Below are 61,454 nucleotides of genomic sequence, written 5' to 3' on the forward strand. Positions count from 1 at the left end.
CTGCAGGAGAGTGATCTGATTCAAGAATTGCAGTATTTTTAGACTTTGGTGGCTGTTTGGTACCTGGGAACCATTTAACAGTAAGGCGGCAAAGGAAGAGGGGCTGGGTGCATAAACTGAGAGTTTATGTATGTGGCATGTGCCCCATATGAAGCAATATCACAAACGCCACCCCACCTACTTGCTTTGAATGGGGCCAGCGTTGCTTTTCAAGTGACCTCCCAGGCAGCATCATTGTCTAGGCCAAAGGCAGTGTACAGAATTGCACTTCTGATTTTCCAGGAATTCTGCACGAAGGGGCAATGCCAGGTTGTGTAAGGAAGGCCTGTGTTCACACAAAAAGGTGAGGCAGAGAGGCAACTGTTGGCTGTCTCTGCATCGATATTTGCACAAAAGCACATATGAGCATGATGCAGATTAGGTATTATATTTTGGAATTCTGGATCTGTCCCTGCCCCAAACAGGGCCATGGCTTGCTCCACAAGACAATGTTTTTGGCTGTGAGCCAGGATCCAGTGAGGTCTCTCTGGACAAATCATGGGCTCTTGTTGCTTGTCCACCAAACTTTATTAGTAAAGAGACAAGTTTTATAACTTCACATACAAGCAACACAGGCTGGGAAACTAGAACGACATTTGAATATGATGCTATGTGCTTGGCTCATTAGCTTCTTCTCAGCATTCAGAACTAGAGATGCACAGGCCTGCTAGACAGTTGTTGCACTCAGACTGAGGCTTGAAAATATTTTTATATCTCAGAGTTTGAACCCAATGGTCTTATTTACCAGAACAGTAAATTAAACAGGACATAGCAGGAGGCACTGATGTGTGTACCAGAGGGCCACTTTGAGGGCATGCTGTGTCTGATAGCTGTGGCTGTCAATGCTGTTTAAGGACTGTGGGCTGACTCTTAGGTGTGGAGCTGCCACCTTTACTTGTCTCTTACCTGGAATGAACTGGCAATCCCACAGTTAAGGTGCTGTTGCCATCTTAACTATGTCACTACCTGAGCTGAATTCCTGAGCTTAAGGAATCATTCTGAGGATTCTGAAACAACAACAAAGCCTGGCCCAAGACCATCAAGCACCAGAGGCTGGGTGCAAAATAAATGCACCCCCTTGCAGAACTGGGTAGCTGCTGTTCTCCACAAAGACTACTGCACAAGATCTAAGAAGAGGAAGAATCATCTTCCTGAAGGTCTGAAGAACTTTGATGATGCACTGGAGAGGTTTTAGTTAAGCAATGAAACACCATCTCTTATTTCTCAATAGTTACATAATGCATGGCTCTTGGAGATACCCGGGCTGGAATCCTACACAGACGTACATGGGACCAAGTCCTATTGAACTCAGTGGAACTTACTTTTGAGTAGACATACAAAGGATTGCACTGCCATTCGGCCTTGCTGATCTGGTTTCTTAAATAAGAAAAAAAAACAACTTCCTCAGATGAGTTTTAAATATGCTTGATGCAAATCCTGGAGGCGTTGGTCTCTGCCAGAAGGATTAGAGCAAATGTTTTCGTACAGCTTGACTAGGCAATGGTTTGTGTGATATGCTCTAGATGGTAACTGGAAGTGTAAAGATACACATAGCAGTCATTCCAAACTGAAATTATTACTATTCTGGCATGGGCTCCATTCATGCTGAGATCACTTACTGGGGAAATTGGCCAGTGCCCAGGTCATCATGTGTGTTAGCCAAACTGTATCCTTGTAAAAGCAGTGTTGTCTTCTGGGAGGCCACCCCAGAGATGAGATTCCTAGAATGTTTGATGGCATCTATATTCCAAAAGAACTGTAATCAGAACATTGAGACATACATTTTCAGCTAGACTTGGTCCTAACTTAGGAAACATCTTCTTTAAGCTTCTGGGTTATTATTGCTTCTGTCTGATAAAGCAGACAGTATTTCAGTTTCTTCTTATCATTTGAATAACTGTATCATCATCATCATCATCATCATCATCATCATCATCATCATCATCACTTTCCAGCCAAAAGTAGTTCACATATCTAAAGTGTGTAAATGAGAAGACATCTACAAAGCACATTGGGTGGATTCTCAAGTTTTCTAAGGTGGAACTTGCTAGTAGAAAAAGCCCAAGAAGATAACCCCTAGACCAGTGATTTTCAACCTTTTTCATATCATGGCACACTGACAAGATGCTAAAATTGTCAAGACACTCCATCAGTTTTTCACAATTGACAGGGTATACTGTGCTGCTGGCAGGCAGTGGTCCTACTAATGGTGGCCATACTAATAATAAACGACCCTCCACAAACTTCTTTGGTGCATCTGCAGACCATTTGTGGCACACCAATGTGCCACAGCACAGTGATTAACAATCGCTGCCCTACACCTTTGAACCAGTTGCTCAGTGCTATAAAAAGTTTACACTATCAAACCCCTCTTAAAAATGTCATTGAAAATGCACATCAATAGAACTGGTGTATAACTTCAGTCCTTAAAGTATCTTTTCCAACTGGTTTCCTTGGGACTGTACTGGAATAAATAGCCTGAGGATTGCTTTGCATGGGAACAAACAGCAGTTTGTCTGTCTTGATTCTCTGCCTGAAGCATACCATGTGAAAAAGTTACAAAAGTATTTTTAAAGACTTCCAGTAGTTCCATGCTGAGAAACTGACAGCAAAATATGACCTGAAGGTGAGTTCACTAACACTTCTTTCCTTGACACTTGAGCCCTGGTTTTTACCAGGAGGGAATGAAGTTACAGGACGAATCCGACGCTATATTTAGGAAGAACAACTGTAAGCTATGACAGGAATTCTCTTTTACACTTGGCTTCTAGACTCAGTGCTACTCCAGCCTGGGAAGTGCTCTCAGTAGACACACGACCGTCACAAAGGGCTTCATCTGTTTCAACCACGTCTAAAGGAGCACAGGCAAGATTTCAGCTGACCAGAGAAAGTGCTTCATTCAGCTTTGAAAGGAAGTGCATGCGTTCACTCACCTGACGCACTGGAACTTTTCTGTTATAATCAGGTACATAACCTAAACTAAGGTGAGGACAGACTATTTAAAGAGTGGAAGTTGGATTTGGAAAAAGACTCTCATGCAGAGCTAAAGGACAAAGAAATAGCTACATTTCTTTTGCTTTTAGCTCTTGTGCACCAAATCAGTATGTTTAGCACAGACAATTTTTTTTACAAGTGCTTTATAATTTGGAGAGCTATAAATTATATGAAAATACAAATGTTGCTCTGAAACTCAGCATCATGTCCACACTGTGTTTTATGCCAGCATGGATCCAACATAAGCATACTTTGAACAGTGTGTACGCTAAGCAGAGATATACTGTCTGTGGTGCCCTTTTATTGTGGTCGTTTGCTTCAAAGAGTTTAGTTTCTATCTGTATTGATGGGCTAATTGAAGAAGAAAAATAAGCTCAGTTGCATCAGATATGGTAGGAGATCAGAAATATTTACTTACATTTTCTGTAATGTGAAAAGTTAACTTGGTCACAGCAACAGTGAAAACTTTATAGTTTAACTCCACTGTGAGCTGCCAAGATTTAATATGGAGTTTACTCCTGCTGTTGCCTCAACAAGCTCAGTTGCTTCCCTGTGGTGTCATTCCTATCTAGGTTTTTCAAATGGTGACTTTGTACAGCTTTCTGTTTATAACATTTGTGCTACTTTGGGGCATACACTGAGGTGTGTGTGGGTGTGCATGATAAAAGGACGTGGCATTGTCAGTTCCATTTGGACTATATTGAAGGGAGGGTTATGAAAGATGGCAATTATTGACTTATTTAAGAAGTGGTCACTCAGTGCAAACAGCTGCACCCCTCTCCAGGATTATTTTTAGATGAGACAGAGAACAGTTTCTTTCTATGCCTTTTTTAATTCTTCTGATCTCTTCTGAAATCATAGGAACATTTACAAATGAAGTGCAATGTTAACTAGCTCCCCCACAAATAGGAGTGGCATCGCCTTCAATATTTGACTGCAGATGCAGACCTTTAAAGGTAAAGCATCAGACAAGGGTGCATGTGCTTGAAGGTTTGATTGTAAAAGGTTTCTCAGACACTTCATTAGAGTTTTTATTTAAACCAGGCCATCAGTGACATCAGCTAGCTGAATACTTAGAAAAGCAGGAATATAATTGGCTGAGTTTTATTTCCTGTCTGCCTTTTGCTACATGGGAGGTGGGGTGGAGAAGGGCTGAGGACTTTGCCTTCAGTCCTCCAGTTGCCTTCTGGCTTTGTGTCAGAACATGGCCTACAGATGGTAAGGAGAACATAGGTAAGTTGGGCTTTCTGCTACTGTTGTATTTGGGGCCACATTGTGCCAAGAATGTGATCAGGAGGGTGACAAAGAACTCTCTCTTGAACTGGCACAATGCTACTTTTTCAAACCCCTTTTCTTCTCTGTACTGCTTAAGTCAGTGCCGAGCATTAGGACAGAACCAGTCCAGCTGACAGCGACTGTATATCTGTGCAACATTTACAGATATGACTGATACTCAGGGGCTTTACGGATACTTCGGAAGCACCAGTATTAAATAATCCATTGCATTATCCATGGGTGTCCAAGCTAGAATAGTCTTTACAGTTTATACTTGTTATTTAAAATCCACTGTTTTTTTCCCCCCAGTAATACTGAAGCACTGCTGTTTATAAGCACTTCATAGCCAGTAGTTATACTAAAGAGGGAGGAACGCAGCCCAAGAAGGTTGTCTATTTTTACCCATCAGCATTCTGTTGTCCTGATTTCTTTGGCAGTAATGAGGTCAGCACAAATGGACAGGCAAGAAAGATCACCTCTGCTAAAAGTAAGCCTGCACAGCTGTATCAGGCTGATCTCTGCAGGGATTTGAGTGTCACTGAACACAATTCTTAGGAACCTATTTTAGCCCTGAGTTAAAGATCGCATTTAAGCCGTGGCACCTTCGGGATGGGAACTGCTTTGGAAAGGGTGCTCGTAGAATGTCGTGGTTAGACAGACAAGACAAAATGGGCAAGGAGGTTGACTGTGTGAAATGTCATTGCTGCTGTGGGTTGAAAAAGTAATTAGCTCTCTTCTGACCATGTTATCAGGACTCTAAGTAGACTGCCTATCAGCTTCAGGCTGCAGCTGCCCTTTACTCTTGAGAAGCTATAGCACCATCAGTTGTAACTGAATGGGGTTTACAATGCTTTTGACATTTTTGAGCCAAGTGAATTATATTTTTGTCAATAATAGCAAAGTTCCAAACACCAGGATGTCTTGACTCATGTTTGTAACTTGAAGCAGGGGGGAAAAGTGTAGCTCTCCCATGAATATGTGCTGATTGGATGGAGCAGTTAACATCTCATTTACTATTGTGTTGTGAAAGTGATCTTATTCTTTCGGCCTATGAAAAATTCACCAGGGAAGCTCAGATGGACTCACTTCGTTGCATGTTCCGTGGATGTATCGAAATAACTCTGAAACTGAGACTGAAAGACAATCTGGACGGATGCATAAATACCTGTCAAGAAGCAGCATGGGTTCAATTGTAGTTAATCAAGCATTGCTTTTGGAATGTCATTGTAGCCCCATATGAGTTGTTTTTTTTTAAATTTTGCTTGCAGGAACAAGTTGCTCCTTTAAAAATGTCAAAACAGCCAGCTTCAAATGTCAGAAGCATTCAGGTAAGACCCAGTATTTACAATACTACTAATAAATAGTAGTATTGACTTGAAGAAATTGTCGGCTTGATTGGTATTTTAGTGCTAACTGTAAATTATTTTAAATGTGCTAACCATGCAAGCAAAACCATTTTGATTTGGGGTTCAACATGTGTTGACTTGTTTGATTATATGCATCAAAATGAAATGAATGAATTATGCTTTTCTGTGTGTGCCTAAACAAACTAATAGTCTGCAGAATTTCTGTTGGATAAGAGTCTGTTGTCTGGAAAAAGCAATGCCCCTGCCCTGTTTTGATGGCTTTTCCCCACTCCCTAAAATCCTCTTGCAATGCTCTTCTCTAGATACTCTCATCCTCAGGCATGGCACTGGGTAGCGCAGTGGGGATGGGGAGTGGGAGTCACCTTTTGAGAGCTTCTTTACACTCACAGATATTTGGATACACCAAAATATTTGTAATTTAAAAATGCTATTTGCACAGATAGTGCTACATTCTCTAGGACTGTTAAACATGTGTGATTTCTGAGACTACAAAATCAATTTCAGTCACCAAATTGTCTCCGTTTTTTTAGCTCATTTCTCTTGGCTGCGAAGAGCAGCAAGTATTGCAACATTATGTAAATCTGTGTAGACACATTTAGAAACATCTGTCCAGTTCTAGCGACCCCAACACCAGAGCTGAAAGGTGCCAGTAAGGCAGTTAAAATAATCAAGGGTTTGGAGTACCTTCTTATGCAGAATGGTAAGTGTATGGCTCTCCCCCCCCCCCCAGCTTAGAAAAAAGGATTACTAAGGGGGAACATAGCAGAGATTTATAAGACTCTGAGTGACTGGAGGGCAAAGACACTGATAAAATGTTCTCCCCCTCTTATAATACAGGAAATAGGGATTCATGGTGTGTTTGATCTGAGAGTAATGCTTCAGCTCACAGTGCACAGTTGTTTTGTGAAACCACAAGCTATGGTGAGACACTAGCTTAGATGGCTATTAAAAAGTTAGACAAAGAATCATGGAAGATGAGTCTGAGAGCCCATGAGCGTTATGCTTTATGGAATCTCTGTGTTCAGTGGCTGTGTACCTCTAAATATCAGGTGCCTGGAACAAAACAACAGGATATAGTGCCGCCTTCATGCCCTGCTTGTGAACTTCCAGTGGCATTTGACCAGCTGCTGTTGGAAACAGAATGCTAAGCACAATGGATCTTAATCTGACTTAGCAAGGCAATTCTTGTGTTCTTATTTTCACTGCTACTGAGATGAGACTTACTGATAAACGAATCCAGGTAGAGAGCAATATAGTTGTAGGCCTTGCCTTGACCAACCATCTTACCTCTTAGAATTCTCACACTCTGAGAACTTTTTGGCTGCAGACTCAGTCAGTCCATCATTTGGAATAAATGGAAATCCAGATCAACTTACATGGTAGAGTAATATTTTTGTTGCCCATATCTCAGAGAAGCAGCAAGAACGTGAGTGTCAAACACAAGGCCCGAGGGCCTGATGCGACCCCCCAGAAGCTCTTCATCCGGTCCTCCAGATCTCTCGGCACCTCCATCAACTGATCTCAGCTGCTGAGCTGTGCTGATAGCAACTGAAAAGGCTGCCGGCATGATAATTGGGCTCTCCCATATCTTGAAAAGGACAAAATTTGCACATTTTCTCTTCTGCCTTTTGCAGCTAATGAGTTCCTAATTGAGAAAAAAATGCTAATTTCTGGCCATCATCTGCTTAATGACATCACTTCCTGCTTTACGACATCACTTTAAGCCCTCAGCAGGTGCCATGAATGCTATTCAGCCCACTGTATGACACCCTTGTTTGACATCCCTGAGCAAGAACATGTTGGCAAAGTAAATGTAAGAGAAAAAATACCTACCGCTCTCCGTTTCCTGTCCCCCACCAATGGATTCCTGGAAAATGTAGTCTTGTACCTTTGCATTGAGGGTTAGATGAGAGACTGTTTCTTACCAACACCAAAAGATCAATTTCAGCAACTGACAATTGAACCACATCCTTTGAATAATTACCGAGTTATCTATAGGTTCAATTCAGTTCTGAAACAGCTGGGGGGGGGGGAAACCAGAACATTATCTGAACTGGTTTATGGGTTTGATGAGCCTCCTTGCTTCTATCAGTCTGGCATTTAAGCATACTGTATAATGAAGGCTGCAATCCTGCATTTTATCTAGGAGTGAGCCCCATTAAAGATGGTGGAATTTACTTCTGAGTAAAGTATGCATAGGACTGAGCTGCATATGTATTTAATATTTTCAATTGCATCAATGTAGTGGTATTTTACTATTGAAAAGATAAAAGTTTTTTGTTCAGGCACTCTAATCCTGACCCTTGCACTGATCTCTTCACGACTGTGCTATTAATAAATCCTGTGATGAATTCTCACTGCCAGCTGCCATGGGGCAGTTATGGAGAGTAATCATGGGAAGTGGCAAATTCCTGCCCCAAGTACTGGAGAGAGGCAACAAAGAGGCAACAAAGAGGCAACAAAGAGTACTGTGAAAGTACAGGTGGGTGTGAGCTAGTGACAAAAGAGGCCTGTGCCATCCCAGGTCACTCAGTGCTCCCTGGTTTTCTGCATTACTCCTCCCAGCAGCCAGTCAGGATTCCTTGCCCCTGCAATCGCAGGACAGCAACTGGCAGTGAGGATTTATTAGCATTGTGGTCAGGAGGGCTGGCTGTACCAGGTAACAAGAAACTTAAGGGCAATGGCCAGTCTCCAACCAAGCCATCTGATAACACTAGTGCATGAGCTTTGATGTACACACTGGGCTCTTCTGTCAGAAATGGCTTTTCCATCCATGTCAGTGAAGGACACCTATCCACTTGGGTGTCCCTTGCATGGGCAGATTTGTTCTCTGAGTCAGTATGTATGAGAAAACCCTCCTAAGCATGCAATAGAATAGATCCAGTATGCATCTTATTGCACATGGGATTCTGGAACACAGTGAGGAGTCCTTCCAATTTTAATTCAGGCTGTTCACATTAAAAGAGAGCCGGCGTGAGATAAGCATACAATTGTAAACTCTGCAGAGCAAGGTCAGAGTTTTTAAGAGATCGTAGGATTATACTCGATAGTGCCTCACTGATTCAAAACACTTTGAATTGTTTGTTTCTTTTAGTTTTGACATTTCTAGGCTTTGTTATCACAACAGTCTCTTGGCACTGATTTCTGTAGGCCTTAAAATCTTGGCATCTGTAGGCTTTAAAGGATAATTCGGCCAATATCTATGGAAGAGAGTCCACAAAAGTCATATTAAGGGTGCACAGGTTAAGGGTGCAAATCCCTTGCACAGGCTTATGAGTGTTGCGAACGTGACATAAAGCATGTTCATGATGACTCGTGAGCTTGCTAGACAGGCATGAAGAAACACACTGGCCTGCCAGTGCTAGATCCACTGGAAAAGAGGGTGAGTTTGCCCCAGCTGAGGGCAGCCAGCGTGGGTGTGGAAGAGGGTGGCAGCAAGGTGGGACAGGGCATTTTGGGGTGGGAGAGGGAGTGTTGGCAGGTGAATTGAGTCTTGGAGGGGACAGGACTGGCCTTGACACCTTATGCTGGGTCCATGGGGTGGGTGGTGCGCAACACGGGGTAAGGGGAAAATATCCCCTACTCCAAGTTGTGCTCCTCCCATCTCCTAACCTGCACTGGATGCAGTGCAGGCCACTTGGTCTGCCTATTGCAGCACAAGTTAGAATTGGACTGTAAGATTTCTTGACTATCTTGAGGCCAAGATAGTCTTACTGTAGATTTTGGCACTGTATACTTGCCATAGTTGGTAAGTAAAATAGCTTAGGATTCATAAAAGCTTGCAGCCCTCTCAATTCTCCTCCCAAACCATTTACATATTCGTTTTTAATGTGTTCCCATCACCTCCCCATGATATTTATTTCATTTATGAGCAGTCCTTTGGCTCACTATTGTTTTCTCAAGTTAGTTTCGTCTGAGTACAATGTTTTGACTCACAGAACAACCCTGGCTGAGTATTCATTATTTCATACACTTAGCAAATGTATGTATTAAATATATACTACTAGACCATGTTTATAATGATGAGATTGGTAGTAACTTTTAATAGCACTACTGATGATGATGATGGAATAATTCCAAGTTATAATATAACCAGGCTAGGATACAGGCATTCTGAAGGTCACAACAAAGGTTCTGCTTTCCAAGGCACATTCAGAGCCCAATCTTATGCATGTCTACTCAGAAGTAAGTCCCATTATAGTAAATAGGGCTTACTCCCAGGTAAGCATGGATTGGATTGCAGGTTCCAGTACCCCAATCCAGTGATACTTGTGGGCATGGGAGTTTGACTCCAATATCTGCAGCAATTTCCCATCTGTGACAATTTCTGTATTCACTTCATAGAGCGAGATAGCACTGCATGTTAGGATTTGCACATTATAGTAGGCCCACATTTTATGCACGACTGACTCACGCAAATTCAAGTACAGTGGGCCCTCCTTATCTGCAGCTGCTGAGCCCATGGCTGGAGGGCCTCAGAGACCTCTCATACGTGACTGGAAGTGCCTTTCCGAAGTGCCTGGTGTGTGTGTGTGGGGAGTGCCTTCTGAGGTGTGGGGAGGCCTTGGCTGATACCAAGGGCCCTCTCTGTATACACACACAGCCCCCCACAAAAAAAGACAGAGAACAACAGTTTAAATAGTGCAGGCAACTCTGCCCACCATTCCGCTTATTCTGTTTATGCCCCGGACCCAGCCTAAAGTGGAAGAAGGAAGCTGCTGTTCCCTCAATTCCCTTGTGTGTATTTTTAGTTCTTAAAGAGACAGTATGTGTTGGCTTTAAGGCAGGTTTCAGATTTGACTAAATGGGATCTTGGCTTTATATGCTGACCTTAGACAGAAATCTTGTGTAAGATGCAGGCCAACTGTTAATGGGGCAGTTCATTATAGAGGAACTCACTTTTTTTTTTCTTTTTTAGCATAAAGGACTGATATTGTTTGAATGATCCACACAAGAGACTTTTAAAAACCAATAAAAATATTCACATTTAGTTGATCTAAGGCAGCAGTCTCCAAACTGGAAACTGCTGTGTTCCTAAAAAGACCTCCCCGTCCCAAGCGGCACTTACCATTCTGCCGCGGCACTGCATTTCTTTCAAGCTGATCTGGGCACAGGGATGCAGAATGGGAAGCACCACTGATGAGGGGGAGGGCTTTTTCCAAACTCCAAATCCAGCTCGTGGGCTAGGATTTGGAAAATGCTGATCTAAGGAAGAGGAGAGAAAGCATAGGAATGAAGGAACTTTATTTCTTTGGAAGGTACACTTGAGTGATAATACCATGGCAGAGAATTTGCCAGCAGATCTGCTCATGAAACAGCTGTTTCCCTTGTGCAACCAGCTTACTCAAGAACCTTGCATTAAGAAATTGCATCTAAGGATCTGGACTGCATTTGGATATTTGTTTCATCTGACCAAAAATTATATAGACTGGTTGTACAAGCCTAGCACAAGATCCACCTACTGAGCTACACAGTTTTCCCTTTTCCCCCATAAACTTTTCATTCACAACTTTCTGAATCATAGCCTATGAACTTGGCATCCAGCATCACTATTTGGGTGTAAATAATGTATACCTAAATACACCCTATTGGGTATACACTCTACTGCAGTGATTTTCAACCTTTTTATCTCACAGCACACTGTCAAGGCATTAAAATAGCCATGGCACACCATCAGGTTTTTGTCAACTGACAAGGCGCACCACACTGAAGGTGAGGCGCTCACATCCCCCAATGGCCCTACTAATAAATGACCTTCCCTCAAATTCCAATGGCACACCTGTGGACCACTTGTGGCACACCAATATGCCATGGCACAGTGGTTGAAAATGGCTGCTGTAACTTTGTATTATTTTAAGAGAGCGAAAATATTTGTTTTCTGGTACTAAATGGAGTTATACATTATTAATTTTCTCATATACAGAGATATTTACTAGCGTTAGGCAAATTAAAATTAGATAGAGATATTAGATAAGATAGAGAGTATTTAAATAGGCAGGATGATTATTTTTCTCTTGAAAGCAAGCAGAAAAAATGTCTACCATTGTCAAAGGAAAAACAATTTTTGTTTATAGACTGCATGATAGCAAACATCAGTCAACCAAACTAAGCGGACAAAAACAAAAAAAAGTTTTTTATTTTAATACAAATAGTCAAATAAAGATTATGCAGTCATGTGTTACATTTCCTTTAACATTTCTAATCTGTTTAATCTGCTCTGTATTCTGTGAACATATGGAATCTACATTTTAATGGGAATACATTAGAATGCAGTTATAAATCAACTTTATTAAAACAATAAGTGAAAATGCACTGAAATACATGATTTGATTCCATTAAGCACAGAATTTAACATAGCTCTGTGAACTTAATTTAGTTTGCAGTCTTGTTATATTACTGATTAATAGGAATTCTCCATCACGGGTTCCCAATTAACAATTTAGGAAAACTGTTTTTATCATAATTGTACATAGTCTTGTCTTGCCAAAACAGCATTTTTTAAAAAACAAAACATGAGTTCTGAAAGTAGGCTTTGATGTTCATGAAAACAAGAAGATGTATACAGATTCATTTAACTTGCAATACTTGAACCGAAAACAGTGGATTTCCTGGGTGCAAAATTGAGACCACCACTTTCTGTTCATGTAGCTCTAATGTTAGCACATTGTTTTTGTACCTATCCTGATTTGATACTCAGCACTGGCAGAGGGGAGACCTACCTGCAAATGTACTGTACACCCATGAGCTGCAAGCACCCTACACACAGTGGATGATCTGAAAATGTAGAGTTGCAGGTCGCACACCAAGTTAAGAAAATCCAATCACAGCACAACTCTAGATTTTTGGACTTGCTTTTGGGAGCCCTCTGAACTTAGAGGACATCTGGGAACAAGCTGATTGGTGGAGATGAAAGAACAAGTGCCCACACAAGACTCATGCAGATACTTCCTCCTTCTCACTGTTCAGGGATGTGACAGAGCTTCTCTTTCTTTGTGTTCCTCATCACCTCCTTACATGGCAGCAGCCAAGCAGGCATCTCCTCCAGTCTCTCTCAAGCCAGTGGGTTCCCCTGCAAAATTTTTGCCTTCACCCCCCTCCCCAACAGCTAACTGCAGTTGCTCACAGTGAGAGAGAGTCTAAAGGAGATGGCCAAGAAGGAGAGATGCAGTGGGGGAGGAAAGAGAACCACATGAGTGAGTGGGGGGGGGGGAGGAATAAACAAAGGAGCAGGGAAGAAAGAGAAAGAAAAGGAAGTCATGGAGGAAGAATTAACTAGCTGAGGTGGGGGCAGTGAGGCTAGGTGCAATAGAAATTAAGACATATTGCCATATAACAGCATGTAACAACATATAACAGCATATTGCCCTAGGGCAGCCATTTTCAACCATTGTGCCGTGGCACACTGGTGTGCAGCAGATGGTGTGCCCCAGAAAGATGGTGCCGCACAGGTGTGCTGTGGGAATTTGAGGAGGATCATTTGTTAGTAGGGCCACTGGGGGATGTGAGCCCCTGCTGTTAGTGTAGTGTGCCTTGTCAATTGTCAAACAAACTGATGGTGTACCTTGAATATTCTAGTGCCTTGTCCGTGTGCCACGAGATGAAAAAGGTTGAAAATCGCTGCCCTACAGCCTGGCACAAATGTTGCCAATCCTAATTGATTTGCTAACTGGGTATGGTTTGCATAACCACAGTTTCTCATATTTGGACAAAGTGGGAAACTATGGTTTGTTACAAGCGACAACCAAATGCTTTAAATGTCCTTTTCTCACAGGCATACAGGAAGAGTACATGAGTCTAAGGCTTGCACCAGCGAGTTTTTGGAATGACGAATCTTGGTTTACTGTTATGTCTGAGTGTGACCAAGCTCTCAAATAAAACACGCACCCACTGCTTTTTATCTAGTAGGCATTCATTTAAGACAGTGTTCTTCAGACTGTGGAGACTAGGTTCAGACTGTTACATTCCATTCTTAATCAATGCTTATGTCAAAGAAAGTCCCAACAGTATTTATTTGTTTTATATTCTACTTCTAAATACAAATTCACAAAGTCTAAAAAATCATACACCCAATCAAACAACAATATGAAATGTTGGCAGCAGTCCATACAGCAGTTCAACAGCCTTTCAGAACAAAAACCTTTTTAGCCTCCATGTAAAATGGGCAAGGGAGCAGTCTGATCATCCTGGGGAGAATGTTCTAGAATCTTCATGCCATCACCCAAATGATCCTGCCCATGGTACCTATGAATTGAACAATTGTTCCAGGTAGGCCACAGAACAAGACTTCAGCTGCCAATTTCAAGTCACAGATAGGTCCCCCTATCCTTACAATTTCAATGGCATTGCCACTGCACATTCTGATAATATATTGATACAATTTTTTTTTCCCTTTCAGGCTAATATCAACATCCCAATGGGAGCACTTTTACCTGGGGGAGGTCAACCACCTAAAAGAAAAGAATTTACTGAACCTGAGGAGGTAAGAGCATTCTATACTTCCATCAGCAGAATAACCTGCGTTGAGGAAACCGTACGGTGACTGTCAGTATCTGTTCCTGATGGCTGAATGCAGTTAGCTACAAAAACTCAAGAAAGCATCCTTTTGAAGCACAGTGCATAAGCATTTTATGTGGTCCCCACTTCCCTGAGCAGTGAGAAGTTTGGAGATCACAGGCAGAGTGCTGCTTCCTTTGCATGAGAGTGCACTGGAGATTTCTGGTGCCTTTGCTACATCTGATTTCTTGACAAACATACAAGCCAGCCATAAGGCTGCACTCCAAGTTGAGGAAACTTCAGCTAAACCTCAGTACATTGTTAGCTGCTGTCTGAACTCAAACTTCGGAACTGACTCCAAACTGCTTCCATTTCCAATCCCTGCTGCGTATTGCAATACAACAGTTGGAAAGAAATTGCAAGCTATCAAAGAACATTGGCTCACTTTTCCTACAGTCCCTGGCCACCAATCGATTGCTTATTCACAGTGATGAAGACAGTCTAAATTCCTAACTATAAATATGGAGTCACTGCAAGTTATAATTTTGAGAATGGGCAGATATTGCTGCCTGACCTTGCACAGCATGAATGTGTGAAATTCAATTTAATTAGGAGTCTGTTAGCGAATATAAGGCACAGAAAGTACCAGGAATGTGCAGTGCGGAGGTGGCAGGTGAGCCAGAACCACCCCATCGTAGTCCGTGGAAAAGCACCATAGCCACCACACCTGCTTACACCCGAGGAGACTCTCCTTACACCCCAGAAAGTAGGTGTAAGGAGAGCCTCTTCTGGTGTAAGCAGGTGGGGCAGCTGCGGTGCTTTTTCATGGATTTCGATGGGGGCAATTCTACCTCACCTGCCACCCCCACACCTCACATCCCTGGAAAGCACCTGTTATTTCTCTTAACTATGATGAAGAATATTCTCCCTAGCACACAGATTCACCTGTCTTTTTATAGTAGTATTCAGATAACCACAATTATCCTGTGATGATTGCAATTATCACAAAAATTGCCTGGTTGTTTGAAGCTTTCATGACATGTCGACTCATCATCACCTTTTTAAAAGCTGTAATAGTTACCAATGGGAAAAAGAGGTCGATGTGATCAGTGCAAATGGGTCCTTGAATCTAGCTCAAGTATTTAGAGACTGCATGACTGAATTTTATAATCCAGAGAATTTCAACTCATTTGCCCCCATCCCAAACCCACATCTAGTTCCCATCCACTCTATTAGATATTAAGTAAAAAAAAAAATCTTTTTGACAATTTTATGCAGAAAGAATAGAACCTTATTCTGAGAGACCCAAGTCCAACTCCCGCACTGACATGGTTGTGCCAATGGAGTATGTGCTGCATTCTGCAGTTGGGGGTGTGTGTGGTCACAGTGGCCTCCTCAAGGTAAGGCAATCTTTGCCCTTACCTCAGTGCTGGAAAGTTGGTTAGGGTTGTGCCCTGAGGGCCCAATCGTACCCAGCTTCTCAGCAGCAATGCAGCCATGCCAACAGGGTATGCACTGCATCCTACAGTGGGAGGGCTACACTCATGGAGGCCTCCTCAAGGTAAGGAAATGCTTGTTCCCTTACCTTAGGGCTGCATTGTGGCTGCGTTGGTGCTGTAAAGTTGGATATATATACTTGGATATATATATATATTCTTGGATTCTATATATATATACTTGGATTCTATATATAAAGTTGGATATATATATATTCTTAGTACTAACTGTGAATACCTTACTGTTTGCTGGTGGTTATTATATTATATTATAGAGCTTGCCCGTACCTGAATAAGGTTGGCTGCACAGCAAAATCACTTCCCATCATTGAACTACTTGAGAATTCAGCAGTCCCAAGAATACAGAAGTGGGTCATCTGCAGTATACACAATAAAGCCTGTGTGAAAGCAATAAGATAAATTAGGACAGTTTTATGAAATCATTTTATTTATGTGGGCCATGATCCAGCCACAGTAAATAACATTTAGGTTGTAATGATTCCAGTAGAAGCATGATCTTTCATGTGCTCTGTAAGTTCTTAACTTGAGCTGGATTGTGCTGTTATCCACCTGTCAAGACACTCAAGACAGCAATAAATTCCAGTGTGGACTATCTATCAGAGTGGATTGGGATTTTTACTGTGAATTTTCACCTTAACACAGCCCTGACCTGCCATGCTGTAAAGCTTTTGTTTTTTAAGTAGTGCCGTCATGCGTGCTCTCTCTCACACTCTCTCTTACTCTCAGGTTTGAGAGTACACATCTCTCAATCACTTAGAAAGGATAGGAGAGGGACTCCCACACACACACTAAACAAGGTTTTCTTCCATGCATTATGCAGAGATGGGTTTCACCCTATCACTGCTGGACTGAGATTGTAATATAGTACTAAGAACAAAATGGGGTATGGGAAGTCTTGCTTTTTGGAAAATCCCTAGACCCCACAGTTTTGTTACCAAAAGACACTGAGGCACTCTGTGAACCCCCAAATACAGACTCCCTTTTTTTTAAGTACTTGGAGTATACATGTAGATTTCAGTGGGTTGAAATGTAGGTAGATCTTTGGATATAGATGGAAATTGAGTGAAAGGGCAAGAAGTAAGGAAATTGTGTAGGAGGTGTGAACATTCTTATGAGAACACAATCTGTTCAGCTAGCATGAAGTAATTTACCATCACCAGACATCTAATTGCCTCTGTAAACTTCAAGCCAAATTCTAATTACAGCTGCATGAGACTGAGTGAAGGTAAATCTGAGATATGTGGCTATGCTTGCCATAAGTTCTGAAATAGAACCTTTCCAGATCATGGCCCAGAAGCCACACAATTCTACGGTTCCACCTATCTTGTTACAAAATGGAACCATATCACAGTGAGTAATTTCAACCAGGTCACTTATACGAGATACTGTTGAATTATTTTACGCACGCCTTTATATTTTTCCTTCCCTTGATTCATGGTTATAACATTTTGTACTGCAAAAGGGTAAGATTTAACGAGAAGGAACACTTTTCTTTTGCTTTTAGATAAAGGTATGCTGTTATTCCTGTGATCTCTCTTTAACATTATACATGACTAGCTTGATACCTGTGCTTTGCTATGGTATTTAACGACTTTAAATCCATTTTGACTCCAATAAGCTTTCCTTTGATTGCAATGAACAATTTAAATGAAGCTCAGCTACCCCATGTCAGGCAAAACCCTGTAATTATGAAAAGTCATCTTTCCTTCCAATGACATGACCAACACCACATTCATGTTCAGGTTAAAATTCCATTTAATTTGTAACTTCATATTATAGTTTTTAGACTACAAGAAGACAAATATTTTGAAATTTCATTATTTGGGGTTCAACTAGTTGTATCCCTTGGGAGATGAATTTTTATAAAGCTTTCTTAGTGAGCACCTAAGACCCAAGAGAACTTTCTTGCAAAATTTCAGCTTCCTCAGGCAAAGGGTTCTGAAGATACAGTGATCAGTCAGCCAGTGAGTGGTATTTCATATTTTTATATATAGACTAGTGTGATACTCATGCTTCATTACAGAATTTAACTGTAGAGACTGAAAGGGGAACCTCTTCAATATTAACAAAATTCCTTCCCTTCTCAAAACTAGGGCCACAATATTTCACCCAGAATTTTTAGTGGTGCTTTCAAAGTACCATTGTGAAGGCAAGTCTGAGGGTGCCCTCAGTAGCTTACCAATATCAACACCATATTTGGTCCAGTACTATGCCTGTGCTTGCTAGTTCAACACATCTGCTGTAGTCCAAATAGGAAGGAATAGTACAATACTTTGTTCTTTCATCTGGTTAAGGACCAGAGCATGGAATAAAGTAAAAAAACTGATGAGTGTTAATGCATAGCCTTATTCAGCTTGCAAATTTATTTTGGCCAGGGGAAAAACATAAATAACTATACATGTGAATGCATGCAAAACCTAAATAAACAGAAATAAAAGAAAAATAAACATTTTGACAAACTTCATGGAAATTTGGATGAAACTGAACAAAAGAGGAAAGCACATGGACAAAATTTGACATGTGACTATAATTGAAAATGGTTGAAAGAACATAGCAATAAGAGTCAAGAACTGTAGTTCTAATGTTGGATATGGTATACGCCTTTCAATGCTGTTCACAGAATGGGGGGAGCAGGAAGAACCCCCAAATAACACAGGCCTACAAAATTGAGGGTCAGAAAAGTTTTTCCCAAACTTTATGGTGGTTTGATATGAATTTGGAATGCCGATTCAAAAAATGGCATCCGTTTTGCCCTATCACGTCTGGTTTTGGAGATATAGTATAGCCTCATTAATGAATGGTTCAAGCAGCTTCCTTATGAGGAAGCCGTGGTGTAGGCTTCCTCATGAGGAAGCTGCTCGATCCATTCACTAATGAGGCTATGCCGTGTCTCCAAAATTAGACATGATAGGGCAAAATGGATACCATATTTGGAATCGGCACCCCAAATATACCCAGGAACTGGTGTAACGTTTAAGGAAGCAAAATGTGTGTTAGCCTGTGTAATTGGGAGATAGTACAGTATTCTCATTTCCCAACTTCTCTTCATATGAAGGCTGGAGAGAGAAGACACAAACTCCTTGATGGTGTGCAGCATGAAGGGGTGCCCATTTTCATGATTAGTATGTCCCTAAAACCATGCCAGGAGATGGACCAATCACCACAGATAGGCCTCAGGTACATGGTACTTGTTATTTCACCAGTCTATGAGCCTACACTCTGAGTCCTCCCCATGAGTTGTAGCAACACATGATGGACTTATAAGAAGAAATATAGCATGTGCTGCTGCTCTCCCATATCTAGTGCACTTCCCATGTACTATTTTGTTGTTTTTCATGTAGAGTCTTCCAGCTCCACCAGACGAGGAAAAGAAGAAGCTGCTTCCAGGCGCCAAGAAACTGCCAGGCCCTGCTGTGAATCTGTCCGAGATCCAGAATGTAAAGAGTGAGCTGAAATTTGTCCCAAGGGCTGAGCAATCATAGAAATGAAAAGGTGAGTCGAGGATGTTGTCCAGACCAAGGTCACAAGGCATCTGTCCATAGACTCTAACTGGAACCTCTGCTGGTAGGAGCAGAGGGAGAAATTAATAATGATCTAGGATTCTGTTCAGTATCTTCATCTTTACTGCAACTCTCTTTCTCTACTTGGAACATGACATGCCTTCATGATGAATTTAAATAGTGCTCTTCTATTACAAATCCATGGATGACATGTTTATAAAAGGCAGTTTGGAACATCTTATATTTTGTCCCCCTGTAATCTGCAGATCTTTCCTCTGACTGCAATGCTATGAGACTTTAGTTACCGCCTTGCTTCATTGATGGTTTTACCCTCTTACATAGGAAGGATAAAGAGATATAACTGGATTGAAGAAAGACAGCAAAACTGTTGGAGCAGTATCTGAGGGCCCAACTACAGGTTGGCCACAAAGTCCCTGTGCATGAGATTTGGGATTGAAGTCATTTAAACCTGCATAAGGAGTATATGGCCAATCTGTAGCTTTCATATAAATACACATCACCGTGACAGCCCTTCTTAAATAAACACAACAGGTTTATTCTGCACCCCCTCCCCCCAGGGCAGCTTTTATTATTTGCTCTTGGATGTCTGTAACTGTAACACCCTATTGATTCTGTCCAAAATCTTTTGAAATAGGGCATTATTTCCATTTTGCAAATGAGAGCCCAAGCTAAGAATGGGTGATACACCCAATGGCAAGGACACTCATGCATCATGTTTTCCATGTGCAAGATGGAAAACAAAATGGCCAACGTTATTATGTCATTGTATAAATAGATGTTCCCCTGGGGGCTGGGGACAAGAATAGGCCCTTAGTTTGGCTGTACTTGTCGTAAGAGGCGACTAAACAGCCACCGGGTAGATGGGACTCGTCAGCCTGGGAAGGCAGCTCATCTGAGAGAAGGAAAACTCTGATCCCAAACCTCCACTGCCTTGTGGCTACATCCAGTTATGGAAAAGGCTTCAGGAGTCAACCTCCAGGCAAAATCCGGAGCCGGAGTCCCTGAGGCAGTTTGCAGCTATATAGAATCACACTCTGGCAACTCCTGCGACGCCGCTGGAACCAACCGTATTGGCTTCTGCCTTTCCATTGGACCATTTCAGCAATGTGGAGAGGGAGGATTTGTTGCATGGGTAACAGTCTATCCTCCATATCTACATTACCCAGGCTTCGCGCACTGGAGAGGACACTCTGTTCCAGAACCACCATTCAGAGCGCGATACCATAGTCTTCCGAGACTGAAGGATGCCAACAACAACATAAATAGATGGTAAGGTGACATCTGGAGAATTGTGTCCAGTTCTGGTCACCATATCTCAAAAAGGATATAGTGGGACTGGAAAAGGTGGGGAAAGGCTTCATCATTTCAGGCTCTTCCGTCTGGAAAGAAGGCACCTGAGGGGGAACATGACTGAGACATATAAAATTATGCATGTGATGGACAGAGTGGATAGAGGGAAGTTTTCTTCCTTCTTGCAGTACACCAGAACCAGGGGACCTCCACTAAAATTGAGTGGCAGGAAAGATAGAACAGAATTACAGTGAGTAATTAATCTGTGGAACTCCTTGCCCCAGGATGTGGTCAAGGCCTAGATACCTTTAAAAGGGGATTGGACAGATTTATGGAAAAAAACATCCATCGCAGGTTACAAGCCATGATAACTGTATGCAACCTCCAGGTTTTAGAGGCAGCCTACCTCTGAATGTCTGATGCAAGGGAGTGGCAACAGGGAACACATATCTTGTTGTCTTCAGTGGGCATCTGGTGGGACACTGTGAGATACAGGAAGCTGGACAAGATGGGTCTTTGATCTGATCCGGTAGGGCTCTTCCCACATTCTTACGCCTAAAATAATATTGCAAAACTTGAACAAAAAATTGTATCTTAGAGTATCCCTGTCTAAATATTTTTACTCTCTGCACTTTCCAGCACATTCATATTAGTGAATGAGAAAAGCTGTTGAGTCAGCTCATTGACCCAGTATGGCTTTGCTTGTTACACACCCTCTTTAGTTCTCCTTGCCCTGCCTTCTCTGGCACACATACCTTTCTCTACCCACCAATAGGGAGGCATAACTGAGCTTTGCCACCACAGTTGCTGCTCCTGTGGAAGGGTTCATTCAAGGTGCCTCATAAGTGGCAAGGTAGAACTTAGTCCCTGCCAGTTGCCACTGGATCAACCTTCATTCATATAAAGGCCCCCATTACTGCAATTAAGGATCAATCTTGTTATTGAAAGAAAGAAAGAAAGAAAGAAAGAAAGAAAGAAAGAAAGAAAAAGCACCATGCCTAAGAAACTTTGAGAAGAACATCATTAGAGCTCTCTAACAGAGATTATTATACAGTGCTACAAATTTTCAGTACACAGGCATTGTGTGATCTATGTGAGTCCCAGAATTGTGCTTGAGGTATTGTGGCAATAGGCACTATCACGAATAGATAATATTAAATAATGCAAATGATTAACCTTACAAATGGAACCTGCTTTTCAGCACAGGGAGTCCTCCAAGTACTTTCATGAAGTGGAGAGCTAATTGTTCCCAAGGACATCGATTGAAACTCTTCCCCCCCATTCATGTCTCCATTAGATTGGATATAGCTGCATAAAAATTAGGCTGACAGTGATCTCATATATCTTGGCTCCAAGCCAGTAATCAAGCTAATTTATTTCTCACACACTTTGTCTCCCATCATTCCCTTTTGAAATTTTTGTCCTCATGTTACTTGATAGGAGGCTACCTAATTATGTGTTCACAGCCCTGCACTCCAGAGCAATCCATGTTCTTTCAAAGCATTGCTCTTGAAACACTTTTAAGAAATGTTATTCTCTGAGCATAGCTTTTTCCTTAGAATAATGAAGTGTTGTTATAGAATAATGAAGGTTGTCCTGGGCCACCTGAGGGGCTGAAAGACTGCCTGCTAGGTTGTGGGCATGGCTGCTTTGGGCTTGGGCAGTTACCTTAGGTCTCCAGCTGATGAATAATTACAATATGAGCAAAGCCACAGTCTCTACTTCACCATTAGATTCCATTTGGTGCCAAACCACCTATTCTCTGTATTGTTTGCATTTTTGTTATATCTTGTTTCTGCTTTCAACTCTGAAATAACAGCGAAGGCATATTGCAATATCTCTAGCAACATTCAAATTGGCATTTTAAAGCGACCATACAAAGAACCAGAGATTCTATCAGAAATTAGAAAAATTCATCACACTGAACTAGAAATGATGACCATCCAAGCAAGATCCATGCTCCAAGGGACTCACAATCTAAAATAGACACCAATAGGGAGACACCAAAGGAAGGGATTGGACAATGGGACCAGGGAAGGGTGGGAAGCATATGCAATTATTTCATGTCCATGAACTTATGGTTATGTTGAACTAAGGTAGAGGGACTTGGGAGTAGCACCAAAGGCTTGACAGGAAAGGTGGGTTGTGAGGAGTATTTTGAGCAAAGTAAGAGAAGAACAGCCCGCAGTGTTCCACGAGGCAGTTCCAAGCATAACGGTCAGCAAGGGAGAAAAGTCAGAGTTGTTTGAGGAAGCAGGAGACCTTTGGGTGATTGAGGGTGTTGGGGCTGGAAGAACAAGGATCACAAGCAGGAGTATAGTGGAGTATGAGGGATAAAACGGACAGAGGGGCAAGGCCATGGAGGGCTCTGAAGGTGAGGAGCTTGACCTGGATCTAGAAGCAGACAGGTACCCAATGAAGGGATTTAAGGAGGAGTGTGATGGGGTCAGCCTTGGTGTGATGAGCAAGATGAGCAAGACTTAACAAGCAAAGTGTTGATGGAGCTGAAGCAACGCCAACAGAAGCCCAGTGAAGAGGTGGTTGCAGTAGTCAAGGACGGAGATGACCAGGGGCAGACTAGAATTTCTGCAGAGGAGTAGAGTTGAAGGGCTAGATGCTTGCCATACTGTGAAGGGAGAAACTATATGATCTGGCAGCAGACTGATTATGGGAAATGAAGAATACAGTGAATTTGTTTAAGTCATTTCTGCCCATCATTGCATCTATACAACAGGGATCAAATGTGTACACCTGTGGGTTGGGCAGAAATGTTTAACAACCTTCACATTCTTAAAGTGTCAGGTAGTGTCTGACAGTATCTGAATTAAGGATTGAATAAGAATCAAATTAGACCACATGTTGTAGAAACTTCTTTACATTGATAATGTTTTTAGGATGTATCTGGGACATTTTTTCTGGACTTGTATAAGAGGTTTTTCAGTATCTTCTGCCCATAACTCTAATAAGAAACTATTCAGTTTTCTGTGAAAATAAGCAAGTGCCCTGTTTCCACATGTAGCTGCATTTCTTTAGAAGCAAACAAATAGCAGCTTAGCTGTACCCCCTTCCCCCACAGTAGGTCATTGCTGTCTATCTGTTCCAGCAAATTCAGACACTGTTTAAACTGATTGTAGTGTACCCTGGTACACAGGAACAGAAATGTGCTAGCTCCTATAACTAGGGATGTCAGGATTTGGTATAGTTCTTAAGAGTGGTAGATCTGGATCAGGAAACTTGGGTTCAAGTCCTTGCTCCACTTGGGTTCAAGTCACCCTTGCTCCCTGGGTGACTGTCTCTCAACCTAACCCTTTTTCACGGCTTTGTTGTGAAGACAAAAGGAACCATGTACACTGCCCTGAGCACTGTGGAAGGAGGATAGCATGTAAATGTGTAATAACAACAATAGCAACCAATAATAATAATAATAATAATAATAATAATAATAATAAATAAATCTTGCAGCATGCAAGGATGTCATGTGATGGCTGAAACCTGATTGTGGCTTGTTTGTAGTGATAATGCAGAAAGAGCTCAGAAAGAGTTCATTTGTGAACACCTGCATTTGCAAAAAGCAAACTAACTCCTGCTCAACACCACCGTCATGTCTGTTTTTACTTCTGGACAAGAATTACACCCTTGCAACTATTCTTACTGCCATTGTCGCCATTGATGGTTAAATCCAAAATAATAATTGAGGCCAGAAAAGAATTTACATGAACATAGGGTGACCAAAGGGATGAGGAGGTCTCATCTTCTCTCTTCACCAAACAGACAGAAGCCCTGCCGCTGATGGACTGTGATCACCTAGCAAAGTCAACAGATGTAGCCACATTCATTATTGCTTCTCTGCTTTGGGAAAAGAAATATTAACCTTTCATTTGCTTGGGAAAGGCCTATGAACCGCTTGATAAGTAGTCAAAATAGGCCTGCAGCTCTTTGTGACATTCAGGCTTTAGTTATGTTCACATCTGCTGCCTTGGCGGAGACTTTGTTCCCAATGGTGATTACGCCTTGCCCCGTAGAACTATTTGTGCGGTGCAAACAATAGCAATGTCAGTAAGTGCACTTGGGGCAGGAAGGACGTACTCTTCCCAGTTTCCAGACAAACATAACAGGGAGAGAAGGGTTTGTCTACACCTGGATCTTTCAACACTTATAATCCTGGCCCCAAAAGAGTGACATTGGAAAGGGCTTTTACTATACACAGCGTGGCAGAAAAAGCATCTGTAACTGCAACTGAACTCCAGTTCCATGTGAAAAAAGAATATATAGCAACTGACATCACTTCAAACCACAAGCAGATCTTTTCTTTAAAATCAGAGTATTGACATTGCTTCTAATAGAGACATTATCTGCCACACACAAAGTAAAAACAAATAATTTAGACCACACACTCTTATCTGTGTTTAAAGACACACAAAAAAGAAAAATGCAGGTTACAAGATGAAAAATAGATCATTCATTCATTCATTCTTTTGAAGATGAGGTATTCATTTAGTCATTCATTTGAAGAATTTATATCCCACCTTTCTCCTGCACTCAGCAGCTCACAACATAAAACCACTACTAATTAAGTTAAAACAATACGAAAAACATTAAGAATAAAAACAATTTTATTAAATAAATTTATTTTACTGAATAAAAGTCTCTTGCAGTTCATATGACTACTCACTTGGAAGTATGTAATACCCATTGCATGCTGAGACTCTTCCAAGTAACACATACTGATTGGGCACAACTTGAACCGGCACATTTTATACCTGTGGGGTGATTCAAAGGAAATTTGCTCAGAAGTCAGTGGTTCTGACTTCAGCTCAACTTAGTTTCTGTTACTTGTGATTGGACGGCAGCTTTGCTCCTTGAAACTACAATCCTCTTTCTAAATGTGCATCTCCTTCATTCACATCTCTTTTGAAACAGCATATTCAGATGGCAACTGGAGAGTATGAATGGGCGGGAATTGGGGAGAATTGCAAAGTGACTGGATCCGAATGGTTGTCATTTCTCTGAAGTTCGGCTGGATCAGTGCATGAAAAAGCTGAATTTCAGCACACCTGGAGAAGTTTCTCTTCACTTATATGCATGTGGGATCTATTCAAATCAAACACCCTATGTGGGGTGCTATCGTGATCTTGCTCCCCTTCTCTATCCATGTTCATCATCCCCAACTGCTACATGCTACCTGTAGGTTCAAGGGCAGTATCCCTCTGACTACAGATTGCGAGGAATCTGTGGTGAAAGAGAGGTCTTCTCTCCTGCTTGTCAAGTTCCTCAAGGTACCTGGTGGGCCACTGTTGGAAACAAGATGCTGAATTAAATGGGCTGTTAACCTGATCCAACAGGATCTCTCTTTATAAATTGAGATTGAGACAATCACCAAGATGACCTAGAAAATCATCATGTTGAGTTTTTGTCTGTTTGATACAGAGAAATCTTTCTTTACATAAACAGCTGAATTCAGCTGCAGAAATAACAGCAATTTGCAACTGTAGTTGGCTCCTCAAGGAGGCACTCAAGTGCCAGTTATTAAATAAGGAATGAAAACTTCCTTGGAAGCAGTTTTTTAAAATTGGAATCTGTGTGTGCCCAGTACCTTTCGATGCGACTTTCATTAGGACTCTTGTTCAAATCCTGAAGCTGAAAACATTTTTGTGTTTCATTTACCAATAATGGCGTCAAATTATTTTGGCTCATATTTCAGTCCTTCTACGGAATTTGTATGCAGAAACTCATCTGCTCATTTTCTCATTTAAGTATCAGCGTAGAACAAATTATTCAACTCTCTTCTTGGGTTTGACCTTCTAGGTTTCCCTGACAACCAAAAACACATTTCCTTCCTAGGGTTTTTTTTGTCCCTCCCCCATTTTTAGTAATAATAATACTGTAAATTTCACAGTATGTTATCCAGCATGTTGCTTTGCTTGTAGTAATGGTTTGAAATGTCGGTGTAGGTAGATAGGTACAATTGAAAATGCCTTTTGACGTTAAATAATCATCATTTGGCAATAGAAGCCTGTGAATTGCTTAAGCAATAGCTTGCATCATGGTAACTGAACCACCATGGGACCAGGCTCCATACATCATTCCTGGAAATGAACAGCATCCATTTATGGTCTAATTCAAAAGACCAAATATATACATAACTGGTCAGTCCAGCTGTTGTGAAACAGCTTATGTTGCAATAATATCCATCTTCATTTTGCCATGCAGAACTTCTCTGTCCTTTGCAGTGTGTCAGGAGCTGCAGGGACTAAAGCCAGGATAGCTCAAGCCCTGTGGGCAGCAGTCTTATGTGATGAACTGTCAGAACTACTGACTGGAAGGCCATCCAGAGCAGTGTTTTCTCAGATTCAAAACTGACCCCCCCCCCCATCCACCCAGGCTAGCCATTGGCCCCTCCTAGAAAAGAAGGAAAAGGATTGATATCTCAGCTCCAAGCTCTGATAGCTGTTTCCAACCCAGCCCTGACAGCATGTGAAAACCTGAGTTGGAGTTTGGATAAAAGCCTTTATGGACAGAGCACTGAATCCTCATAGTATCCATCCTGTAAGAACACATGCAACCCAGCTCTATGCAAACGTGTTCAGAAAAAAATGAAATGAATGAAACTGCTGAAGACGAGACGTGATTGTGAGGAGCTCCAGAAGGATCTCTCCAAACTGGCAGAATGCATTTCAATGTAAGTAAGTGTAAAGTCATGCACATTGGGGCAAAAAATCAAAACTTCACATATAGACTAACGGGTTCTGAGCTGTCTGTGACAGATCAGGAGAGAGATCTTGGGATGGTGGTGGACGGGTCGATGAAAGTGTCGACCCAATGTGTGGCGCAGTAAAGAAGGCCAATTCTATGCTTGGGATCATTAGAAAAGGTATTGAGAACGAAACGGCTAATATTATAATGCCGTTGTACAAATCGATGGTAAGGCCACACTATGTCCTTTTGGAGATGTGGTGACCAGAACTGGACTCAATACTCCAGGTGGAGTATTGAGTCCAGTTCTGGTCACCACATCTCATAAATGACATAGTGGAAATGGAAAAGGTGCAAAAGAGAACGACTAAGATGATTACTAGGCTGGGGCACCTTCCTTATGAGGAAAGGCTACGGCGTTTGGGCCTCTTCAGCCTAGAAAAGAGACGCCTGAGGGGGGGGCATGACTGAGACATACAAAATTATGCAGGGGATGGACAGAGTGGATAGGGAGATGCTCTTTACACTCTCACATAATACCAGAACCAGGGGACATCCACTAAAATTGAGTGTTGGGCGGGTTAGGACAGACAAAAGAAAATATTTCTTTACTCAGCGTGTGGTCGGTCTGTGGAACTCCTTGCCACATGATGTAGTGACTGCATCTGGCCTGGATGCCTTTAAAAGGGGATTGGACACGTTTCTGGAGTTAAAATCCGTTATGGGTTACAAGCCATGATGTGTATTTGTAACCTCCTGATTTTAGAAATGGGCTATGTCAGAATGCCAGTGCAAGGGAGGGCACAAGGATGCAGGTGTCCTGTTATCTGGTGTGCTCCCTGGGGTGTTTGGTGGGCTGCTGTGAGATACAGGAAGTTGGACTAGATGGGCCTATGGCCTGATCCAGTGGGGCTGTTCTTATGTTCTTATGCAGCTACGGGATCCACGTATACAGGGGTCACACGTACACAGTTAAAATTCGTCCATATACAAATGAATCAACTGTGATTTCTGCAAGCTGTATGAGGGCTGAGTTTCTTGTAAGAAACTATTTAAGCCATTTCTGCCCAACGTTACATATACGCAACAGGAACCAAATGTGTACACTTTTGGGCTGGGCAAAAATGGGTTAAACACTTTCCTAAGGTGACGTATTTGAGGGCCAAACTAGACGAGATGTAAGAGTGTACCCTCCCTCCACCCACTTCCTTTGTCCCTTATTTAATGTGAACCTCCTGTAGCTGATTTTTGAAACAGAAAAAGAAATGTTTGGGGTTCCAGTGGCGTAATTTCTAAGTCACACGTAACCTCCTAGTTTGGTGCCGATTATCAGCTATAGATAGGCATTCTACTCATCTGTCTGTAAGTTGACTCCTTCCATTGTTGTAACTCATACTGGAAAGCTAGAAACGGAGGCACCCCAAGGTCAATCCATCTTAAAGTAGGACTTTCAGAAGAATCACCTGCCAGCAACCCAATAGCCATCTTGCCCTGTGTTTATTGATATAGCACATCCCATAATTGGCACTGGGAAACCAGCATGGTTTCAACATGGAAATGTACCTTTATTCTGAAGTGATGTGAGAGGTGACATACTCATCAGCACTTCGCAGAAGATAATCCAGACCATGAAGAGCAGGGCACTGAATTGTTGATCTCCCAACTTAGGGTGCAATCCTAACCAATATTCCAGCACTGACCTAGCTGCAGTGCATCCCCAAGGTAAGGTAACAAACATGCCCTTACCTTGAGGAGGCCCCCTTGACAGCCTCCCACTGCAGGATGCAGTGCACGCTACATTGGCACTGCTATGTCAGTGCTAGAAAGTTGGTTAGGATTGCACTCTTAGTAGCATTAGAACAATTTCTGGAATCCTGTAGACAACTGTGTAGGGCATTGGAAAGGTTAGTTTGCAAGAGGAGGAGGTCAGGATTATTTTGAAGTTAGAAACTGTTGAGATGCATTCATGCATTTACTCCTTAAGAGTGCCTTCATTTTCATAGAACCCTTAATGGAGCTCTTTGTACTGAAAAGCAAGAGCTGAGATACACAGTATCCTTTTTGTAGTTAGCTGTTGTTATTTCTGAGTTTTGACAGTTCTTACGATTTGCACTGAGATTAAAATAAAAGATAAACACTCAAGAAGAAATCTTGAAAGTCTTTTCCTACAAGAGAGCTCATAAGATTTTCAGCATGACAGCACTGACAGACAGACTGTGATTTAGGTCAAGAAAAAGCAGCCATTAGTAGAGTGTTCTCACTTGTAACACCAAGCCATAGGCAGCATCAGTGGAGGGGGTAGAGCCCACCCAGACAATATTCATTTACTTAATGCATTTTTACCCCATGGTTCTTGCCTGGGGCAATTCAAGCTGGTTACAATCAATTAAGTGGCCCGTTGCCCCCCAACTACTCCTTATTCTTATACTTGAAGGAAATGAAGTATTCACATTGATAACTTTTCTTTATTATAATCAGCCTCTCTCTAGTAAAAGAATCATTCTATCTACAGTAGCTATCTGTGCAGCTCTCTATAAAGTAGTTCCCTATGGGCTTGTGTTGTTTATGTTTAGGATGGCAGCGTTAATGAGAAAGATACCGTCATTTTTCTTCCAGAAATCGAAATATGTCCCACATAAATATGCAATATGTGAGGAAAAGAAATCCCCCCAATACAGTTTCCCCCGCTGCCACTGGTCCCAAAAAGCTTCCCTGTATAATCAGGGAGGAAATCCTTACATCTTCTAGCACATTAATTCCAAAAATCAAAGCTCCCTATGAGGCACATGTCATGATCTATATCAATTGAATATCAAAGACAGAAATGAACCATTAAGAATAGAAAAAAAATATTCCTGCTTCGTTCATAGTTTTGGTAGTGTACTGCTTACAAGAAATTTCAGAAGAAGCTGTGATCTCAGTGTGAGTTAGTTGTGAGCTAACTCATTTAGGGCCTAATCCTATCCAGTGTTCTAGCACTGATGCAGCCACAATGCAGCCCTGAGGTAAGGGAATAAATGTTCCCTTATGTAATGTCCATGGCTGGTGAGAGTCCCATCCCCTGGGGGGTCAGTGGCTATGGGGGGGGGGTTTATCCTGACTGCTGGCAGAGAAGCTTGGTGAACAGAAAGACGTGAAAGTGGTTGGGGCCTCCCCCAGGGGGATCTGGTCAGCCCGGGGTCTGCTGGTGCTGCCTCCAGGACAGTTGGGCAGGCCCGGGGGGGGACAGGCCCCCTTCCCTGACTGCGGTAGCCGGGCCTGTGCACAGCCTGGAGGGTTCTGGTTCTGGGTGCTCCCAGCCCGGTTCCCAATACCCAGAACTGGGGTCCCTACGACCTCATTCAGGTAAGGGAAGGGCTGCTTAAGAACAGGGCTATTGCCCTGTATGGTCACCAGTGCTGTAGCTGCCGAGAGAGTAGTGACCTTACCCAATGGCTGCTTGCAGCTGCTTCTCCCGGGCAGGGCCAGCGGAAGTCCCACCCAGCACCCCACAGACAGCAGCCGGGGTGAGGTAAGTCCCTGCACCTGCCAAGGGCAGGTGGCCCCACTACATGTTATCTTAAGAAGACCACTGTGACTCCCATTCCCCACTGCATGATGTAGCACATGCACCGTTGGCATGGTTGCGTCAGCGCTGGAAAGTTGGATTGGATTGGGCCTTTAGAAGGGGATTTATAAGAAATCTATATTATGGTGTTTCAGTTAACTTTCAGAATCTCAGACCATTTATGGAATTTATGGGAATATGTAAGCATTGCATTGTGATCATACCAAGACCACAGTTAGTGGAATTTCTGCAGAAATAAGTGGGACCTACTTCCATGAAGTAGACATTCCTGCTTCCAAGAAATATTAGAAGTGTGCAGAGACGGGGTCTTCTGTGTCAAAGTCAACACCATAATGAAAAAGGACAGCTTCAGAATGTGTGTTACCTTAATGAATGGATTCTTGTATCTTTTCTTTTCAGGAGTTCCATTATTCACATGCTGTTTAAGATTTTCTGGCATGAGTAAGCTTCTGGGGTCTTATGCTGGTGGGTTTATGCTGGTGGGTTTTAGGACACGTCGACATGAGGATTTTATTTTTGGATGTGTTCAGTTCACTGCAGCCAATCTCTGAAAGTCATGTAGAGCTTGAGCTCCATCTGTGCTGTTCCCCACCATCTGCAGAGCAGGCTATATTGTCTACTACATGTTCCAAGGAATGATGTCACCACATAATTCTTCTGGGTTACTTTATAAGCTGTAGACCAATGGGCACTTTGTTCCAGCATAGTTATGACACAGCTGTCCAATGTCAGTAGTGAGTTCCATCACCAAGTCTGAATGCATGTGGCGGTTGAGGCTAGAATCAAGACTGGAAGGCAAGAGGGCAAAAGGGAGAAAGGCTAATGGTTTAACCTGAGAGCACTGGAGCACTTCAGCTAGTTTGCTAAATATGTTGTCAGAATCTTCAGGGCTGAGCTGGACTGACTCAGCTAGGAAGGAATATAGACTTGGACCAGAGAGAAGGGGGCACATTCAACCTCTGCCAGTCTTTTCCAGTTGGCTAGCACTATTGGTCCTGTACCCTAAGAGCCCTGGCTGTATTCCTGCAGGACAGTCAGCGCCTGTGATACATTGTTCTGTTTTTAATCTTTTTCCTAATCATTCTGGAGGAACTTTTACCTTTTTTGCTTGATGCTACATTTCACAGCTCATCCTTGTCCTGGTTTTTATGTAACACAGGAGAGGGTAGTTTTGCAGCAGCAACAATGTCTTTCCCTCGTCAGCACTGGTCTACATACTTCTGTTGCTTAGAAACAGTCGGGACCAAAAAGAAAGCTGGAGGATTCATAATTGCAAGTGCTTTGTGGCGGCTTTAGAAATGGAACACCCTGAACCCGTCTAAAATTTCAACTGCTCAGAAAACATCATCTTTGTATTTGCACAGTCTAGTTCAACACTGCATACAAAATTAAAAATTGTATTAGCAACCAGTGATTGTTGATCTGTAAGAACAGATATGAGCCCAGAGATTCTACTGAACATTCATTCAAATTTATTTTTTTAATAAGCATGACATCACTTATGGCTTTTCCCCCTTTTCTTTGTTTACTCACTTTGACTGCTGCCTCCAGTTCCTATAGAGGCAATAAGTATTACAGTAATTTAGACTGGAACATGGTCTCACCTGACCCTGCTGGCTGAAAAGAAGCAACTATGCTATGGCATAATACCAGCTGATTCAGTGGTTGAGCCCAATCCTGAGCTCTTCAGCTATGGCTGTATGAGTGTACCACTGGTATTGGGTGTCACAAATGTGCTGTAAAGCATGCCCCCAACACCCTGCGCTAAGTCAGCACCTGCCCAGTACAAGTTGGTGCTGTGCCCAGTGCCGGCTGGAGGCTGGCTGGAGCTAGGTAAGAGCTCTGGATGGCAGTGAGGGCCTCAGAGGTGGGAGGAGGCATTCTGCAGTGAGGGGAGGGTGGATTGGGGGAAGAACCCCAGAGAGCTCTGCCAGATCCTGAACTCTGTGTTGGGTTAGAAGCTCCAACGTGGAGTCTCTCAAGCCTGTGCCAGCAAAATAGCAGACCAGACTCAAGAGGTCCCATTGCAGGGCTTTGGGCTTCCCCCAAGGAGACTTCTGGCAGCTGCTGCGGGGCCGCAGGATACAGCAGTGGCCACTTTGGGGCTGCTGCACCCAGTGTCGGTGCTGCCTTTAGAATTGGGCTGCCCAGTCAGAGAAAAAAGGAAGTTCATTTCAGAACAGGACAGAATTTATAGACATCATTGAAAAGAAGTGAGATAGTTTTAAATCCACTTGAAATAAGACAGAGGGCATCCCACCCCATTCCACTTCAAGCAGTGAACAAAGTAAAGCACCCTACCCTAAAATTCAGCTTTACCCCTCCAAACAGGAAAATAATATACTAGCCTCCTAAGCAGAAATGGTTGTAGTCTTGAATGAGTGGTCTTTAGGTCAATACTAAAAACGCATGGCAGGCTTGCAGCCTCAAATTAGGCAAATTCTAAGAGACAAACTAGATATGGCCCTAAATGCATATGTTACATTTGCATTGTTGTTGCTGTTTTAAGAAAATAACATGAGACAAAATGGCGCAATAGAGAACTTACCACTTTGCACCTACTCCACCCCCCCAGCTATTTTTAATGGCAATTCCACTGGCTTTCACTGGAATCTTTTTCCCCATTAGAGATAGCATGAAGGGTGGTGATCATCAGGACTGGAAACAGAGTACAGTAATAAAATCCCCCTGCCCTTCCTGTTGCTCTTTCAGGGCATTTGTTACCAGTCTCCATGCTCTTTCCTGCAAAGAGAACACAAAGCATGACTTATGTATTTACGGCCATGTCTGCTTCAACTCTAAGTACCACCCAAGGCTTCTTCTCAGAATTCAGCAAACTAACTTCCCTTCCTGGATATGGCCTAAAATACTTACGTTTTTAATGATCTTTTGTGTCCTGATTCATAATGTTGAATTTTTCATGTAAGTACTATCTACAGCCTCTACAGATTTCCCTTCTTTCTTGAAATGCTTCATTAGCTTGCCTTTATTTGAATGCTCAGAGAACAATAGGATTCTCTGTTTCTAAAGAAAACGTTCTTTTCACATTTTGTTTCCCTTCCTCAGAACTCGTATCCTTCTCTTTTGCACACTTCCTGAAACGGTCCCATAATGGACTGATCTGCAAGTTGCTATCAGGCACTACACATACAGAAGCACTAAATCTTGCTTGATACCCAGAGGGGCTTGAACAGTATAATTATGCAGCCACTCAAAACTCAGTCTTTCTCCAAACTGTATAAAGGCCAACGGCCCCTTTTTGTAAAAAAAAAAAAAAAAAATTTTAATGGGGTCATATATAATAACTGGGACAGTGGTGAGCAGTGTGTCTATAAATGGGTTCAGCTGAGGAGTAAACATCACATGGTCTCTGCTTAGATTCCTATTGAGTGGGAAACATTTCATGCATTTCTGGGCACATGGCACACCATTACTTCTGGTCTGCTAGAAATATCTAAAGAGCCTGAGCTCTAACCTATTGCCAATCATGTCACTGTATGTGGAGGCCATGAGTTAGGTCGCAAAGCAAAGTGTTTAAAAGTAGCATCATAAAGAGCACAGCAACAACCTGAACAAGTGGGATGCCTACAAAATGTTGCATTTGAACCTCCAAACCCTTGTGGAAGGCATCCCTTCAGTTCCTTTTCTTTAAGGAAGAGGCTGGAGGAGAGAAGGAGGGAGAAAATTTTGTCTGTCTGTCTATCTGTCTTTGAAGTGTGGGTTGTAAAAAAATGGGGGCACATATAATAACTGGGACAGTGAGTGGTCTCTTTTCTTTAAGGAAGAGGCTGGAGGGGAGAAGGAGGGAGAAAATTTTGTAAGCCTTTGAAGTGTGGGTTGATGGGGAGAAGGCTGAAACTGTGCTGAACTGAAGGGGTAGCCTACCTGTGATGCCCACGCCAAGCATAGCTTCATTTTCCTCACCTTACTTGGTGTTGGAGAGGCAATGTGGGTCACATTGCTCTGTCCTCCACCTCCCTTCCTTGCAGGCAAGGCAGACAAAGCTGCCTGAACTTGCAGCCAACCTCCAGCAGCCTTCCAAAGCAGAATTTTGTCTCTGCCTTCCCTTTGCTCATGACTTCATTTCTTTCCTTGCTCTTTGAATGCTTGTTTTTTAAAGGGACAGAGTGTACACATTCCTCCTGCTCACCAACTGAAAGCAGATGGAATGCAGTAACAGAACAGAGTGAGCCACACATACACAGTAATTCTCTACCATTTTGTGGGGGTAAGTTTTGTCATGGTGGTGGTGGTGGTGTTAATTTTTAAAGAAAAAAATCTCAAAGCACAAGAGTCTGGCAAGTACATAAAAATCTCCATCTTCCTTCTGGGTGGTCCTATTTTTGGCAACAAAATGAGTGACATGCTTCAGGGAAAGTTTGCTGTTAATATATATGTTGCCATTCCCTTTGTGTATTTAAATGATGCCAGTTAACTTCATGAAGAGCTATGCATGTAGCCAGTCAGCCATCTAAACTCTTATTTGGCTTTTGCTCCGTGTTTCTAGTGTTGGCAGTCTCATTATGCATGGATCCTGAAATGTGACAGACAAGATTTCAGCCCAAATTCAGATTTAGATATTCTTAAAAAAACAAAGAGACAAAAAACCCCCACTGTTCATCAAATACCTATTCCAAAGTTTAAAAAAGGTAGGTTTCAGCACTAACCAGACAATGCTGCCCTGTTTAGAATGATCTTGTTTTCTTTTAAAGCTGCTGCTAGCTAATTAATCTACTTGGCATGGCAGGAGAGGTCATACTTTCCTAAAAGCTGAAAGAGTTGTATGTCATGACAGATTTCTGGGCTGGGATACCCACCACAACAGAATGCATCAGAGATTTGTGGAGCATCAGAAAATGACCATGAATAGCACTGCAGGAGATATAAATCCAGTAATCAGTCATTTCGGTAACATTTACAAAGTTCTCCAATTCCCACAAGTCAATAACAAAACTCTTATTGATGAAAGGAATGAGCCAAGCAGAAATTTAAAAAGGACCCCACAATTACAGCGAGATTACACAGGGCATAGTAGCAGTTGATTAGAGAGTTGTCAGAGAATGGAAATGACTGTTTCTGGGAGAATGGCTGCAGCCTTGACATGGGTATCTAACATGCCAAGGTTATTGATGTGCCATTCGGCATACTATGCCTTCAGTTCCCAGCCTTTCATTGATCTCTGTCAGAGCTTCAATTTTACAGCTGTTGGAGCCCAGAATTGGTGAAGTGAGGCAACGCAAAAGGGAATGTTGCTGAAGTGGGTAACGAGACCAGGATTAACCAAGGATGGTCAGTTTGGAAATGGGCCTTAATAAGCATCAACGCAAAGATTATCCAGTGTATGCCAGTTCACTAAAGATCAACAGGATCACAGCATTCAGCAACATTAAAATCAATAAAAAGTAAAGAATGATCGTTCATTGCAATTGTTTCTGTTTGGACCAAGCAGTGGTGTTGCTAGGGGGTGTGGGGGCTGAAGGCCGCACTGGGTGACATGCACAGGGGAGATGACACCACTACTGACCAAAATTTCTAAAATAATGGTATTTTAGAATAATGCCATCATGTTATATATCAATCGATGCATAATTTCACGCAGAATGCATTGAACTACCTCTGTTCTAGCAAAAGTTATAGCTAGAAAATCAGTAGGGCAATGGTACATCATCATGCCCACCGACCGGGCATTGCCCCACCCACTTCATGGGACGATGTCCATCATGGGGGTGACGTGCTAGCCTCCTGCACTGGGTGATGCAAACCTTAGTGACACCACTGGGACCAAGTGCAATTTGGAGTCATGAACAATTTACTAATTCAAGATTACATCATACCAACTAAAGTTACAACAGTGTTAGCAGGATTACATTTACGCTATTGACATTGTCTGCAATCCATCAAATTCTCGGATCAACAGAGCCATCTTTAGAGACTCAGCCATATTTAGATGAGTAGGATTGGAGAGTCCCAATTTACACTTGACCTCAGGAAGCATTTTTCAAAGACTGGATGTGCTTATTCATTATTCAACTGCATATAACTACTGCAAGCGATACGGTGTGTGGTGTTCAAATTACTCTGCAGGCAGGGTGATCGTGACTCTAGTGTAAGAGGCATAGTCTGAACCTTCACAATCCATCATGAAAATCTCTTGCCCAGGACTCAATTAAATTCATAGGGATTGCTCATGACATCATCAGGTGCTTATTCTTATTGCACAATTCTCGTGCATTGCAAAATGGCTTGTGAAGGAGAGGTTCCTTGTGGATGAAGCCTCGTGCAGGAGGCAAAAAAAGATTAGAGGTGAAGAAAAAGCAAAATAACCTAGGTAAATATTCTAATATTTGCTCTCCCTTAATGTAAAAGCTTTCATGCAGCCCAATCCTATACGTGTTTTTGAGAAGTGTTTATATTCAATAGGGTACAGTGCTGTACTTTGTCATACTGTCACGTTTGAATCACATCCCCTATATTGTAATTTAGCCATCTCCTCCAAAATTTGAGTTTGCAAACCTTAGATTTGTGGTCTCCAGCAACGCAAATTCGATCATAATTTGTTAAATCTTTTAAAATCAAAGAATGCAGCTTTAAACTAGCAAGATTTATTAGGGGGCAGGAGCTGGACTTGCTATTCAGAGGGGAAGTTGGCCTAGAACTCATTTAAATAAATAAATAAATACTTCTCATTCTTTGCACAGCATTCCTATATCTAAGACTTTAAATTGCCACTCACCCAAAACCCTGAGTTCAAAAAGAGGCTGCAGGTGATCTACAAGAAGATGAGGTCCAGATGATGGTGTTATTCTAGGATAGAAACCAAGTAGATTACACAGCAGTATGGAATGCTATAATTGTTAATTAGGGTAGCAAGGCAGATAAAGAACTTGTAATGAAGCTCTTAGGGCCTGATCCAGAGCCTGGCTCACTGGCGCACACTGTCGCAAACATGCCATAAGGCACATTTACTGTGGGCCCAGCACTGGAGCTAGCCCAGCGCAAGCTCATGCTGGGCCAGTTCCAGCGCAGAGCCCACATTCCACAACCTGGTGCTCACCCAGATCACCGGGCGGAGGAGAGGTGAGTGGGGGCCTGGGGGGAGGCATTCCAGGGTGGGAAGAGGGCAAGGAGCAGGGTGGGAGGGGGTAGGACCGGCAGAGCTCAGCCCCACCAGATCTGGAGCCCTGAGTTGGGCCACCGGGCCTGACAGAGGACTCCCTGATTCTGTGCCAGTGCAAGAGCAGCGGCAGAAATGAGTAGCCCCATTGTGGGCCTATTTCCCTTATCTGGGGGAAGGGGACGAAAGTTCCCCTAAGGAGCCGCCAGTGGCTGCCCGGTGTGCTCAAGATGCTGCGGCAGCCATATTTGGCACCATGGCAGTCCCACGTGCTGGGCAGCTTAGAATTGGGCTGTAAGACCATACCTTTAACTAGTGGGAATTTCAATGTAACCCATTTTTTCTTTTATAGGGTAGACCTTTCTTGTATTTACAGGAGATTACACACTCACTCACTCAGAATAACTATCTGGAAGTTGAGCAGCGTAGACAGTGGGACAGTATGAATAGTGTCTGTTTACTTCTATGGTTCCCAAACCTTTTCAACCAGTGGCTCCCTTGACCTACTGGGCCATTGGCCATGGCTCCCCATTAGGGCTACAATCCTACATATTGCATAGGGCAGTGGGCTTTTTGTAAGGATTCCACGACTCCCCTGGTTGGTTTCTGTGGCTCCACAAGGAGCCACATCTCACAGTTTGAGAATAACTAGTTACTTGATTAAGGTTCTTGATTCATCCCTAGCACTCTGACTTGAGCCTGTGAAACAACAAGAATTGCAACTTAAATCCTAACATTTATGCATATATTCATGCAAGAGTCATGGACTCTTCGCTCACAACAGGAGAGGAAACTGAGCGCTTTCCACATGCGCTGCCTCCGACGCATCCTCGGCATCACCTGGCAGGACAAAGTTCCAAACAACACAGTCCTGGAACGTGCTGGAATCCCTAGCATGTATTCACTGCTGAAACAGAGACGCCTGCGTTGGCTTGGTCATGTCGTGAGAATGGATGATGGCCGGATCCCAAAGGATCTCCTCTATGGAGAACTCGTGCAAGGAAAGCGCCCTACAGGTAGACTACAGCTGCGATACAAGGACATCTGCAAGAGGGATCTGAAGGCCTTAGGGATGGACCTCAAACCCTGGCCTCTGAGCAGCCCGCTTGGAGGCAGGCTGTGCAGCATGACCTTTCCCAGTTTGAAGAGACACTTGGCCAACAGTCTGAGGCAAAGAGGTAAAGAAGGAAGGCCCATAGCCAGGGAGACAGACTGCACTTGCTCCTGGTGTGGAAGGGATTGTCACTCCCGGATTGGCCTTTTCAGCCACACTAGACGCTGTGCCAGAACCACATTTCAGAGCGCGATACCATAGTCTTTCGAGACTGAAGGTTGCCAATACAAATACAAAATGCATATATTTATACTGCGTGTGCATGCTTGTGTAAAATGGCATTCTACACTGACATCTTTGTTATCAAAATAATGTACCAGCTGTGAAGTACATCATGTTCTTAACAGCAGCAGTACAGTAGCAAGCTAGCAGGAGCTGTGCACTTAAAACTGAGGACAAGGTTTGGTCTTACTGTTATTGGTGTCATTTCATCCACCCACATCTGCACAGCTCGCACTTCTCCATATTCAGCTATGCTCATAACATATGCTTAGGATATGCTTAGGAGAGGAACAGCTAAAGTACATTTCCGAATGAAACTGCAGGGAGAATTTGTGTAGGCAGAGTGTAATTATTCAGATTGGAATGAAGTACCTTTGTGTACTCAGAATCCCTCAAGCAAACTGCAGAAGTTTAATAGAATGCTTTTTTTTTAAGTCTCCCTCGCGTGTATAGCAACCTTGAAACATAAGAGATACAAGAGACTGAGGACTACATCCCTGATCCACCAGGCCTCTTTCTATGGAAGCTTTATATGGAAGTACATGGCAGAATAGCTCCCATTATCAGCTACTCAAAGCAGAAATGTTTCATTCATTGCCAAAGCAGATCTTCCTTTGCACTTCTCATTGGGCCAATGTGAATCAGTGCAATCCGAAAGATGCAGCTTGAGAGCAATGGCCATTTGTAAATCATGTTGAGAGGCAAGAAGAATAGGGCAGGCCTGCACAACTGTGACTGGCCATGTATCAGGAATTTGACAAGTATTGGCGTTTTGCTGTCCCCAACCAGCAGCAAAAGAAGAGGTGACACAAGCCCCTGATGAGTTGGGTCATTTGGTTTGGTGGGTCACAGGCTATGCAGGGGTAGGGTAGGGCACAGGCTTGGTTTTTCCAACCTCTGCAGTATGGTGGGGCTAAGGGAAGGATAGTCCAAACAGATGAAGAGATTGACTCAGAAATGAGCACGAGAGATACTAACATCAACAGGAAAGTACAACTGAGTGTGGAAGAAGGTCTTTCCCTTGGATGGATAACGAGAGTGGGCAAAAGAAGCAGACCCCAGCCACCTCGGCACACACAGTTTTTGAACAGGTCGGATACCAGAAGTGAGTCAGGTGCCTGAAGGAGGGTGAGGAAGTAAGCCAGAGGAAAGAGGAATTCAACTCCCTTCCCCAACATACTCCTTGTCATGTAAATGTAGACATTGTGTTAAATGTGAACTCCCCATCCATCCGCCCAATGTCACATTTGGCCCTCACAGTCTCACTGCAGGCTAAATATTGAAAGAATAAGGGTGCAATTCTGGAAATGAGTTGGGCCGGTGCAAGTCCCTTGCGGCAGCCTAGGAAGGTGGCAAACGTACTGTAAGACACGTTTGCGACTCCTCAGGAGGAAGCCACATCGGTGTACGGAGATGCGCCAACACAAGAAGGCTGAATCCAACCTCCGTGGTGGCTTCCTTACCGAGGCTTGTGTCGGCCCAGTGGGACCAATGCAAGCAGAAAAGGTAGATGGGGGGAGGTGTTCCTGGCCAGGGGGAGGGTGGGTGGGAGTGGCCCCGGGAGCGGGGCAGGGAGCGGGAGGTGGGGCTGGGATCTGGCAGTTATGCTAGATCCCAACCCTCATTCCTCGGGAGAATGGAGCAGCTTCAAGTTGCTCTGCTCTCTTTGGACCTGTGCCACCTCAAGAAGTGGCGCAAGTCCGAGGAGACCCATAGGGGCCAGCAGCCCTTATCTGGAGGTAAGAGGAAATATTTCCCCTTGCCTCTGGCTGAGCCACTTATGGGCACTATCCTGCGCTGGATACAGCGCAGGATAGGATTGTGCCCTAAGTCGTATTAGTCCCGCAAAGCCATTTAGCCAAATAGCTCATTGACCTGATCCAGAGATAGGCATGCACCAGCAGACCATGCCTACGATTGGTAACACTGTGTGCAGGGTGTGATGACACCTATTCCCATTTACCTCCAGAGAGGTGAAGCTTCGGATCCACAGTAACATCATATGTCTTGTTTGGATGGTCCATGTATAACAAGATTCGTTTTGATTTCAGACACATATCTAAAACCACAATTTCCATCGCTCAGGAGGATCTAGGGCAGATTTGGTGACTGTTGGCAAAATTAATGCTTGAGCATTAATGTGAATCATGATTTTTGTCTCTGTGCATAAGAGTACTTTATGTTGCCATTTGGAATTTCCCCATATTTTCTCAAATATGCAAATGAAACTTATTTGAATTTTCTTTTGCAGGTCTGCCACGACCACATATGGAAAAGCAACATGGATTGAAGGAAGATCTTTGAAATAGTTTATATATTTATATGAAGACTGTGAACACCCTAAGTACATTATAGTACATTAAAGTACATTAAAGTACATTTAGAAAAAAAAACAACCTTTGTACATTTATGTCAAGTTTCTTATCTATCTGGCTTAATATGGATGACATCACAGCAGAGAAGCATATATGTACATATCCAGGAAGTGAGTTTGAGCATGTAATAGAGAACATTTAGTAAAATTTTAAAATAGAATTGAAATAAATGATTTTTTCAGAAAAGTATTCATTTTTTTCATTTGCTAATGATAATGCCATAGCATGTTAATGTCATAGCAATGCAATACATACATGGAGTTAACATATACAATGGTGTTTTCCAGCCAATGTGAAGCCTTGCAAGTCCCACTGAGTTCAACAGGAGAATTATGGTTAATAACGCAATCCTATACATGTCTACTCAGAAGTACATCCCAATGCATTCAGTAGGTCTTATTCTCAGAAAGTGTTCTAGCTGGGCAGCCCAATTCTGAGCTGCTCAGAGTGTGGGGCTGCTGTGGTGCCAAAAATGGCTGCCATGGCATCCAACATGCAACTAGGCAGCCACCAGCAGCTCCTCGGGAGAAGGGGACATTTGTCCCCTTCCCCTGGATCAGGAAAGTAGTCCTGCAATGGGCTATCCGATTCTGCAGCAACCCTTGGGCTGGTGCAGAATCAAAGAGCTCCGTGTTTGGCCACGTGGCCTGACATGAAGCTCAGGATCCAGTGCAGCTGAGTTCCACAGTCCCCGCTCCACCCTCCCCGCTCCCTCCCACTGCCACACATTCTCCTTGCCCTCTGCCTGCCTCCCCACAGTGCCTCCTTCCTGCCTTCCACCCGACCTGGAACGCCTCCTCCCCATCTCCCTCCATGCCCCCACCTACCTCTCTGCTATCCGGCGGTTTGGACAACTGCTGAGCGACGGAACACTGGCTATCCCCCTGCACCAAGCCCTGCAATCATGTCGTGTGGCACATTTGCAACAGTGCACACCTGGGGTGAGCTGGTGTGCACTGCATAGGATTGGGCACTAAATCTCTCCTATTGAGCTGATGTAATTGAATAAACATAATCTTGTGAAAACTCCATTTGAGTTATATGCTACCCAGGCATTAGTTTCATTCAATTTTCTTTTCGTTTTATACAAGGAAATGTTAATATTGTATTCCCAAATGTATTCCCATTTTTCAGAAGATTCCAACTCCCCAAAATCTGGGCTCACATAGCCCTTAAATTATGAACATGAGAGAGCAAATTAATGCATTATAAATCTTTGATTCCATATCTCTAGCTGCATTTTTTCACTTACTGTTAAGTCATGCATTTGAAAACTTCTGTCTTTAATTTTATTTATATAAAATCTCAATAGTAAAAATTTGAACCAGGGTGGGTTTTGTTTATTGGATTCCTCATTTGGATTTTGGTGTTTTCATAAGAGAATTCAAGATCTTTTAAATATCTGTATAATATGAAACTTCCCCATTTTGGAAACTCATCCATTTTGGATTCATGTGGCTATTCTGCTGTTGCATACCTATTCATCCATGCATCTTCTTTTTTTAATGCTCAAGGTTACGTAGGATAAATGGAAGTATGCTGTTCCCTTTAGCTAGGTTTGGCCTAGCAAATAATCTCTCTTGAGGTCACTTGATGCTCCTAAATGTCACACAGCTACACAAGCACATGTGACTTGGGAGTTCTGGAAGCCGCCCACATACATGCCAAATGATACGCCAGTGACTCAGCTTCTAAATTGTGCTGGTATCATAGTATCCTCATTCTTCTCTGGGACTCTTTATTGCAAGTGTAGTGTAGCCTGATGTTTACAGAGAAGCCAGCACTGATCAAAAGGAATTACATTTGGGGTCTTCCATCATAGTAGTTCTCAACCTGTTTGAGTGTTGTGACTGATAGCCAATATACCTAGAAAAAAGGCATGTTGTAATACATTTGCATTTATCCCAAACACCTACTTTTTGCAGATTCTTCCAGGGTTTAACAAAAGGCATGGAAAGGTTTGTGATTGTTCCAAGGGTTTGAAAAGGAAGAATTTAAACTTTGAATGTGCACACCTACAGGCCCCCCCCCCCGTGATCTTATGCAAAAATGTCTTAATACTTGCTTTCTTATTGCTTGCTCCCCACATCCACCCTCTGAGCTATTGCCTATAGTCTATAATAATGGGTTCAGGACACAAGATCTGTTCAAATAATTCAATGGCAATTTCACAAATACTGCTATTTGATTAAAGAAAGGAATGGAAGGAAAATAGAAATGGTAACTTGAAGCCACTCGCAGGTGTTAATGCTTCCTTTCCTTTTATTGGAGGGTGTAATTAGCCAGCCCTAGAAGGGATCCTAGGGTTCCTTTGTGGAACTGTGCTGTGTGGGAGAAATCATTCTTCTTTTTGGAATCTTTCCTAAAAGTTTGATTTAGCTAACTTAGTGAAAATGACTTATAATGAAATCAAGTGTAATAAAACTCCATAAAACTCTAAGACTCAAATTTGCTCTCACAATACAGTATATTCAGACCAGTTTGCAAGGATTTGAAGAACTTTTGATTTTAATGTAGGCACAAGATATTCCAGAGGATGCATGACTAAGGTTACAAAAAAGGGAAAAAGCAATTTCATCTACTCAGTTCCAAATTCAATATCTTGATATGTTTTGGTCAAAAATCAGATGACATTTGGAAAGTGGAAGGCAGATTTCCTTGGAAAAGACTTTTTTAAAAAAATGTAAGAATTGGTTATTCTTCCACTAGAATTTACATTCGTCGAGATATAGCTATTTGTTTTGCAGTGTTTCTCAAACTGTGGGTTGGGAAGCCAATTTCAAGTGGGTCCTCATTCATTTCAGTATTTCATCTTTAATATAGTAGACTTGATGCTACCCTAGTATGTGACTGCATTTGGGGAAATGTTACAGACCTGTACTTTTAACAGACTATAATATACTCGTATATATACTTTTAACAATGATAGTCAATGGGACTTAATCCTGGGTAAGTGTGGGTAGGATTACAATCTAGGATTGTGAACAATTTTCTGGCTTGATGATGTCACTTCTGGCCATGATATCACTTCTGGTTCTGACAGATTCTCATTCTAAAAAGTGGGTCATAGTGCTAAAAGTTTGAGAACCACATTGTATTAGAAACAAAATAATATGGACTTTAGTCATTGAATCAGCAATTTAGCTATTATGGGAACCCTCATGATATTCCTATTTCAACACAAACTGAGGTTTCCTTCACTTGCCTGATATATACATTCATATCCTTGTACTGTTCTGTAACTCTCACTCTATCTGCTCACCAAAAGGCCATGAGAAGGAAGACATGTAGGCCAGCTGAATCCCGTGTCTCTTGGTGATGATGGCATCACTAAGAGCTAACTGGCCGGCAGCTGGCCAGTATGACATATGGGGAAGCCTCAGCTAAAATCACCTAGGAGAGAGGTGGTATTAGTCCCTAGAAAGGGCTGTAAAAGGGATGGCAGAGAAAGGAGTGACAGAGGACAAGAGGCAGAAAAGGGAGGCAGACCCATGAGTAGGAGGAGATATGGAGAAAGATGACAGAAAGGATGTAGAGGCAAGGACAAGAAGACAAGGAAGTAAAAAAGGAAGCAAGGAACAGGACAGGATCAAGGGCTGAGAAAAAAGCCAGAAGAAACCAGCCAGTAAACCTCCACCTGAAGAGACAATCTTCCACCCTAAGAGGAGTTCAGGCCAAGCCCACACCCTCAAAACACCAAGAGTTAGCTGGGATCCAGGACAGTTGCTGCAACTGCACATACAGCCGGAGGGCATGCCTGGACTTGCTCCCATCCCCCCACCCCCTATTGGCAAGAACCAGCTTTTCAGGAACCCTGGGCTTCTCCACTAGCACCCTTTGGGCTGGGCCTTGTGATACACACATTGGCTCTTGCCAGGGTTGGATTGGCAGGCTTCCACATAAAAGGGCACTGGTTGAAAGGGACTGAAACAGAGAGGGCCAGAGGCGGAAGATACCCAATGGCATGTTGGTGATCCTGCTTCTTCTGTTCTATTGCTTTTCCATTTTGTTTAAGTTGAACTGCAATAAATACTATTAACCCTCCTACTGTTAAGGAGGGGCTATTAACAGTTCTACTGCCAGCATCCATGTCCTTATAACCAGGCTGTATGTGGAGGATATGCACCAACCCTTTTGACATTGAGTTGCTCCTTGTGGGTAGGGCAAAGCTGCTGCCACAGTGACAAGACACATGAATTTATGTGGAAGAATCATCACTCCCGAACTCACAATTATGAGAGCAGATGGAATAGGTTAGACCAGGGGTGTCAAACTCGTTTCATACAGAGGGCCGAAGTTAGCATTCAGGGCGCCTGTTGAGGACAGAAAGTGATGTCATTAAACAGAAAGTTTCCGGGGGCCACACCCAGCTCCCGGGCCTTATGTTTAACACCCCTGGGCTAGACTAATGATAGAAAAGGCTGACATTCCGCTGCTTTGATCATTAGAAAGAGAGATGCCACAATCCAGCACAGTTATAATACATGCCTAACTCAAGGAGAGTTTTTAATGAGTGTTAAACATAAGAACATAAGAACAGCCCCACTGGATCAGGCCATAGGCCCATCTAGTCCAGCTTCCTGTATCTCACAGCAGCCCACCAAATGCCCCAGGGAGCACACCAGATAGCAAGAGACCTCATCCTGGTGCCCTCCCTTGCATCTGGCATTCTGACATAACCCATTTCTAAAATCAGGAGGTTGCGCATACACATCATGGCTTGTACCTCGTAATGGATTTTTCCTCCAGAAACTCGTCCAATCCCCTTTTAAAGGCGTCTAGGCTAGACGCCAGCACCACATCCTGTGGCAAGGAGTTCCACAGACCGACCACGCGCTGAGTAAAGAAATATTTTCTTTTGTCTGTCCTAACCCGCCCAACACTCAATTTTAGTGGATGTCCCCTGGTTCTGGTATTATGTGAGAGTGTAAAGAGCATCTCCCTATCCACTCTGTCCATTCCCTGCATAATTTTGTATGTCTCAATTATGTCCCCCCTCAGGCGTATATTTTCTAGGCCGAAGAGGACCAAACGCCGTAGCCTTTCCTCATAAGGAAGGTGCCCCAGCCCCGTAATCATCTTAGTCGTTCTCTTTTGCACCTTTTCCATTTCCACTATGTCTTTTTTGAGATGCGGCGACCAGAACTGGACACAATACTCCAGGTGTGGCCTTACCATAGATTTGTACAACGGCATTATAATACTAGCCGTTTTGTTCTCAATACCCTTCCTAACGATCCCAAGCATAGAATTGGCCTTCTTCACTGCCGCCGCACATTGGGTCGACACTTTCATCGACCTGTCCACCACCACCCCAAGATCTCTCTCCTGATCTGTCACAGACAGCTCAGAACCCATCAGCCTATATCGAAAGTTTTGATTTTTTGCCCCAATGTGCATGACTTTACACTTACTGACATTGAAGCGCATCTGCCATCTTGCTGCCCATTCTGCCAGTCTGGAGAGATCCTTCTGGAGCTCCTCACAATCACTTCTGGTCTTTACCACTCGGAAAAGTTTGGTGTCGTCTGCAAACTTAGCCACTTCACTGCTCAACCCTGTCTCCAAGTCATTTATGAAGAGGTTGAAAAGCACCGGTCCCAGGACAGATCCTTGGGGCACACCACTTTTCACCTCTCTCCATTGTGAAAATTGCCCACTGACACCCACTCTCTGCTTCCTGGCCTCCAACCAGTTCTCAATCCACAAGAGGACCTGTCCTCTAATTCCCTGACTGTGGAGTTTTTTCAGTAGCCTTTGGTGAGGGACCGTGTCAAACGCCTTCTGAAAGTCCAGATATATAATGTCCACGGGTTCTCCCGCATCCACATGCCTGTTGACCTTTTCAAAGAATTCTATAAGGTTCGTGAGGCAAGACTTACCCTTACAGAAGCCATGCTGACTCTCCCTCAGCAAGGCCTGTTCGTCTATGTGTTTTGAGATCCTATCTTTGATGAGGCTTTCCACCATCTTACCCGGTATGGATTTTAGGCTGACCGGTCTATAGTTTCCCGGGTCCCCCCTCTTTCCCTTTTTAAAAATAGGCGTGACATTTGCTATCCTCCAATCTTCTGGCACCATGGCCGTTTTGAGGGACAAGTTGCATACCTTAGTCAAGAGATCTGCAACTTCATTCTTCAATTCGTTAATAACCCTTGGGTGGATGCCATCAGGGCCCAGTGACTTATTGATCTTTAATTTATCAATGAGGTCTGAAACATCTTCTCTTTTAACCTCTATCTGACTTAACTCCTCGGTCAGGAGGGGCCGTTCGGGCAGCGGTATCTGCCCGAGGTCTTCTGCCGTGAAGACAGATGCAAAGAACTCATTTAATTTCTCTGCCATCTCTAAGTCTCCTTTTAACTCCCCTTTCCCTCCCTCACCATCCAGAGGGCCAACCGCTTCTCTGGCGGGTTTCCTGCTTCTAACATATTTGAAGAAGCTTTTATTATTCCCCTTAATGTTGCTGGCCATGCGTTCCTCATAGCCTCGCTTGGCCTCCAGTATCACCTTCTTACATTTCTTTTGCCACAGTTTATGTTCCTTTTTATTCTCCTCATTAGGGCAAGACTTCCATTTATGGAAGGAAGCTTCCTTGCCCTTCACAGCCTCTCTAGCTTGGCTGGTTAGCCATGCGGGCACCCTCCTGGATTTAGTGGAACCCTTCTTTCTTTGCGGTATACACCTCTGCTGGGCCTCTATTACTGTTGTTTTAAGCAGCCTCCATGCACTCTGGAGAGATTGGACTCTTTTTACCCTCCCTTTCAACCTCCTTCTAACCAGCCTCCTCATTTGAGGGAAGTCTGCCCGTCGGAAGTCAAGGGTTTTTGTTAGAGATTTGCCTGGTATTCTTCCCCCAACGTGCACGTCAAAACGGATCGCAGCATGATCACTGTTCCCCAATGGCTCAGTAACGTTTACATCTCTAACCAGGTCCTGCGTACCGCACAATATTAAATCCAGAGTCACCTGTCCTCTGGTGGGCTCCATGACTAGCTGATCTAAGCCACAGTCATTTAGCACGTCAAGAAATCCGGTTTCCTTATTGTGACCAGAACACAAATTGACCCAGTCAATATGAGGATAATTGAAGTCCCCCATGATTACAACCCTGTCCCTCCTTGTCACCTCCCTGATCTGTTTCCTCATTTCAAGGTCCCCATCCGATTTCTGGTCTGGAGGACGATAGCACGCCCCCAGTATTACATCGCTGCACAAGCCTGGTAATTTAACCCACAGAGATTCTACGGTGGAGTCGGACCCACCTTCAATCTCTACTTTGCTGGATTCTATCCCTTCCTTAACATAAACGGCCACCCCACCTCCAACACACCCCTGCCTGTCCCTCCTGTAGAGTTTATAGCCCGGGATTGCGGTATCCCACTGATTCTCCGCATTCCACCAGGTTTCCGTTATGCCCACTATGTCAATATTTTCCCTTGTCACCAGACATTCCAGTTCTCCCACCTTTGCTCGTAGACTTTGGGCATTCGCATAAAAGCATTTATACATGGAATGCCCCAGGATGTGCTGCTTATTCGCTCCTTTGTCCCCGCATCCTCTCATTGTGCCAAACCGTCTATCACATCCCATCACCCTACCTTTCCCAATTTCTTCTCCTACTCTGCCTTTGTCTTGTTGTTCTCTAACCTCCCCATCCTCATCCCATAGGGATGAGGAGTCCCGAACCGGATGCCCCTCGGCTCCTGTCGGCCTTCCCCCAGGGATCAGTTTAAAAGCTGCTCTGCCACCTTTTTAATGTTATGCGCCAGCAGTCTGGTTCCATTCTGGTTCAAGTGGAGCCCGTCCCTCTTGTACAGGCCCCGCTTGTCCCAAAAAGTTCCCCAGTGCCTAACGAATCTAAACCCCTCCTCCCTACACCACCGTCTCATCCACGCATTGAGACCCCTGATCTCCGCCTGCCTAGCTGGCCCTGTGCGTGGAACAGGTAGCACTTCAGAGAACTCCTGGGGCATTCCATGTTAGTTCTTTTACTATTTATGCAGAACATTTTAACCCGCCTTTCAAAAAATATATATCTCAAAATAGGGGACAACAATATAATCAGAAAACAACAATACCAAAACAATCAAATAAATAAGAAACATCAACAATAATTCACAATTTTAAAGTTGCAGCTTGAGCTTTAACTGGCATATGCTGTTGTCAAAGCGCTAATCAAATTAGGGCGCAATCCTAACCCCTTATGTCAGTGCTTTCCAGCACTGACATAAGGGCAATGCAGCTCTGAGGCAAGGGGACAAACATTCCCTTACTTTGAGGAGACCTCCATGAGTGACATCCAACTGCAGGATGCAGCACATGTCCCATTGGCACTGCTATGCCAGTGCTGGAAAGCACTGACATAAGGGGTTAGGATTGCGCCCTTAAAAGAATTTTCAAGATCTGCTTAAATGGACAGAGATCCCATATCTGGCAGTTTCTTGAAAGAGATGGTTCCAAGGACTTGGGAATAGAAAATAGAATAGAAAAAGACCTCTTGGCTTCATTAATAATTTGTAGTCATTGCTACTGGATATCAGTGTGCAGCAGGATACACATAGGAAGCTCACGTATCAAGGAGCTTGAATCCAGGCTGCAAAGGCTTTAAAGGTTAAGCTCTGCACTGGATTGTACCCAGGGTGTTTAGGACAGTTAAGTTCAAACTAGTTTATGTGATAGGACATGCCATCATATCTTGAGAATGCAGCCCTAGAGAGTTGCCCTTTAACATATCCAGGGTCCATTTTCACCATGCATAATGTGTGCCAATTATTCCATCTAAATAGGAGGTAATTCATGTGAGGAAAACGAGACAGGTGCCTCAAATATTAAGAGTGTTGTCCACATGAAAATAAAAAGCTGCCTTCTATGGAGTCAAGCCATTGCTTCATCTAGCTCCGTACTGTCTGCACCAAGTAACAGCGCATCTCCAGGGTTCCAGACAGAGGACCTACTACCCAGACCTACCTAGAGTTGCTAGGGATTGAACCTGGGATCTCTTGTTTGCAAAACAGGTGCTACACCACTGTGTTACAGCCCAGAAAAGCTAAAATATAGTGTTATAGAATTAGGAAATGAGTTTTGCAGTTAAGGCTTTCAATATTAGGTCAACTGATTTCTTAAATGCAGAATGCTGGATTTCTCACATACAGAGGGCTGGACAGACTCATGCTGTCTCCAGTCCCAGACTGAGCAAAACAATGCTAATAACTGAAGATCTCTGAATGGGAACTTCTATCAAGAACCCTCAAGTGCACCTGTCTGAGAGAAAGGATTATCCCCTCCCCTCTCTCTGAGTTAGGGAGAGACAATAAGAAAAAGATAGCATGTTTTGGCAGATTCTGGGTAAGACTGAGAGTTAGAACTTGATCTGGGAGAGTCTGAATGCAGGCATACTTAGAAGGAGCATGTACTACCTAACTCCACCTAACGCTCAAGCCTACATATTTATAAATGAAATCAATGTAACAAAGACATCATAAGCCTTCAGGGCACTCTCCTCCAAATGGAACCCTGAGTGTGCTGCAGCTTCTGGAACTTCTGACTGTGCAAAGAAGTGAGGCATGATACAGAACAATACCTTGGCAAGAAGCAACTAAAAATAACTCACTTTTCTCTCAATCTTTTCTTCTCTCTGCATTTCAGAATAATCCTGAAACACATAGAGCAAAGGAGAGAGAGAGAGAGAGAGAGAGAGAGAGAGAGAGAGAGTTCCACAGGTTGGCACTCTCAAGAATAAGGAACTAAAGCAAGGGCAGACAAACCTGGTGGTGTAGGGCCCAATCCTATACAATTTTCCAGTGCCAGTGAAGCCACACCAATGGGACGTGCACTGCATCCTGTGGTGGGGAGGCAGTCACAGAGGCCTCCTCAGGGTATGGGAACATTTGCTCCACTACCTCAGGGCTGCAAGGCGGCTACAATGGTTCTGGAAAATTGGATTGGATGCCATCCATCCATCCTCTGCCTGAAAAGCTCCAACAAAGGAGGGCTCATACTGCTTGAAGCAGTGTCTTCCAGTACTGGAAAGCTGTTACAGTCAGTAAATTCTTTCTAAAGTCTAGTCTAAATCTACTTTCTCTGTAGTTTCAACCCACTGGTTCTAATCTCAGGAGCCACATTTTTGGACTTTCCAAGAGATTATGCCTGCCAAATTCAAGCAGATAGCACCAAAGGGAACATTTTTAGAGTACACTGAAAATGGCACACTGCCTATAATAACTGCAGTCTGTGTTCTCAAACTGTGCCTTCAGTTTCCCCTTTAAAGACTGCAGTGTCATCTTCCAGTTAAGTGTGCACCAACTTGTCTAGATCTTGGCCCCAAACTTAGCACTGGTAAGATCAGGGCCTGTCAAAGACCACCTAAAGCCTGATGTGGTATGCTAAATGCTGCCCCCCTTAACTGATGGTGTGCCAGCTTCTGCTCCTCCATTCTCCAATGTTCTAGATCAGGGGTCTCCAAACTTTTTGGCCAGAGGGCCACATCAAATATCTGGCATGGTGTGGAGGGCCGGAAAAAAATTTACATATAAAATTTAAATAAATAAATTAGAGATGGAACTTAGATGAGTGAATAAATGAATGGGCTCATTCATTCAACCTCTCTGGCCCTCAGAACACCCTGCAGACACAATCAGAGCACAGTTCTGGTCATGTTCAGCTGAGTGGGCCAGAGGCTTTCAGGGGAAAACAGGTTGGCCGTGGGCTGGAAAGAGGCTTGCTGCGGGCCGCATCTGGCCCCCGGGCCAGGGTTTTGAGACCCCTGTTCTAGATCAGCTCCCTCCTCCCCTCCACATTTCACCTTCCTCACTGTCCCCTGCTTTGTTTATGAATCCAGGGAGTAGAAGGAGGAAGAGGAGCAAAGACAAGTAGGTAGACAAAGATGGGTGCTCTCCATCAATCTGGTGCCTGAGGTGACCAATTGGCCTCATGGATGGGGTGTCCCTACGTAGGGGGGGCATTTATGTTCAAGACACAGTTGTAGTAGGAGACATAAAAATATGTTATAAACTGGCTTATTGAATAATGTTTCAACAGCAGTAATCCTTGGAAGTGACCTCTCTGTAAATACAAACAGGCACACAGAGAGATATGCATGCACACTTTTTTTGTTGGGTGAGAAACATTCACTCCACTCCAGTGGTAATGAAAACCTGAATTAAATCTGTCATCAGGATGGCGATGGAGGAACTGCAACAAGTCAATTAAAAAAAATAAGCGAGGGAGAGAGTGAGGAGAGAATGTTGAAATGACAAGTTGAAATGACAGAAATTTGCTTAAAATGATACTGCCAGAGTTGGCTGGTTCACAATTCAATGCACTGCTTTGTCTATTTATGGAGAGCACACAATGTCTTCTGTGCACAATTTTCTCCCCAGAAACAAATGCTTTTATACTTTCCATCCACTAGCAGAATATAAACTGCCCACAGGCCTTCAACTTTTATGCCGCACACAGATGCGTCCCAAGAGTCTTTCATACAGATTCCTCTGGCATGTCATGCTAGTGGCTGCAGTTTAGACAGGGTCAGTCAGAGGGAATCATGGTTAGGGCTTGCCTGAAGTGAACCCAATAACCACAGATAATAGAAACAAGGAGCATCTAACATGCTTGAAGAGTGATGAGTGAATGAATGGATTTTGAGAGGTTCAGAGGTAGCCCAAGTAAGTTTGATAAGATTCAGAACAGTGCTCACAAAAGGATTTTTATGCCCCAATTCTAAATGTGTTTGCTTGGATATGAAGTAGAACTTTCTACTGGATAAGTATGCTTAGGATTGCATCCTTAGGACATAATATTAATTAAACATGACATGAATTCATGACAACACCTGTTGTTTTCTGATACATTTCAATGCATTAATGTATCTTCTGGAACTAGGGAGAGAAGCAAAATATAAGCACCAAGGCACCTCTGTGGTCCAACAAAGAATTCCCAATGTATTCCTATGAAATTTCACAACTTCTACAGTTTTCTAAATATCACTTTGGAACATCTTTCCCCACATGCATTTGCATGGGCATCTTGATTTACAATGCATTTTTATGTCTATGAGGAGAGGCAGAGAGAAATGTCATTTGGGACATTCTCTATGAAAAAGGACCCTGAATTATCAAGACATATGTATGACTGAAGGCACCCTTGCTTCATTTTACTTCTTATCAACAGTTAAGAGACACGCAGACTTTGAGCTGTGTGTGAACTGATTTCACTGAAATGCCTGGTGTGCAAGATGATATGGAAGTTCTAACTTTAGTGTCTGTGGTCTGTAGTGTGTAGTCTGTAATGGTTCATTCACACATGCAGATCACCACTGGAGGCTGCAGTCATGTGTGAAGAGAGGAAAAGAAAGGAAAGAATCAGAGAGTTGCATGGTACAGCCATTCCTTGAGATGGAGGGAGGTACCTGCATGTGTGAATACTCACCATTTATTCAGATAACTCCCTATACTTACAAAACTAGCTTACTGGGGCAAAGACTAGGTTAGAGCTCCAAGTATTAGTTTTTGTACACAGTTTGTTTGCTTTTTAATGAGGAAGCATTCAAATATGCAGTTCCCCAAATACAATCTGAAATAGTACAGCCAAGCAACAGCTGTCACATGACTGCTCTGAGCATTTGTTCTGGAACAAACAAATGCTCTAGAAGAGAAGACACTGCAGCTATTTTACCCTAACTTTCTGTAGGGCCAATATCAATACAACTAAGGAGCAGGAAACAGGTCACATCAGAAAAGTGGTACATTCCCTTTGGTGCATGATGACTGTCTTTTCAGTCAGAACACTTTAAATTTGAATTTGAATGAAACAGGCATTTTGAAGAAACACAGCTATCTTGTATAAATCAAGTGAGAAACTTTGCACATTGTTTCAAGTATGTGATCAAAGCAACTATAGTTAATGTCAACCTATTGTACTAACAAAAACTAGAACTTACCAGTAAAGGCAGAGTAGGAGTTTCTGTCCAAAAGTATTGTTGCCCCTGCAAATCAGTTTTGTCCAGGAAAGCCTCCTCATTCATGCACTTTTTTTTTAAAACCTGGAATGAAAGCTGTAAAGAGTAATATCAGTCATATCTATCCAAAGGTGTTCAGAAGCAAGCCACCAGGGTGTGTAAGTACATCTGGCTGCTTATAGCCCTTCAGGAGAAATGAATGTTCCAATACCCGGGTGACAATCACTGCTAATCTCCATCTACTTGTACTTAATTTGGCTACATATGGTCTTCCATTTCAAACCGACCCTGTGGAATCTGTCCAAGGAAGTTCAAGTTCACCCATTACTGACTTGAAACTCAGTTATGCCAAGATCCCACAATAAACAGATCTCACTTTATATGACATAACTTCAGTTCTATTTGTGTCCCTCCTCTGAAGAAATGTGTTACCCTTGTGATTTCCATCCAGGTCATTTAATGTCAGATAATTTGGCTCATACTCCTTGTTGAACTACTGCATTACCCTCCCCGCCCTTCTCTCATTCTCCCCCCCCCCATCTCAGTTCAACACTTGGACAGCTATGACAAGAGGGCTAGTGTTTGCATTCTATTCTGGTCACTATGAGTTATGTTGATATCATATAAACCAAAGGGCTCCAAAAAGCATGTCAGACTAAAGCACTGACTAATCCTAGTATTTTGCTTGTCTTTCTACTCAAAGCTAAAGATCTGTATGCTCGCAAAGTCTTCCAGCTCTAATCTGTAGGTGCTGATTTGATTTTCAGCTGAGACTTCCTACAAGCAGAGATCACCATACGTGGCTTGTTGGCCCTGGGGAATAAGAGCTAAACTTGTCTAAGACTGAAATACAGAGCACCGGCAAAAGCTGGAGCAAAGATCAGCTCTCTGGCTTTCGTGATGCACCGGCAGCCACAGATGATCTATTTAATCAGCTTAAAAGAGAAAGAAAGGCCACAAGAGACATCGGAGCTGACACAAAGCGTCACTTAATGCTATCTCACCCATGCATCTGTTACTCGATGCTGGCCAAGCAATTGTTCTCATCTCCTCTGGACCATCTATCCTTAAGCAGGAAATGGAGGTGAGAGAGACAAGTGTCTGAAGGACATTAACTAGATTCAGCATTATGAATGAATGCCTGAGACAAAGTACTAGCAGGATGCTATGTGGGAGAAGGATGTAAAATGATTAAGTGGCTTTTTCTTTGTGATTGACTGAAGGAGTTGATGGTTATTCTTCAGAAGCTTCCCCACCAAGTGTACTTGTTCTATTGAGTGGATGCACTTTGCTTTTTATTGGCACAAGGTACTTTAGAGCATTTTATTCTGCGAGATGAGTTACTTCCTGTCCTACTGCAAAGGACATTGTAGTGCTGTGCTGTCTCAGTATCAGACACTCCGAGCTGAAGGTTTGCTTTGCGATATTTTGTTGAAGGTGAAAGAAAATGAATTTCCTGCTCACAAATCGCTACTTGCCTGTTCAAGTGATTACTTCAGGGCCATGTTCAAGAGTTATACTAAAGAATCAAAGGCTTCCATTATTCACCTGCAAATCATCTCAGCCACAGGTCTGCAACATGTGCTGGATTTCATTTATACCTCCTGGTTGCCCTTGTCTTTTGATAGTCTGGAGGATACTCTGGAAGCTGCCACCTACTTGCAAGTGACAGAGGCCATTGGTTTGTGTAGCCAATACTTGGCTAACAATCTTTCTCTGGAGAGTTGCTGTTTTTCTGCTAATGTTGCTGCAAAATTCTATCTTCCAGATGCTTCAGCAGCAACAGAAAAATATCTCATTCTTAATTTCTGGAAACTTCTGGATGTGGATTTTGCTGGACTGCTTGAGCTGAACTTCCGATCTCTGAAAGCAGTAGTGGAATCTCCTGATGTCCCTATGGTGAAAGAATCTGACATACTAGATCTATTGCTAAAGTGGCTGAAACACGATAAATTAAGGTTAACACACACTACTAGTCTACTGGAGCATATACGCTATGGTCTTATTCCAGTGGAAGATCTGAGAAAGGTCTACACTCAGTCTGAAGTGCCTCTAACAGCCCCCACAAAATGCTTAATCATAAAAGCAATCAACTACCATTCGCTTATCTTTAGACAGCCTATCCTACAAGATAAGTACAGCACCTTGAGAAACCAGAAGACGTGGATTATTCTGCTTGGAGGAAGGGTTGCAGGTGAAGGACCCATCAGTGATGTGGTGGCTTTTGATGTGTATAATCACAAATGGCGAACTTTAACGAAAGTGCCAGTCAGAGTACAAAATCACTGTGTGTGTACAGTTGGAAACTTTCTATATGTGCTAGGGGGAGAAATTGAAGATTTGCAAAGTGATCCTAAAAATCAGTCCTTGACAGTTTCCAACAAAGTTCATCGCTATGATCCCAGATTCAACAAGTGGATACAAGCCGCAGGGATGCTAGAAAAGAGACGTCGGTTTTCTTGTTGCATCCTAGAAAACACCATCTTTGCAATTGGTGGGCAAGGTGAGAATGGATTATTGCATTCATCTGTTGAAGTGTACAACATTAGCCAAGACAGGTGGACAAAGGTTCAAGATTTGCCATGCAAAATGCATGGTCATGCTGGTACTGTCTGCAAGAACACTATTTATATATCAGGTGGGAAATACTTGGATCAAAGTAACACAAGTAAAGATTTGTATTCTTTGAACTCACGGGAAGGGCAATGGAGAAAGCAAGCCCCAATGAGCATTGCTCGATTTGGGCATCAGATGGCCACAATCAGAGAGTCTATCTTTACATTTTTAGGGCTCTACGAACCATTTTCTGAAATTGAAAAATATGACCCTGACCAGAATCAGTGGACACGTTTAAAACCATTGATATATGATCGGTTTAGTTATGGTTTGGCGGTAGTGGAGGAAACTGCACTTCTCATTGGAGGGAAGAAGTGGCAAGATTCCCAAGAGATTCCAACTCAGGATGTGGTGGGCTATGATATAGACAATGACTGCTGGGAAGAAATCTGCAAAGCTTCCTTACCTTGGTATGGGTTGCAGTGTGCAGTGTTACAGCTTTCTGAATTAGTAGAAACAAAGGACATTAAACAACACAAGAGCCCAACTTTTGAGATTACACCTCACTGAAAATTGAGTCACAAGGGAGGAATTGTCCTAAAGAGTGGGGTGCAAATATATTAAATAAATAAATAACTTAGCAGTGTGTAAAATCCTCAGGATTTCTAAAGATTCGTAATTAACCCTTTTCTTAATATTAAAAGGTAATGTTGCATGACAACAAAGAGGGTTAAATTTTATGACGCACAAAACAACATATGTAAAATACATGAATGAATGGACAGTCAGAGCCATAGGTGGGCATAGAAAGTGTTATATGGCTTGCACAAATAATTGGGCATGAATGCTGATCTAAGTCAGACTTATCTCAGAATAAGCCTCCTTTTATATTTCTTCCAAAATGAGGGCCCAATCCTATGGTCACCTTTTACCACTGGAACTCGTGTTCTGCCATCACAGGGAGCTTTCCAGTAGTGCAAAAGTTGGACTGCCATAGCGTGCTTTGGGCTGCTGCTACAAATGGGCAGCTGTGTGGTGGGCACAGCAGCAACTCTCAAAGCTTCTGCCATTTAGTTGGAGGTGGAGACGTGTCCTCGGTGGGTGGGGAAAGCAGGAGGAGTTTCAGGGTGAATTGGGAAGGGCAGGGGGCAGGAAAGGGGAATGAGGGGATAGAAGCACCAGTGTGTACCAGATCATCTTTCTCAGACTGCTCTGCCCCTTTTCTCTCCTGAGACCTACACCAACAAAATGGCTGGTGTGGGTCCAAAGGGACCCATAGGTGATCAGGCAGTTTACCACCTGCTGGCTGTCTGAACCCCCCACTGGATGCAGCATGCACTCTGTTAGTGCGGCTGCGCTGGCATCAGTACTGGGGGACAGGATTAAGCTGTAAGACAATTTTGAATTTTGTACCCATAAACCACACCCATCAAACGCCATGCAGGTAAGGTATTTGAATCCAAAGAGCAAAATCTTTGGAGCAGGAATTTAATTTATAATTACACAGGCCTACCAAAAAAACAAATAAACAAACAAAAGTCCTTTTTAGTTGCTAAGGATGTTTGAATGAATTATATTTTGGGAGTGCTGAATCAAAAAATGGCATCAGTTTTACCCAGTTTGCTCTAAGTTTTGGGGGTACAATATAGCCACCTTCTATGCTGATTCAGTTTCCTTATGAGGAAGCCATGGCATTGGCTTCCTCACAAGGAATCTGCTTGAATCAGCATATAAGGTGGATGTGCCATGCCCCCAAAACTAGAGCCAAACATGCAAAAACTGATACCATTTTTTAAATTTAGCACCCCCGAAATACTCAAGGATAGGTGTAACCTTTACAACAACAAAATGTATAGGCCTGCTTTATAAATTTTCATTTAAAAACTTAATCTATTTTAATATTTTACTCATTCTATAGTGTTTCTAGTTTGAAGTCATACCATAAAGAAATGCTGCTGAAACATTACGGCAAACAGAACAGCACTCCTTTCGAGCTAGAGTATGAGGTTGAATTTTCTCCTTTAAAGTCATAAAGTTGTCTTCACCAAAACAATATGCAGGCAGAATAACTGCTCCATAGCAACAGATCACAGTCTTGTAAATTGTCTGACAGCCCAATCACAAGAATTTGCTGGCATTGGTCCTCTGTACCAGAGAAATACAGCCAGGTGGGTAGATTCGTTTTAAAATCTTGAAAGATGCAACAGTTTCTGGCACAAGTCTAAATGCTTCTTGGTCCACATGTCACAATATGATTATTTTGCAATGCGAAAAATTGCGTGTAAGAAAGACCGTGAAACACACATGCACAATCTTTTGAGGGAGGGGAGTTTAGGGAATTAGTAAAGATGTTTTAAATTTAAAAAATTTAATCAAGTATTGGGGGGGGGGCAAGGCTGAAATTTTTGCAGTTCTTTTGTCACTGCTTATAAGCTGCTTAGACTCTTGACTTGTCTTTTTATAGATTACTGAATATTTTACTGTGGTTTTATTATATCTTGTTCTATGGTCTGATCTGCTTCAATGGTCCTATGGGACAACAAATAGAAGTTTGCAGAATGTAGAAATGCAGCAAATAAATGAAAAAAATAGATAAACTTGTGTGATGTTTGGTCTATGTGTGGGAATCTGTGATTGGCCAAACCTTCCCAGTACATGCACAGGAAAGCCATGGCTAATCATAGCTTTTCAGCATGTGTTCCTATAATTATATGCACATATGAGTAATTGACACAACTGATTATCTACATGCATCTTTAAGCTTTTCCTGCTTCTGTGTACAGGTATGTAAAGTGAGAGTATGCATTGGAATTACGAGTATGTTCTCTAGGCCAAACTACATCCCTCTCCAGATACCCCCTTGTCTAACTATTTAAACTGATTCAGTGTCTGCCTTCCCTTTCATCCCAAGCTTTTTTTTCTCTTTTGTCTGCTCTTTTTTTTTTTGCATCCTCATACTGATAGATGTGCTTCATTTTTACTTACATAGGATTAAAGGAATAGAGATATGAGCTTCTCCCAAGTCCCTTCTCCAAATTCCAATGGCAGAGCTGCTTTTTCCTACCAGCTCCCTGGGACTTGGTCTCACAAGTCCTCAGGCTGTTGGCTGCTTGCTGTATGACTCAATCAGGAAAGATATTCTCTTATGGCTTGGCTTCCACACCACTCCTATGCTTTTCCCTGTAGTAATCCACCACAGAAAATTATAGTCCAGTGGCACCTTGCCTGGAAATCTTACAGCCCAATCCTAAACCGGCTCCTGCAGATGTGAAAGGTGTGCATGCTGTCACAAACATTCCATAAAGCATGTTGGGGACGTGTGGAGGCCAATGCTGCTGGTGGAAAGGCTGTGCCAGTAGTGCTCCACCAGTGACAAAGCTGATTGGGGTAAGTCCAGAACTCGGCAGGGAGGTCAGGAGTGGGCAGAATGGGGACGGAGAGGGGATGTTTTGGGGTAAGGGAGAACAGGGAGCAGAGCGGTTTTAGCCCTGGAGGAAGGGCGGTGGTGAAGAAGGCCTCTGCTGAATCCTAACTCCCATCCGGAGTTCTGAAAGCCCTACACGGAGCTACATGGTTCTGTACCAGCATTTGAGCTGGCTTGGCTCCAAGCAGACCCATTAGAAGCTGCTGGGGCTTGGCACGGGGAGGGGAGCAAATGTTACCGCAAGGAGACCTTATTGGAAGGAGACTTCTGGCTGTCTCTCTGCCCAAGTGTGATAGCGCGCCAGCCGTTTGGGCACTACTATATTGTGCCACAGGCAGCCTGGTTAGTATTGGGTCTTTACTCAGGCCTAAAGTTTTTTCTGTGAAAATCAGCTGCCTGCTCTTCTACGGAAACCTCACATCAAATGCTGTAACCAAGGCTACTTGGCTGATACAAAGCCAGAGTAACTAATCATATCTCTGCTGCTGCCCAGGCACAAAGAAATACTTTGCCTTCCTGATATTAGTTTAGATTCCCTTATAGGTGGGGTACAGGTTGAGGTAAGAAGTGAGGCTGGATGTATTTTTCAGCTCATTTAAGTATGACCAAAGATGCAACAATAATTCATTTGACCTGTTCCTTTTCAGTCTGTATGGTCTAGTTTAGTGGTTTTCAACCTTTTTCATCTTACAGCACACTGGCAAGGCACTGGCATCAGTTTTTTGACAACTGATAAGGCACACTGTATTGTCAATGGGGGGCTCACATCCCCCAATGGTACTCTTGATAATTGACGCTCTCCCAAATTCCCGCAGCACACCTGGGGACCATTTGCGGCACACCAGTGTGCCACAGCACAGTGGTTGAAAATGGCTGGTGTAGTTAGTACACCATTTCCTCTTTTTAAGAAAAATATTCAACAAAATAGTAAGGG

At 43.0% G+C, this 61,454-nt stretch overlaps 2 protein-coding genes and 1 long non-coding RNA gene across 6 annotated transcripts; 2 read left to right on the top strand and 1 right to left on the bottom strand.

Annotated features, from left to right (window-relative positions):
- The first annotated feature begins 4,727 nt into the window (after window positions 1-4,727).
- Window positions 4,728-41,768, top strand: SMPX (small muscle protein X-linked). 3 transcript variants are annotated; one of them, XM_066621661.1, is made up of 5 exons: window positions 4,728-4,795; window positions 5,577-5,636; window positions 14,071-14,154; window positions 19,027-19,177; window positions 41,459-41,768. In XM_066621661.1, the coding sequence occupies exons 1-4, from the start codon at window positions 4,748-4,750 to the stop codon at window positions 19,165-19,167; spliced, it is 333 nt and encodes a 110-aa protein (XP_066477758.1). In that variant the 5' UTR covers window positions 4,728-4,747; the 3' UTR covers window positions 19,168-19,177; window positions 41,459-41,768. The 3 variants fall into 3 exon arrangements, with proteins under 3 accessions (XP_066477758.1, XP_066477759.1, XP_066477760.1); XM_066621662.1 differs by lacking the exon at window positions 41,459-41,768 and adding an exon at window positions 35,960-36,064; XM_066621663.1 differs by lacking the exon at window positions 41,459-41,768 and adding an exon at window positions 31,917-32,085.
- On the bottom strand, window positions 15,942-54,939 carry LOC136645426 (uncharacterized). 2 transcript variants are annotated; one of them, XR_010794132.1, is made up of 5 exons: window positions 54,523-54,939; window positions 37,491-37,561; window positions 25,169-25,256; window positions 20,903-21,051; window positions 15,942-16,062 (listed from the first exon to the last, which is right to left on the bottom strand). It is a non-coding gene; the product is annotated as an uncharacterized lncRNA (long non-coding RNA). The 2 variants fall into 2 exon arrangements; XR_010794133.1 differs by lacking the exon at window positions 37,491-37,561.
- Window positions 54,940-55,194: 255 nt separating this feature from the next.
- Window positions 55,195-59,663, top strand: KLHL34 (kelch like family member 34). Its single transcript, XM_066620631.1, has one exon. The coding sequence runs from the start codon at window positions 55,876-55,878 to the stop codon at window positions 57,664-57,666; it is 1,791 nt and encodes a 596-aa protein (XP_066476728.1). The 5' UTR covers window positions 55,195-55,875; the 3' UTR covers window positions 57,667-59,663.
- Window positions 59,664-61,454: the final 1,791 nt, after the last annotated feature.

Source organism: Tiliqua scincoides, chromosome 3 (assembly GCF_035046505.1).
Source record: "Tiliqua scincoides isolate rTilSci1 chromosome 3, rTilSci1.hap2, whole genome shotgun sequence".
In the NCBI taxonomy this organism is placed as follows: Eukaryota; Metazoa; Chordata; class Lepidosauria; order Squamata; family Scincidae; genus Tiliqua; species Tiliqua scincoides.

Coding starts and splice junctions, on each gene's coding strand:
- SMPX (XM_066621661.1), top strand. CDS start 4,748: ATGAGGTCAGCACAAATGGACAGGCAAGAAAGATCACCTCTGCTAAAA. Junction 5,637..14,070: donor CAAATGTCAGAAGCATTCAG/GTAAGACCCAGT, acceptor TTTCCCTTTCAG/GCTAATATCAACATCCCAAT. Junction 14,155..19,026: donor AATTTACTGAACCTGAGGAG/GTAAGAGCATTC, acceptor TTTTTCATGTAG/AGTCTTCCAGCTCCACCAGA.
- KLHL34 (XM_066620631.1), top strand. CDS start 55,876: ATGAGTTACTTCCTGTCCTACTGCAAAGGACATTGTAGTGCTGTGCTG.